Source organism: Bufo bufo, chromosome 4 (genome assembly GCF_905171765.1).
Source record: "Bufo bufo chromosome 4, aBufBuf1.1, whole genome shotgun sequence".
In the NCBI taxonomy this organism is placed as follows: domain Eukaryota; kingdom Metazoa; phylum Chordata; class Amphibia; order Anura; family Bufonidae; genus Bufo; species Bufo bufo.
Genome location: NC_053392.1, coordinates 346104959 through 346177047, shown reverse-complemented (window position 1 = coordinate 346177047; position 72089 = coordinate 346104959). Strand labels below are relative to the sequence as shown.

At 46.8% G+C, this 72089-nt stretch overlaps 2 protein-coding genes across 2 annotated transcripts in view; both read right to left on the bottom strand.

Annotated features, from left to right (window-relative positions):
* Positions 1 to 22184: 22184 nt before the first annotated feature.
* RWDD1 (RWD domain containing 1) lies at positions 22185 to 58044 on the bottom strand. The gene is made up of 7 exons (XM_040428901.1): positions 57832 to 58044; positions 54243 to 54308; positions 49525 to 49655; positions 36868 to 37011; positions 35210 to 35342; positions 23805 to 23867; positions 22185 to 22457 (listed from the first exon to the last, which is right to left on the bottom strand). Exons 1-7 carry the CDS (start codon positions 57902 to 57904, stop codon positions 22348 to 22350), a joined length of 720 nt encoding a protein of 239 aa, XP_040284835.1. The 5' UTR covers positions 57905 to 58044; the 3' UTR covers positions 22185 to 22347.
* An 11802-nt stretch (positions 58045 to 69846) lies between these two features.
* The window catches only part of CALHM4 (calcium homeostasis modulator family member 4), a 19765-nt gene continuing 17522 nt past the window's right edge, over positions 69847 to 72089 (bottom strand). The window contains exon 2 of the mRNA XM_040426843.1: positions 69847 to 70441. Coding sequence (XP_040282777.1) covers positions 70016 to 70441 — 426 coding nt within the window. The 3' untranslated portion in view covers positions 69847 to 70015. The remainder of the gene's footprint in view (positions 70442 to 72089) is intronic.

Sequence of the window (72089 nt, the reverse complement as noted above, 5' to 3'; positions counted from 1 at the left end):
ACACACCCTAAGGTATTCGCTGATGGGCATAGTGAGTTCATAGAACTTTTTATTTTTTGTCACAAGTTAGCGGAAAATGATGATTTTTATTTTTTTTATTACAAAGTCTCATATTCCACTAACTTGTGACAAAAAATAAAAAGTTCTATGAACTCACTATGCCCATCAGCGAATACCTTGGGGTCTCTTCTTTCCAAAATGGGGTCACTTGTGGGGTAGTTATACTGCCCTGGCATTTTAGGGGCCCAAATGTGTGGTAAGGAGTTTGAAATCAAATTCTGTAAAAAATGACCTGTGAAATCCGAAAGGTGCTCTTTGGAATATGGGCCCCTTTGCCCACCTAGGCTGCAAAAAAGTGTCACACATCTGGTATCTCCGTACTCAGGAGAAGGTGGGGAATGTGTTTTGGGGTGTCATTTTATATATACCCATGCTGGGTGAGAGAAATATCTTGGCAAAAGACAACTTTTCCCATTTTTTTATACAAAGTTGGCATTTGACCAAGATATTTATCTCACCCAGCATGGGTATATGTAAAAAGACACCCCAAAACACATTCCTCAACTTCTCCTGAATACAGAGATACCAGATGTGTGACACTTTTTTGCAGCCTAGGTGGGCAAAGGGGCCCATATTCCAAAGAGCACCTTTCGGATTTCACAGGTCATTTTTTACAGAATTTGATTTCAAACTCCTTACCACACATTTGGGCCCCTAGAATGCCAGGGCAGTATAACTACCCCACAAGTGACCCCATTTTGGAAAGAAGACACCCCAAGGTATTTTGTGAGGGGCATGGCGAGTTCCTCGAATTTTTTATTTTTTGTCACAAGTTAGTGGAAAATGATGATTTTTTTTTTTTTTTTTTTCATACAAAGTCTCATATTCCACTAACTTGTGACAAAAAATAAAAACTTCCATGAACTCACTATGCCCATCAGCGAATACCTTGGGGTCTCTTCTTTCCAAAATGGGGTCACTTGTGGGGTAGTTATACTGCCCTGGCATTCTAGGGGCCCAAATGTGTGGTAAGGAGTTTGAAATCAAATTCAGTAAAAAATGACCTGTGAAATCCGAAAGGTGCTCTTTGGAATATGGGCCCCTTTGCCCACCTAGGCTGCAAAAAAGTGTCACACATCTGGTATCTCTGTATTCAGGAGAAGTTGAGGAATGTGTTTTGGGGTGTCTTTTTACATATACCCATGCTGGGTGAGATAAATATCTTGGTCAAATGCCAACTTTGTATAAAAAAATGGGAAAAGTTGTCTTTTGCCAAGATATTTCTCTCACCCAGCATGGGTATATGTAAAATGACACCCCAAAACACATTCCCCACCTTCTCCTGAGTACGGAGATACCAGATGTGTGACACTTTTTTGCAGCCTAGGTGGGCAAAGGGGCCCATATTCCAAAGAGCACCTTTCGGATTTCACAGGTCATTTTTTACAGAATTTGATTTCAAACTCCTTACCACACATTTGGGCCCCTAGAATGCCAGGGCAGTATAACTACCCCACAAGTGACCCCATTTTGGAAAGAAGAGACCCCAAGGTATTCGCTGATGGGCATAGTGAGTTCATGGAAGTTTTTATTTTTTGTCACCCCAAAACACATTCCTCAACTTCTCCTGAATACAGAGATACCAGATGTGTGACACTTTTTTGCAGCCTAGGTGGGCAAAGGGGCCCAAATTCCTTTTAGGAGGGCATTTTTAGACATTTGGATACCAGACTTCTTCTCACGCTTTGGGGCCCCTAAAATTCCAGGGCAGTATAAATACCCCACATGTGACCCCATTTTGGAAAGAAGACACCCCAAGGTATTCAATGAGGGGCATGGCGAGTTCATTGAAAAAAAAAAAATTTGGCACAAGTTAGCGGAAATTGATTTTTTTGATTTTGTTCTCACAAATTCTCCCTTTCCGCTAACTTGGGACAAAAATTTCAATCTTTCATGGACTCAATATGCCCCTCAGCGAATACCTTGGGGTGTCTTCTTTCCAAAATGGTGTTATTTGTGGGGTGTTTGTACTGCCCTGGCATTTGAGGGTCTCCGCAATCATTACATGTATGCCCAGCATTAGGAGTTTCTGCTATTCTCCTTATATTGAGCATACGGGTAATGAGATTTTTTTTTTTCGTTCAGCCTCTGGGCTGAAAGAAAAAAATGAACGGCACAGATTTCTTCATTCGCATCGATCAATGTGGATGAAAAAATCTCTGCCAAAAAAAGAAAAAGGAGGGGAAAGGCGTCTGCCAGGACATAGGAGCTCCGCCCAACATCCATACCCACTTCAGTTCGTATGCCCTGGCAAACCAGATTTCTCCATTCACATCAATCGATGTGGATGAATAAATCATTGCCGGGATTTTTTTTTTTATATATACAAAGTGTTTGCCAAAGTATATGAACACCGCCACCTCCTCAGCTCATATGCCTCGGCAAACATATCTTTTACTGCAGAGGAGAAATCTCGTCTTGCAGCGCCGCATACACCGACTTGCGTGTAATCTGACAGCAGCGCAATGCTTCTGTCCGAATGCACATCAGTGCTGCAGCTGGTCGATCGGTTGGTCCACCTGGAAGGTAAAAAAAACAAAACAAAAAAGAAAAAACCAGGCCGCAAAGCAATAACTTTATTAACTTTAGAACAGAACATATTAACTTTTTTTTAACTTTTTAAACTTTTTTACTTACCGGTAATTTTTTTTTTGTTTAGTTTTTTTTACCTTTATAGAACAAACCTCTCCTTCCCCATGGGACAATGTGCAAAGCGCAAATCGCCCAAAGATGTGGCGAAGTACGTTATGCACTTTATCCCAGGTGAAAGGAGAGGTTTCCAGCAGCTGAGAGTAAAAGGGCCCTAAAAGCCCTGTGTGCCTGTCCTGTGAGATGCAATCCCTATGCTAGGTGTACCTGTGTGTGGTACTTCCGGAAACACTCACCAAAGCATAGGGCAGGGTGGTCAGGACAGTCAGGACAGAAATAGCGGGTGTCACGCCTTATTCCACTCCTGCTACAGACACGACATTTTTTTCGGGGTGGCGGTTGGGTTGAGGTACCAGCAACAACACTGGGGAAATGTCGCTCGTGTAGACGGCTAACTACACTGGTGGATGGGGCCACGGAACCTCCTGGATAAAGGAGGTTCTCGATGATCTCTTCCTGGAATTTGAGGAAGGATCCTGTTCTCCCAGCCTTACTGTAGAGAACAAAACTATTATACAGCGCCAATTGAATTAAATATACAGACACCTTCTTATACCAGCGTCTGGTTCTGCGGGAAACTAAATAGGGAGCCAACATCTGGTCATTGAAGTCCACCCCTCCCATGAGCGCATTATAGTCGTGGACTGAGAGGGGCTTTTCAATGACACGGGTTGCCCTTTCAATTTGGATTGTCGTGTCTGCGTGAATGGAGGAGAGCATGTAAACGTCACGCTTGTCTCTCCATTTCACCGCGAGCAGTTCTTCGTTACACAAGGAAGCCCTCTCCCCCCTTGCAAGACGGGTGGTTACAAGCCGTTGGGGGAAGCCCACGCGACTAGTTCGCGCGGTGCCACAGGCGCAAATCCGTTCTAGAAACAAATGCCTAAAGAGGGCCACACTTGTGTAAAAATTGTCCACATAAAGATGGTACCCCTTGCCGAATAAGGGTGACACCAAGTCCCAGACTGTCTTCCCACTGCTCCCCAGGTAGTCAGGGCAACCGACCGGCTCCAGGGTCTGATCTTTTCCCTCATAGATCCGAAATTTGTGGGTATAGCCTGTGGCCCTTTCACAGAGCTTATACAATTTGACCCCATACCCCCTTGCTTGGGATGTACTGTTTGAAGCCAAGGCGCCCGGTAAAATGTATTAGGGACTCGTCTACGCAGATGTTTTGCTCGGGGGTATACAAATCTGCAAATTTCTGGTTGAAATGGTCTATGAGGGGCCGAATTTTGTGGAGCCGGTCAAAAGCTGAGTGGCCTCTAGGACGGGAGGTGGTGTTGTCGCTAAAATGCAGGAAACGGAGGATGGCCTCAAATCGTGCCCTGGACATAGCAGCAGAGAACATGGGCATGTGATGAATCGGGTGCGTTGACCAATATGACCGCAATTCATGCTTTTTTGTCAGGCCCATGTTGAGGAGAAGGCCCAAAAAAAATTTAAGTTCGGAAACTTGGACTGGTTTCCACCGGAAAGGCTGGGCATAAAAGCTTCCCGGGTTGGCGGATATAAATTGTGTGGCATACTGGTTGGTCTCTGCCACGACTAAGTCCAAGAGCTCCGCAGTCAAGAACAGCTCAAAAAATCCCAGGGCCGAACCGATTTGAGCCGTCTCAACCCGAACTCCAGACTGGGCGGTGAAAGGGGGAACTACAGGTGCGCCTGAAGTTGGTGACTGCCAATCAGGGTTTGCCAGCACCTCAGGGATTCTAGGGGCTCTACGGGCCTGTCTGTGCGGTGGCTGCGACGGGGTAACTAGTGCACGTGCCACCGTACCAGCTTCAACTGCCCTTCTGGTGCTCGCCACGTCACCATGTTGTACGGCAGTGCTGGTACTAGGTCCAGGGAGGGCTGCGCTGCTGGTGTATGCCTCACCACGTGATCCGGCAGCGACAGCCCCACTCTGCTGCTCTTGAAGCGGATCCTGCATAACCTGTGGTCTAGCGACACGGGGCCGGGTACGCCTGGTGCTGCCAGGGACCTCCACCTCCTCGTCCGAACTTTGGGTCAGAGAGCCACTGCTTTCCACAGGTTCATATTCTGACCCGCTAGATTCATCAGATTGACATTTTGGACTACTAAATTTAGGGGTATTCCCTGAGACTACCCAAGAAAAAAAGCAAGCCTGTCTTACAAAGGGGAGGCTAGCGAAGTACCGGAGGCCGCTGCGGTTGATAAAAAATATCAAAACTGATTTTTTTATCGCCGCAGTGCGTGTAAAATGAATGTGCAGTGATCAAAAAATATATATTTTTTGTCACTGCGGTGGGGCGGGCGTGGGTGAACACACGTGTGGGCGACCGATCAGGCCTGATCGGGCAAACACTGCGTTTTGGGTGGAGGGCGAACTAAAGTGACACTAATACTATTATAGATCTGACCGTGATCAGTTTTGATCACTTACAGATACTATAAAAGTACAAATGCTGATTAGCGATACGCTATTCAGCGAATAAAAGTGACTGCGGTGCGGTGGGGTGGGCGCTAACTGACGCTAACTACCTAACCAAGGGGCCTAAACTATCCCTAAAACCTAACAGCCAATACCAGTGGAAAAAAAAAAGTGACAGTTTACACTGATCACTTTTTTTCCTTTCACTAGTGATTGACAGGGGCGATCAAAGGGGTGATCAAAGGGTTAATTGGGGTGCAGGGGGGTGATCAGGGGCTAAGGTGTAGTGTTGGTGTACTCACAGTTCAGTCTGCTTCTCTGCTGGATCCAACCGACGAAAAGGACCAGCAGAGAAGCAGAGAAGCCATATAACAGATCATATTTACTAATATGATCTGTTATATGACTTTTGATTGGATTTTTTGAAAATCGCCAGCCTGCCAGCCAATGATCGTTGCTGGCAGGCTGGTGACGAACTTCTTCTTTGAATTTTGCCGGCCCGCGATGCGCATGCGCGGGCTGGCTTGAGCGAAATCTCGCGTCTCGCGAGATGACGCGTATATGCGTGATTGTGCGCAGCGCTGCCACCTCCGGAACGCGAATCTGCGTACAGCGGTCCGGAGGTGGTTAAAGTTCCTCCCAGTGTCGTACATGTACGGTGCTGGTCAGGAAAGGTTTTAAATAGATTTCTTAATAAAATGTTTGGTAAACAACAGAGTGGAAAGGAAAAGACCTATGCCACATCATCCATAAGGGATAATGTGAGTGGCCGTAGTAGTGCAAACAGCAGTAGCAGAACAATCAACACCAGCCGTCCAGACAGTAGTAATAGCAGGCTACAGTGCTCCCTTGCTTTTGGCAGATGACAGATTATTATTAAGGACAAAGAGGATGACATTGTGGACTGGATGGCTCACTTATCATCTCAGTCACAGCAGGATGATGTTGATGTCACCTCTGAGTCTAACACTGCTTTTGAGCCATGGTTCAGCTCATTCCTTCTGTCCACCCCATGTGCTAACAAAGGTACTCAAGATAGTCTTCCTGTTGCTGAGTTGTGTGAGAACATTTGGGCTGCCATAAGGAGGAGGTCCAGTCGGAGGCAGGGAAACTGATGACTGAAATATATAGTTGTATTGGTGGTGGTAGTAGTAACGGCACTTGTAGCCATGGTGGTGGCAGTAGGGCAAATGATAGACTGATAGCCATGGTGACAGTGGCACTCAGAGCAAATACAGAGGTGGGAACCATGAGGTAGCCAAGGAGCTCATACTGACGTATCACAGTCTGATCAAAGTGGCGTGGAGGGTAAGGGCTACGATGTTGATTTTGTGTTGGACAGGACCTCGGAACTGGATCGGGGTGATGAGGCAGAGGATATTTTAATGGATTGGTTTATGGGCGCCATGTTTCTTTCAATCAGCTTCTGGGGTACCAGTATAGTCATTTTCTGGCAACCATAGGTTTCTTATTTTTCTCTCTGTGGAGCTTATATTTTCCATTATTATTGGTACTGTTTTGGGGTACATATGACTTTTTGATCGCTTATTATTTTGCTTTTTGGGAAGCAGGATAAAAAAAAAAAAGAATAATTATGCCATTGCTTTTCGGGTTTTGATATTGCGGTACACACAGTGTGGGAAAAATGACATATTACCTTTATTCTGCTGGTCAGTACGATTACAGAGAAACCAATTTTATGTAGTTTTTTTTAATTTTGCAACTTTTACACAAAAGTTAAAAGAAAAAGTCTGTTCACCAGTAGAAAACTAGCTTAGTGCTCTCATTAAGGGCTCATTTACATGAACTTTTTTTTGTGAGTCTTTTCCATTTTTTTGCTGCCCATATGTGGAACCATTTACTTCAACGGGGCCAAAAAAAATAAACGGAAAAGACTCCATGTGCATTCCGTATGTCCGCATAGCTGTTCCGCAAAAAAATAGAACATGTCTTATTGTCTGGATTACGGACAAGGATAGGACTGTTCTATTAGGGGCAAAATGCAGAATGCACACAGATTTGTGGACTGCAAAACACCCAAAAAGTCGTGTGCATGAGCCCTAAGAGAAACAAAATAAGAGTCTTTCAGGTATGATACCTTTTAATGGCTAACAAAAATAGAAGTAATAATGTTACACTGCTTCTATTTTTGTTAGGCTACTTTCACACTGGTGTTAGGCTTTTCCGACAGGCTCTTCCGTCGGTGTGTGTACTACCGTTTGCATACGTGTGCTGCCGGAAGTCCGCCTGGCCCCATTTACTAAAATGGGGACCGTCCGGAGATCCGGCCGCAACACGGCAAACATGAGAAAACGCAGCATGCAAGCATGACCACCACTGATGGATTGCAGATAATAATGGAAATCATGGAAATGAACAAAGTATAAATCTGATGTAAAAATCATGGAATCATGGATTCCATAATCATGGAAATGAACAAAGTATAAATCTGATGTAAAAATTTATCCAGCCAGCAAAGGAAGCAATGTGGACAATCACAATACATTAGTAAGTGCCTTGTATTAAGTTTGTCTACATGATAAATGCTATTTGCTAAAGTGACAGAACCCCTTTAAGAGATTAATAAGAGATTATAAAGATTATGTAGCATTTCAATTTTCTAACACCAGCTTTAACATGCAAAGATTTTGACTGGAACCAAATACTCATGAATATTAGGAACTAGTAAATTAATAAAGTCATGTGTTGCCATTATACATGCATGTTAATTAAACCTACTGACTTTCATGTCTTTGTATCATTATAGATGCCTTATTGTTAACCTACATATACATATCCTGTATAACCTAGGGCAAAACTTCTCAGCTTTTTCTTGCCTGTGAGCTACTTTCAGATATGACACTTGAAGCAGAGCCATAGGGGTGAAAAAAATCTATCAAAGTCATATGGCTTTTACCGTCTGACAGTGATATGGCATTAACCTTGTGTTGCTGTTGCACAATATCTGCAGCTACCACACGCAGGATGCCCCATCATTTGGTTGGGAAACACTGTTCTTTAGGGGAAGGTTTAATGTAAATGTACCAACAAGAATTCAGAGGATAGGTCATCAAAAGAAGATTGGTGGGGGTTTTGCACCCTCACTGATCAGCTGTTAGCAGCAGCCAAGGGTTCCAGCAGTAAACAGTGTACAGACCTGGATCACCCCATTCTCGGGTACGACAGTGTCACGGATGGTGTACAGGAAACAAGACAATACCATATAAACAATGTCTCTCTGGATCCACAACTAAGGAACAAAGGGAGACCCCTGCAATAGACCTGCCGCTCTCCCTCACTGCTCAGCCTATGCGAACACCCCAAAGGTGGATGGCCGCATATCCACGTTCCTCGGCTATCTATTACCTGAAGACCCTACAATAGTGAAGGGACACGACCACCGGCTCCCTACACTGACACGGAGGGAGTCAGGGTCACCTGGATCCAGAAAAGACAAAATCATAAATACATAAACAGCACTTATCTTGCAGACGACTGACGACTGGGAACAGCATGCACACACACTCCAGGAAGTTGTATCAGCCGCACACTACTGCATAATGGGGAGGAACTTAAAGGGTAGCAATCAGTCCAACTGCATGACAGCTGAGATAGACTAACGAGATGAGAAACTAAACCAAAACAAAGAAATTCAAGGAGGAGGATCTGAGAAGCTCCTGTGAGCGCTTCTCAGCTGTCTGGCTGTGACAGACAGCTGATACAAATACAAGTGAATGGGAGTTGAGCTGAGAACAGCCACTACTCAGTGTAAAAAGCTGTAGTGTTCCAGTGTACATTGTTTACTTCCGGAACTTGTGGTGGATGCTAACAGCTGATCAGTGGGGGTGCTGGACCCAAACCAAAACTTCTACTGAAGAACTCTGAATTCTTGTGGGTACATTTACATTAAAGGGGCTGTGAAAAAATGAAATGGGGGGGGGGTTGTTAACTCCCCTCCCCCTGCCACCAACTCCCCCCCACACACACTTGCTTGGATCTGTAAGGAGAAGCTTACCTGCTTCCCGAGGCTGGCTCCCCGCTTCTTCTCCTCCAGGCCTGCAATGCTCTGCTGGGCTCCTCCGCTGTAAACATCCGGTTTGACATTCAGAATAAATCAAAGATAAAACTGCAGCACTCGCCAGTCTTCAATTCATGCCGGTTTATTCACCAAAAATTGCGACGTTTTGACCTCTTGGTCTTTCTCAAGCAACCTCCACTACCAAAAGTCAGAACAAGGATACGGGGAATCCATACAGGAACCAAACACAAAGAGATAAAGGTTTCCCTTAATACATAACCTTTAATGTATAACTAAAAAAAAGCTATGAGTATCCAACAAAAATCTAAAATAGAAAATAACAAATAAAACTGACGCCTAGTGAGTTCCCAGACAGCCCTACCTAAAAGCGGAACACCTGCTCTGATAAGGGCAGTCATACTAACTGGAACCTAAGCCTAGAAATTCCTAACTTCTCCCTAAATGGGATATGAAAGAAGTGGGTAGATGTAAAAAGTGGGATCACACTGAAGTAGGTTAGAGACCAACAGGTTCTGAAATATGGTAGAAGAGTACATTACCACCTCTATTGTATCCCTGCCTAAAGCAGGATGGTCAGCCTGATGAAGACAATCCAACTATCTCAAAGTGTGTCCTAACATGCACTGGGATGTCTCTATCTGAGGAAAGAAAAAAATTAGCACTCACAAGAAGAAAAGGGTTGCACATTTATAGTTTCTCATGGGTAAGGGGTCAGATGGTACTAGTTCATAGATGATAGACTTATATATCACCACTTAGTGGTCCGATCTTACACTGGTGTCTACAAAAGCCTGTGTTTCCCTTCACCCTGATAATGAGGTCATATTGATACACTCGATAAAAACCAATAGTACTAACCAAGTCCAAAGAAATAAGAAGTGCCAATCTTTATATTAAATTATTAGACATTATGCTTATCTGAGGACAAAGATATGATGTTTCAGTAGGGTAGAGAATTCCTACTAATCAGAAGAGCATTGTGTGATGCTCAAAGAACAATAATGTAGGACTGTGCAACATCTGAGTGTAAATCTGTTGTCCATACAGTCAGAAAGCCAAAGCCAATTTAAATCCACTTTCCACCCACTACTAAGGGCAGAAGCGGAAGAACAGGGCTCCATCAGCAACCGGAACTCATCATAGTCCATCCATAATGGCGGGGCATGTACAGTGGTGTCCATGGGATGCTGCTGGGAAATCAGAGCCAGATGTACTGTGTATGCACTGACAGTGTAGACTATACAAAAGGCACAAGGTTACAGGGCCAGGCAAGATTTCTGGACTGTCAATTTTGGGGACAGGGGAGAGGCAAGAGGTGCAGGGCAGGGGAGTACTGGTGCCAGGCCCACCTCTCGGTGCACCAAAGGCCTAATCCAGTTCTGCACACGGATTTAGCACTGTGTGTGTGTGTCAGATCTACGTAAAACAGCAAACAGGCGGCACAAATTTTGAGGGTCACCCTTAAATTGCTGCCATGGTTTGCACGGCAAATGCTCATCAGATTTTTCTGACATGTATTCCCATTGCATGATTCTACCATTGAACTGCTTTAAAGCATAATCTCTCCTTAGGTTAACCGACAATTCATGAACCTATCATCACATTATAAGCACTACTAAATATTTACCCTTATTAACCCTTTAATGACTAATATCGCAGTAAAAAGGCATATAGCCAAAGGATAACTGTCACATTTAGACCCTAATTTCAATTTTCAGATATGTAGTTACTAATACCATGATATTCCAGAATCAGTTACTATTAGACTGACTTACCCCATATTTAATAAGATTCAGCCCTTAGCAACCAGTCTGCATAAAACTGCAATTTCACTTTTCAGTTAAGATGGCCACCACTGCCCTCACCCTGAGGCTAATCCCGCCTGCCCTCCCTAGCCAGTAACAATAGCCCCCCAAAAGTGTCAGTAACCAGAGCCCTACTCCCTAAAGGGTTAATCTCCTGCAGCACAAAGGGGTCCTCTTACCACATGTTGCTTTCATTTATACACTGAGCAGATGGCAGATCTCCCTTCCCTGTTGTGCGCTGATTCAACTCTGCTTTCTCCAGCTCTGCTGAGTGAGGGAGCGTCTGCCAAGTGCAGGGACAGGGAGAAGTGCACACAGCCCAGGCACTGTTATGAGCTGCTGGGGAGGACCTGGCTTTAATCATTTACTTACAGTCCCTGGCTGTCAGTAATGTGACCCTGCAGCTCCGTCCTTCAACAGATAGACGGACCATGCCTAGCAACCCTATTTTAAGCACAGGTAAAAGTAGGCAGTAAAGGGAACAAAAATGTGGAATTAAGGGGTAATTGAATACACAGTGAAAAGTTGAAATAGGGCCACCAAGGTGATATTAATCACCACAATCCAATACTCAAAAAAAAAAAAAAATACAACAGTTATACTTTATGGGGGCCTTATTGTAGGCTGCCGCCTTTTTTTTTTTCAGTGGCCTCTAACAGCTCAGTTCCCAGGTCATTTAGCCCCTTAGATGCCTGGTCAATAGCAATCATGGCATCTAAGTGGTTTGAGAGGGAGGGGGGGGGGCAAGTTGCCGAAGTCTGTACACTGCAACCAGGGGTCCAATGCAGGATCCCAGTCCTGCCCTGATAGTTTGGCTGTCAATTTCCTTCTGACAGCATAACGCACTGCACTACATAAGTAGTAGAGTGCATTATGTAAGCGATCAAAGGATCCCAAAGTACCCTTGGGGGAAACAAATACACCTTTTTTAACATTGAAAAAAATGCTTTTCAATGGAAAAAAAATATTTAAAAACAAAGCCCTCTCCATATATTTGTTATTAACACATCTGTAACGACCTGACCTGTACAATTAATGTAATGAAAGCCATAAGGGGAAAAAAAAAAAAACTACATTTTTTGCATATCCGCCACCAAAAAAAACTGAATTAAAAGCGATCAAAAAATCTCATGCATCGCAAAATGATATCAATGGCATAATTTGAAGATGCAGTCCATTGCACCTTTTTTGCAATGTATGTAGTCCTTCAGCAGTCATTTGCTGAACAAAATGTGAACAAATTGCACGTTTGGAAGCCCGTATCTTGCATACAAATAAACAAATTGCAATACCATGATATTATAGAAAGGAGTTTTTTGCTCATTGAGCAGAGATTCACTGAGGTAGATGAGGGGGAGGGTGGTAGTACTGAGGAACAGGGAGGTGAGGTAGCTAGCTGCATAATAAAAGGTAGAGTTAAGGGAAGAGTACCACACAGGCTAGCCCTGATCTGGCACTCGCCAACCAGTTTGCCAAGCTGTCAGATGAGGGGGATCTTAGTTCAGGGATAGCACTGCTGCAGCAAGATACTGTACTACCCCTGCCAGTCAATGGAATGTCAATTCCAGTAGGAAGAAGGTATTAGGAGTGCAGGGAAGGCCAGACAGGTACTGTTAGTAAGATATTCAATAATTAGGGGTACAGATAGGACACTCTGTCATAAAGACCAGTTTTATCGAACAGTGTGTTGTCTTCCTGGTGCTCAACTTCGACATATTGTGGATCGGGTTGAGATTACTGGGAGGGGCTGGAGAAGACCCTGTGATCATAGTGCACATTGGCACCAATGACAAAAGTTAGAGGTAGATGGAAGGTCCTTAAAAATTATTTCAGGGACTTAGGTTGCAAGGTTAGGGCAAGGACCTCAAAGGTAGTATTTTCTGAAATACTAACTATACCACGAGCAACAGAAAAAAGGCAGTGGTAGATTAGGGAGGTAATCAAGTGGCTCAAGAACTGGTGTAGGAAAAAGGTGTTTGACTTCCTGGAGAATTGGACTAACTTCTCTGTTGGGTACAGGCTCTACAGTAGGAATGGGCTACACCTCAGTGGGGAAGGTGCAGCTGTTTTGGGGAACAGTTTGGTTAGAAGGTTGGAGAAGTGTTTAAACTAGGGACTGGAGGGTAAGTAAAGAAGGGGAAGATATTGCCTCAGATCACGATCTGCACTGGAACTAGGGAGAGGAGAACAGTAAAAAAAAAAATATTAAAAAAATACAAAAACCTCTTAATTCTATGTATACTAATGCCAGAAGTCTGACCTATAAAATTGGTGAAAAGGGATTTCTAATGTCTAAGGACGACTATGATAGTGGAAATAACAGACATTTCTGGTTGATAGCTATGACTGAGCAGTTATCTTACAGGGTTACAGGCTGTTTAGAAAGGATCGCAAAAAACGGAAAGGTTTTATATAAAGTCCTGTCTAAAGTCCACACTCCAGGAGATTATAAGTGAGTAATAAACATGTGGAGTCACTGTGGGTACAAATACATGGTGGGAAAAATTGAACATGTAAATAACAGATAAAAGACAGTAAAGCTGGAGACGTTGCCAAAGATAGTAAAACTAACCCTATGATGTTCTTCAATTATATAAATGGTAGAAAGTTTAAACCATAAAGTGTTGGCCCTTAAAGAGTGATGAGGGCGGAGTTGTAGAGGACGATGAGGAGAAAGCGAATTTATTATAGTACTGTACTCACTGAGGAAAATGAAATGTCAGATGAAATGCAGAGCATTAAAATAAACTGCCCATTAAATGTGGCCTATCTGACCCAGGAAGAAGTGCAGCGGCATCTTAAAAAGACTAAAATAGACAAATTACCAGGGTCCATATGGCATACACCCCCCGTAATCTATGAGAATTAAAGGGGTTTTCCAAGTTATGGAAAAAATATACAGTACAGACCAAAAGTTTGAACACACCTACTCATTCAAAGAGTTTTCTTTATTTTCATGACTATGAAAATTGTAGATTCACACTGAAGGCATCAAAACTATGAATTCACACATGTGGAATTATATACATAACAAACAAGTGTGAAACAACTGAAAATATGTCATATTCTAGGTTCTTCAAAGTAGCCACCTTTTGCTTTGATTACTGCTTTGCACACTCTTGGCATTCTCTTGATGAGCTTCAAGAGGTAGTCCCCTGAAATGGTTTTCACTTCACAGGTGTGCCCTGTCAGGTTTAATAAGTGGGATTTCTTGCCTTATGGGTTTGCCTTCCCTAATGGGGTTGGGACCATCAGTGGCGTTGAGGAGAAGTCAGGTGGATACACAGCTGATAGCCCTACTGAATAGACTGTTAGAATTTGTATTATGGCAAGAAAAAAGCAGCTAAGTAAAGAAAAACGAGTGGCCATCATTACTTTAAGAAATTAAGGTCAGTCAGTTAGCCGAAAAATTGGGAAAACTTTGAAAGTAAGGGCTATTTGACCATGAAGGAGAGTGATGGGGTGCTGTGCCAGATGACCTGGCCTCCACAGTCACCGGACCTGAACCCAATCGAGATGGTTTGGGGTGAGCTGGACCGCAGAGTGAAGGCAAAAGGGCCAACAAGTGCTAAGCATCTCTGGGAACTCCTTCAAGACTGTTGGAAGACCATTTCAGGGGACTACCTCTTGAAGCTCATCAAGAGAATGCCAAGAGTGTGCAAAGCAGTAATCAAAGCAAAAGGTGGCTACTTTGAAGAACCTAGAATATGACATATTTTCAGTTGTTTCACACTTGTTTGTTATGTATATAATTCCACATGTGTTAATTCATAGCTTTGATGTCTTCATAGTAATGAAAATAAAGAAAACTCTTTGAATGAGAAGGTGTGTCCAAACTTTTGGTCTGTACTGTATATAGCACTGTAAACCTGATGGTCAGCAATATATAACTAAGCCAAGTAAGTTTTAGGCAAAATAAAACCCATCTATTTCCTCATTTTACTGGTTCTTTTCTGGCCCTTTGTTTACTTGCAATAAAAACAATCTCTGCCCCTCCCCCTGCACTGCTAAGGGAGTGAATACAAGAGCTGCCCTGAGTGACATGTCTGACTGCTGGGAGACTCAGCAGCATGTTGTATGTGTAGAATTACAAGTCCCAGCTGTATAATGACACTGCTAAGGGAGTGAATACAAGTGCTGCCGAGTGACATGTCCGCCTGCTGGGAGACTCAGCAGCATGTTGTATGTGTAGAACTACAAGTCCCAGCTGTATAATGGCACTGCTAAGGGAGTGAATACAAGTGCTGCCCTGAGTGACATGTCTGCCTGCTGGGAGACTCAGCAGCATGTTGTATGTATAGAACTACAAGTCCTAGCTGTACAATGACACTGCTAATACACACAGAATCTTCCCCCTACCTGAATTGCTCTGCAGAACCTCTGTTTCAGCTCCTGTGCCCAGCATTTGTCTCCTCACTGCCTGCAGCTACACAGGAAACACTTCAGCCCTGAGTCTGTGCAGCTGAAGGGGTTAACAATCCTGGGAGAGAGCAACAAGCAGCAGCCCGCAGTGCAGGGGAGTGGGGCCAGCACAGTGAAGTCTACAGTCGTGGCCAAAAGTTTTGAGAATGACACAAATATTAGTTTTCACAAAGTTTGCTGCTAAACTGCTTTTAGATCTTTGTTTCAGTTGTTTCTGTGATGTAGTGAAATATAATTACACACACTTCATACGTTTCAAAGGCTTTTATCGACAACTACATGACATTTAAGCAAAGAGTCAGTATTTGGAGTGTTGGCCCTTCTTTTTCAGGACCTCTGCAATTCGACTGGGCATGCCCTCAATCAACTTCTGGGCCAATTCCTGACTGATAGCAACCCATTCTTTCATAATCACTTCTTGGAGTTTGTCAGAATTAGTGGGTTTTTGTTTGTCCACCCGCCTCTTGAGGATTGACCACAAGTTCTCAATGGGATTAAGATCTGGGGAGTTTCCAGGCCATGGACCCAAAATGTCAACATTTTGGTCCCCGAGCCACTTAGTTATCACTTTTGCCTTATGGCACGGTGCTCCATCGTGCTGGAAAATGCATTGTTCTTCACCAAACTGTTGTTGGATTGTTGGAAGAAGTTGCTGTTGGAGGGTGTTTTGGTACCATTCTTTATTCATGGCTGTGTTTTTGGGCAAAATTGTGAGTGAGCCCACTCCCTTGGATGAGAAGCAACCCCACACATGAATGGTCTCAGGATGCTTTACTGTTGGCATGACACAGAACTGATGGTAGCGCTCACCTTTTCTTCTCCGGACAAGCCTTTTTCCAGATGCCCCAAACAATCGGAAAGAGGCTTCATCGAAGAATATGACTTTGCCCCAGTCCTCAGCAGTCCATTCACTATACTTTCTGCAGAAGATCAATCTGTCCCTGATGTTTTTTTTGGAGAGAAGTTGCTTCTTTGCTGGCCTTCTTGACACCAGGCCATCTTCCAAAAGTCTTCGCCTCACTGTGCGTGCAGATGCGCTCACACCTGCCTGCTGCCATTCCTGAGCAAGCTCTGCACTGGTGGCACTCCGATCCCGCAGCTGAATCATCTTTAGGAGACGATCCTGGCGCTTGCTGGACTTTCTTGGATGCCCTGAAGCCTTCTTAACAAGAATTGAACCTCTTTCCTTGAAGTTCTTGATGATCCTATAAATTGTTGATTGAGGTGCAATCTTAGTAGCCACAATATCCTTGCCTGTGAAGCCATTTTTATGCAATGCAATGATGGCTGCACGCGTTTCTTTGCAGGTCACCATGGTTAACAATGGAAGAACAATGATTTCAAGCATCACCATCCTTTTAACATGTCAAGTCTGCCATTTTAACCCAATCAGCCTGACATAATGATCTCCAGCCTTGTGCTCGTCAACATTCTCACCTGAGTTAACAAGACGATTACTGAAATGATCTCAGCAGGTCCTTTAATGACAGCAATGAATTGCAGTGGAAAGGTTTTTTTGGGATTAAGTTAATTTTCATGGCAAAGAAGGACTATGCAATTCATCTGATCACTCTTCATAACATTCTGGAGTATATGCAAATTGCTATTATAAAAACTTAAGCAGCAACTTTTCCGATTTCCAATATTTATCAAATTCTCAAAACTTTTGGCCACGACTGTAGTGTACAGATCTCTTAGGCTTGTGCACAAACATTATCAGAGCAGGGAGAGAAGATGACATCACAGGTCATGTGACCCTTAGTCAGTGGCATAGCTAGAAATGACTGGGCCCCACAGCAAATTTTTTAATGGGGCCCCCCTCCCCCAGTAATTTTTTCGCAACCCCTTTCTTTCATGCCACCCCCATTCCTGTGGCTAGTAAAGATCACTCTCTCAGACCAAGCCCGGCAGCTGTTCCATCCGTCTATACTGCCACTGTATATAATTTAATTGTGTAATACTGTTGAGGGGGCCCTGACAAAATCTTTTACTCCTCCTCCTCGATGGGCCCCTTCTGGGTCAGGGCCCCAAAGCAGCCGCTTCCCCTATAGCTATGCCCCTGCCCTCAGTGAAATCTGAGAAACCAGCAACTTCAGATAAAGGGAGTTAATTGGAAAGCGGTTACATTTGCCTAGTTAGAAACATAGAAAGAAGGAAAAATAACTAGGACAACCCCTTTAAGTAATGTAATCAGACAGACCAGTATTTCTGATATTTAAGGACTCGATAATGACACGAGTCTTCTACGCAGTTTTTTACCAAAAAAAACTGTGGCAGGAAACTATAGGCCGGCAAGTCTAACATATGTTGTTGGCAAATAGTTTGAAGGTTTTCCAGTAGATATTTTCATTGAGATACTCCAGGATACTAAGTGTATTATGCTGTATCAGCACGGGTTCATGAGGGATTGGTCCTGCCAAACTAATCTTATCAGAAGAGGCCAGTTCTAGACCAGTGATGGGCAAACTACGGCCCGGCGGACCTTTTTATCCGGCCCGCAGAGCTGCTTATGCGACGGGGGGGGGGGGGGGGGCCTTTCTTTCCGGAGGCAGGAGTGGAGATGAGCGCTTCCATTGTGGAAGCACTGATCTCCATATTCATCTGTATCGCCGTCCTCAGGACAGTGATACAGATGAATGGTGCGGAGGAGCAGGGGAGAGGCGCCTCCCTTGCCCCTTCCTCTGATAGGCTATAGGCACTAGGCCTGTAGCCTATCAGAGGCCGTTGCAGGCGGCGTGATGACGTCATCGCGCAGCGTGAGCGGAACACAGGCCGGAAGAGGCCTGCATTGCATCACTGACAGCAGCATAAGGTAAGTATATGTGTTTATTGGTTTTATTATTTATAGTATACTGTGGCGGCAAGAAGGGGTGTGTGGGCCCTATATACTAGCACAATATGAAGGGGTACTATAGAGAAGAGGGGAAGCACTATGGAGAAGAGGGGAAGCACTATGGGGGCCCTATATACTGGCACAATATGGACTGGTACTATGGAGAAGAGGGGGAAGCACTATGGGGGCCACTATGGAGAAGAGGGGGAAGCACTATGGGGGCCCGATATATTGGCACAATATGTGGGGGCACTATGGAGACTTTGATGCCTTAGCAAAAAAGGGAGACCAACAACACTGTTCCCACTAAAATTGAAGGTGAGCTATACATACTATGTTATGAAAGAAATACATTGCTTAAAAGTTTTGTACAATAACTCTTTTCATGCTTTTCTACCTTGAATTAAACTAAACCTTTAATGTTACGAAATTTTAATTTAATTTATATTAATTCACATAAACGCCCCATCCATCTACTCTTGGTCCGGTCCCAATATATGAACCCAATTGTGGCCCTCGAGTCAAAAAGTTTGCCCACCTCTGTTCTAGACTGTACCTGGGTGAGTCAATAGATGTCATATCTTGCCCTCTCCAAAGAAGTTGATACTGTATCATATAAAAGGTTACTATATAAGAGGAGAATGGTTGGACTGGGAGAAACTCAGATTGGGTCATAGACACCAGAGGGGTACCACAGGGGTCACTACTGGACCCTATTCTTCAATATAATTATTAGTGGTCATTTAGAAGGCTTGCACAATAAAATAAATTTTGGTGACAATAATAAACTGTGTCAAGTAATTGACACAGAAGAGGACAGTATACTGCTACAGATGGATCTGGCCATGTTGGACGCTTGGGCAGAGAAGTGACAGATAAGGTTTAACACTGACAAATGTCAGGTTATGCACATGGGAAGGAAGTCACTAGTACATGCTAAATGGTAAAACACTGGGTAACACTGACATAGAAAAGGACTTTTTTTTTTTTTTTAGATGCCCGTGATGAGAACACAGCCCTGCCACTTTACAAATCACTAGTCAGACACATGGAGTACTGTGTACAGTTCTGGGCTCCTGTGAACAAGGCAGACATAGCAGAGCTGGAGAGGGTCCAGAGGAGGGCAACTAAAGTAATAACTGGAATGGGGCAACTACAGTACCCTGAAAGATTATCAAAATTAGGGTTATTCACTTTAGAAAAAAGAGGACCGAGGGGAGATCTAATTACTATGTATAAATATATCAGGGGTCAGTACAGAGATCTCTCCCATCATCTATTTATCCCCAGGACTGTGACGAGGGGACATCCTCTGCGTCTGGAGGAAAGAAGGTTTCTACACAAACACAGAAGAGGATTCTTTACAGTAACAGTAGTGAGACTATGGAACTCTTTGACAGAACAGGTTGTGATGGTGAGAGAAGCCTGGATGCATTTCAGGAGTGTAACACTGCAGGTTACTAGATTTCTGGAGAAGGGTCATTGATTCAGGGAATTATTCCAATTGCCTGAGAGTCAGGAAGGATTTTTTTTTTTTTTTCCCTCTAAAATGAGGGGGGGGACATGGCTTCTACCGCTACTGTTTTTTTTTACCTTCCTCTGGACTCACATACAGAATAACAGGCAGAAATGGGTGGATGTATACCTTTTTCCAGCCTTAGGCCCCATTCACACATCCGCAATTTAGTTTCGCATTTTGCGGAACGGAATTGCGGACCCATTCATTTCTATGGGGCCACACGATGTGCGGCCTGGCTCCGGAGATGCGGACTCGCACTTTCGGGTTCTCATTTCCGTTCCTGAAAAAAAATAGAACATGTCCTATTCTATTAGTGCCGGCGATGTGCGGTCCGCAAAATGCGAAACGCATATTGCCGTGTCCGTGTTTTGCGGATCCGCAAAACACGCTACGGACGTGTGAATGGGGCCTTACACACTACATTACTATATTATAAGTACCTCAAAATGGTGCCATTGAAAACTACAACTTGTCCCGCAAAAAAATAAATAAAATAGAAGCCCCCATACAGCTACATTGACAGAAAAATAAAAGTTATAATAATAAATTTGCTTGGTCAATAAGGTGCAAAATGCAAATGAAGAAAGTGGTTCAAAGGGTTCTCCAGCCATTTCACGTAAGTGGTAGTTTGCACTAACCTGTGGAAGGAAGATTACCCCCTCCCAGCCTCTGCGGATGCCGCCATCTCCACAGCGCTCGCATGGGCTACAAGCTCTTCTGCCTGGGTCCCAAGTGGATGTGGCTGCTTCTTTTCCTCTTTAGCTGCATTTAGTACTGTGACGGGGAAGAGAAAAAGAAGCAGCCACATGTGGTCAGGACCTGGGTGGAAGAGCTTGCCGTCCGTTGAGTGCAGCGAAGTAGTCAGCATAGTGAAGCAAGGAACAGGTAAGCACTATGTAAAAGATTTTCCTTCTCAGGTTAGTGCAAACTACCTCTTTGGTGAAATGGCTGGAGACCCCCTGCAAATACCCCAAAAACTATGCATCTAGATAAAGGAATTTCAAACTAAAGAAAAAGAGAAGAAGGTGTAATTGATTAGCACTATGCAAAAAGACGGATGAAGATGGCAGACACAGTCAATTATATTACCGTATTTTTCGCTTTATAAGACGCACTTTTTCCCCCCCAAAAGTGGGGGGAAAATGGCAGTGCGTCTTATAAAGCGAACACTGCCATGTTTACTTTGGTCACGCTGATACAACGCAAGCCGCGATGTATCAGAGGGGTGGGAGGAGGGGACGGAGGCTGGCAACACTCGCGGCGGGGCCCGATGCAGTCACTGTACTGTAATACATCGGACCCCGCTCACGGTAATTATCACATGTAAAGTCTATAATCTTCAAGCAGTGTCTCTGCTTTAAACTAGGGCAATCCTCTGTAGTGCAACTCACTATGAAAGCGGCAGGCAGAGCGGCAGTGTAACCTCGCGATTCTCACTCATTCATGGGAAGGAAGTGGGAGGAGCATTAATGAGTGAGAATCGCGAGGTTACGCTGCCGCTCTGCCTGCCGCTTTCATAGTGAGTTGTACTACTACAGAGGATTGCCCTAGTTTAAAGCAGAGATACTGCTTGAAGATTATAGACTTTACATATGAAAACTGCTTCATTATACTCTGCTTTCTTCTATACCAGTACTCACTATGAAAGCAGCGGTCCTGCCGGCGCGTGACGTCACTCACTCGGTCATCCTCCTCCCACTTCATTAATGAAGCTGGCAGGAGCGTGACTGACTGAGTGAGTGATGTCACGTGCTGGCCAGACTGCTGCTTTCATAGTGAGTACTGGTATAGAAGAAAGCAGAGCCATTAAAAGATTTTACATATAAAGTCTACTGTGTGCCCGGTGGTGTAATGGGGGTCACTATTCACACAGGGACAATATACTGTGACACATGATACTGTGACCAGCATAAGATCATCTTATGCTGGTCACAGTATCATATGTGTCACAGTATATTGTCCCTGTGTGAATAGTGACCCCCATTACATAAGATGCTATATATGATGCTACATCCCCCGTAGTAGTGCGTCACCCACAGGTCCCCCCATAACAGTGCGTCACCCACAGGTCCCCCCATAACAGTGCGTCACCCACAGGTCCCCCCATAACAGTGCGTCATCCACAGACCACCATTAGTTCAAAACCCCTCCAAAAGCACACCATTAGTTCAAAACCCCTTTAAAAGCACACCTTTTGGTTCAAATTTTTTTTTTCTTATTTTCCTCCTCAAAAATCTAGGTGCGTCTTATCATCAGATGCGTCTTATAAAGCGAAAAATACGGTAATCCCTACAATATATATTGTTACTGGAAACCAGTAATGCGGCCCCAACATCTGGTTGTGTGGTGAGAGACAATGTAAAATATAAAATTCGATGTAAAACCATGGCAACTTATTCCCCTCAACCACAATGTGCTCTATCCTTGGTACATTTTTCATTCACTTCTATCAAGCACAAAAATTTATTTTAAGCCACTTTTATTCAGTGTGATCTTGGAAGTGCTCAGAAGAAGAATCTCCTGAAAATTAAAATATGACTTAAAAAATGAACAGCAGTGGATGTATATTTATTAAGTCACAGATACTGTGACTTTCCTGACTCTTGAAGTGGGAGCCCAAGGTGATCAGTCACTTTCTAGATCAATAGGATTGTAATCTAAATCATCTTCATCATCCAATTCTAAATCATCCAATTCTTGGAATAGAGATTCGTCCACTTCAACGCTGTTACCAGCTGCAAGGTAAAGAGGAAAGCTTTATGTATTGACAACATACATCATAACGCACAAGACTATGACAGCACTTTTTCTAATTGAAGCATGACAGGAAAACACATTTCTTTAAGTATGAGTGCCACCTAGTGGCTACTCGAGTATAGTGCACAATCATTATAATGCTTTGTCAATTATTCACATTTTAGACTAAATAAGTGAGCAGTTATTGCCTTACTTTAAGTGCCTTAATAGCTTACTATGCCATAGCATACAATAGGTGTACTATAACACTATAGTACAGATCATTGACATGGCAGGGTTTGTAACAGTTGTCATTGAGTACGTATGAATGGAAAAGAGCAAGCCAACTTCCTTCTCCCCCAAGTAACAAGGCATCCTTCTCCCTCAAAACAGGGACTTAGAGAAAAAAATAAAAAATAAATGATATCTACAGACCTCATAATACACTAGCAGGCTTGAACTACAAAAAGGAGAAAAACGTTATCCCTATACCATGCTGCCCACAGATAGGACCGCATGTACTTGACATGGGGCCCCTGCTCTAAATGGAGTTGTGGTGTGCACATAGGTCCACTGCTCCATCCACTGACGGAGTGCCATCTATATCAGTCCCATAGAAGAGAACTGAGAGGTGGAGCAACATTCACACTACCACTCGATTCAAAGAGGGGACTTGGGTTTTTGGGATTGCTGGGAATGCCAACGGTAAGACCCCCCCACAGTCTAAAATACACACCTATGTGGAGAGGTGATAAATGCTTTTGTGGGATAACCTTTGTAAAGTCCTGTAAGTTGTGAGGTGGGGCCTACGTGCATTGGCCAAGTCAACATCTTGAACTTTTTGACATGTTCCTCAAACCATTAATGATCAATCTTTGCAGTACAGTATGTCAAGGTGCATTATCTTGATGAGAGGCCACTGCCACTAAGAGGTATTCTTGGTCTGCAACGATGTTTAGGGAGGTGGTACGTGGTAAAGTAACATATGCATTAATGCCAAGATCCAGCAGAACATTGCCCGGAGGATCACACTTCCTCCACCTGGCTTGCTTCTCATAGTGCATCCTGGTGCCATCTACCCCAAGTATTCACATTTCACCAGCTGACCACGATAGAAAAGAAAACTTTACTCATTAGACGAGACAACATTTTTCTGTTGCTCCATTATGAAATGCACATGCGACCATTGGAGGTGCTATTGGTGGTGGAAAGGAATCAGCAGGGGCACTAACCACTCTTTTCTACAGGCTATTGTCATGATACAATTTATTATTAATCACTTTATCCATCTTATTTTATGGCTGATTTGTGCACACTCTGCTACACATGGTGCAGACATTAATTACCTTCTTCCAGAAATTTGATGTCGGAGGTGTCCAGGTTATGATCAGTTTCAAAAAGCTGCTTTCCTGGAAAAGAAAAATACATTTCCCACAGACAATTATAAAGGAGTCCTTTCAGAACGGAGAAGTTGTAACATAAAACACTGTTACATATAAGATTTCAACCCCACAACACATGCGTTGTACTTTCCAAAAACTATACACGTAGTGCCAATGAGTAGCTAATCCTTACTAGTGCTGACTATCCCATAAACTGCTGTCGATCAGGTTTGTGGGGGCCCTGACAAATTTTTTTTAGTCCTCCTCCTTGGTGGGCCCCTTCTTAGTTCGCTTCCCCTGCCTCCACTATAGCTACGCCCCTGGTTGACACTAGTGAGGCCCATGTTACAAGGAAGTGACAAATTCCCAAATTGCCACTAAGCACGAGAAAAAAAATATATAATAATAATATATGGGGAAATAAACACCCTGTTTTTTTCACGGATTTCGGTGTGCTGCCTTGGACTTTCTTTATACATAATAAGTTTTATATATATATATATATATATATATATATATATATATATATATATATATATATATAAATCCTGTGTCCATAACTAACTACCCACTAAATCTCAAAATATATATTTTATTGATATGCATAAAAAATAGGCGGAACTATAAGGCTAGGGCTACACGGCAACATGTGTTGGACCAATGTGGCGTGACATATATTGTAATGATAGTCTATGGCGCCACACTGCAACATGCTACGACTGCAAGTTGGATTTTTGTGCGACTGTCGAGCCGCAGCATGTCACAGTGCGACACCATAAACTATTACAATAAACGTTATGCGACATTGGTGCGACACTTTTTATCGCACATGTAGACCTAACCTTAAAGAGGACCTTTCACCGATCCTGACATTGTGAACTAAGTATCATGACATATACAGCAGCGCCCAGGGATCTCACTGCACTTACTATTATCCCTGGGCGCCGCTCCGTTCTCCCGTTATGACCTCCGGTATGTTCAGGGACTTGGTTATAGTAGGCGGAGTCTACCCTTGTTCTGCTGGGCGTCTCCTTCTCCTAGGCTGTAGCGCTGGCCAATCGCAGCACTCAGCTCATAGCCTGGGAGAAAAAAACTCCCAGGCTGTGAGCTCTGCGCTGCGATTGGCCAGCGCTACAGCCTAGGAGAAGGAGACGCCAGCAGAACAAGGGCAGTCTCCTCCTACTATAACCAAGTCCCCGAACATACCGGAGGACATAACGGGAGAACGGAGCGGCGCCCAGGGATAATAGTAAGTGCAGTGAGATCCCTGGGCGCCGCTGTATATGTCATGATACTTAGTTCACAATGTTTGGACCGATGAAAGGTCCTCTTTAAGCCTCTTGCACTTGATTGTATTTTGGATCTGTGTCTGATCTTCATTTTTTGGGAATTGCACATGGACTCCATTTCTATAAGGCTGCAAAAAAAATAAAAATAAAGAAATAAACCCCCAAAACAAGCTGATAGCGCACACCAAAAGAAAAAACTAGAACAAACATCATAGGAGTTGTTGCGTCCCAAAATGCCCATATTTATTCATAATTTTTTCATTGCTTCACCTCCTCAACAAAAATTGAATAAAAAGTGATCAAAGTCATACATATTCCAAAATGGTATCAATAAAATCTACAGATTATCTAGCAAAAAATGAGCCCCACACACATCTCCGAAGAATTAACTATAAAAAAAAAAAATTATGGGGGGCAGAATATGGCAATAAAAAGAAAAAAAAATTGTTTCTATAGCTTTTAGTATTTGACTACTTGAATACCAGTGGAATTGGGGGTAGGAAAAAAACAAAAACCGCAATTCAGCTTTTGTCCCTACGGCGTTCCCTATGTGGCAAAATGGACCTGTGCCCTTCATTCTCTGGGCCAGTAAGATTACAAAGAAAGCACATTTGTATAGGTTGCCTTGTGTTTAAATACTGAAAAAAATAAAAACTTTTAAAAAAAATATTTTTCTTCCTCTTTACATGGCCATATTCTGACCCCAATAACTTTTTTTTAGTTATGTCTTCCGAACTAAATGGGGGCTCATTATTTACGGCATGATCTGTAGTTTTTACTGATACCATTTTGGAGTGTGTGTGACTTTTTGATAAAATTTTATATTTTTTTTTAGGTAAGTTAAGCAATGAAAAAAATTGCAAATCTAATGGCAAGCCATTTTGATTTGTTTTTCTGTTACACCATTCACTGTATAGGATAAATATTTTAATAGTACGGGCGTTTTTGGATGCAGCGATGCCCATGATGTTTCCATTTTTTTGTTTATGTATTAATTTTTTTATTTTGAAAAACTTTTTTTTTTTTTAAAGCCCCTCTAGGACGCTACAAAATGCAGTAGTCAGATTTATTTTTGCTTAGACTAGTTCCATAAAACTTCAGTCAGGCTACTTTCACACTAGTGGCAGCCTACTCCGGCAGGCTGTTGCAGCAGGGGAACAGCCTGCCGGATCCGTGCTAGTGCACCGTGCCGCCGGTAGCCCGCTACGACACCATTCATTATAATGGGGGCGGGCCGGAGGTCCGGCCGCAGCACAGCAAAGATGCCAAGAGGCGGCTGGAATAAAACTACAATATGTCGTAGTATTATTCCGGCCGCCTCTCGGCATGTTTGCTTGCTGCAGTCGGATCTCCGGTTTGAAACAGCAGAGACCCGCTGGCTATGGCGCCTGCTATGTTTGCGAGTGGGCGCCATATTTAAAGCCCCTCCCAGTGCCATACATGCACAGCGCTGGGAGTCTAAGGCCTCTTTCACAAGGGCGTGTCCGGATTAGGTCCGGATGCGTCCCGGTGCATTGCGGCAAACCCGCGCAAGTAGGAACGCAATTGCAGTCAGTTTTGACTGCGATTGCGTTCCGATGTTCAGTTTTTATCGTGCGGGTGCAATGTGTTTTGCACGCACGTGATAAAAAACCGACTGTGGTACCCAGACCCGAACTTCTTCACAGAAGTTCAGGTTTGGGTTAGTTGTAGTGTAGATTGCTATTATTTTCCCTTATAACCATGTTATAAGGGTAAATAATACATTCTGAATACAGAATGCATAGTACAATAGGGCTGGAGGGGTTAAAAAAATAATAATAATAATTTAACTCACCTTAATCCACTTGTCCGCGCAGCCGGCATCTCTTCTGTCTTTAACTGTGAGCAATAGGACCTTTGATGACGTCACTGCGTTCATCACATGATCCATCACCATGGTGATGATCATGTGATGAGCGTAGTGACGTCATCAAAGGTCCTATTGCTCACAGTTAAAGACAGAAGAGATGCCGGCTGCGCGAACAAGTGAATTAAGGTGAGTTAAATGTATTATTTTTTTTTTTTAACCCCTCCAGCCCTATTTTAACTTAGCATTCTGTATTCAGAATGCTATTATTTTCCCTTAAAACCAAGTTATAAGAGGAAATAATAATGATCGGGTCCCAATCCCGATCGTCACCTAGCAACCGTGCGTGAAAATCGCACTGCATCAGCACTTGCTTGTGGATGCTTGCGATTTTCACACAACCCCATTCATTTCTATGGGGCCCGCGTTACGTGAAAAAACCCACAAAGAGGAGCATGCAGTGATTTTCACGCAACGCACAAGTGATGCGTGAAAATCACCGCTCGTGTGCACAGCCCCATAGAAATGAATGGGTTAGGATTCAGTGCGGGTGCAATGCGTTTAACTCATGCATCGCATCCGCGCGGAATACTCGCCCGTGTGAAAGGGGCCTAAGGGTTAAAACACAAGAAAACATAATCCATAAAACTGTGGCGGAATGGAGTTTCTCCCCATTTGGAATTTCTTTTCCAGATTCCAGTAAAAATGAGTCCTCATACGGCTATGTGAACTAAAAAATAATTGGATTTTTTGTACTCACCGTAAAATCCTTTTCTCGTAGTAGGCATTGGGGGACACAGCACCATGGGTATATGCCCAGCTGCCACTAGGATGCTGACACTAGAAACAAAAAGCGTGTTGGCTACACCCAGGTGGGCTATACCCCTCTGCCAGAGCCGAGAGAGATCAGTCGGTACAAAAGCAGTAGGAACATCACACCTGAACCAAAAAAACTGAAAGCCAACAAGTCTTCAACCGGGGAGAGCCGACAACCAAACAAGGCAAAAGTCGGGACCTTGAACAAGAAGAAACTCAAGAAGGGTGGGATCTGTGTCCCCCAATGCCTACTAAGAGAAAAGGATTTTACGGTGAGTACAAAAAAATCAAATTTTCTCGTGCATGGCATTGGGGGACACAGCACCATGGGACGTCCAAAAGCAGTCCCCGAGGGAGGGAAGAAAAAAGCGCCATGCCACCAATCTAAAGCACAGCTGCTTGAAGAACCTTGCGCCCCAGACTGGCATCAGCAGAAGCCAAGGAATGAATATGGTAGAACTTAGAAAAAGTGTGAACTGACGCCCAGGTGGCGGCCCGGCAGACCTGGGAAGCTGATGCCTGATGACGCACCGCCCAGGAAGCCCCAACCGCCCTAGTCAAATGTGCGGTCAACCTGGAAGGGGGAGCCCTGCCCTTCGCGACATAGGCCTCCTTGACGGCCGACCGAACCCAGCAAGAAATGGTGGCCTTGGAGGCAGGCAAACCTTTACAAGGGCCCGCCGGGACCACAAAAAGAGAGTCCGAACGACGGAAGGGTTCCGTGAGGCGAAGATACTGGCAAAGAGCCCGAACCACATCCAGGCAATGGAGGGATTTCTCCCTAGAGTGAGAAGGATTGGGGCAGAAGGAAGGAAGGACGATTTCCTCATTAATATGAAACGAGGAGACCACCTTCGGGAGAAAGGAGGGAACAGGACGCAAAACCACCTTGTCCTGATGGAACACCAGGAAAGGCGAACGGCAAGAAAGCGCCGCAAGTTCGGAAACCCGGCGGATGGAGGTGACGGCCACGAGTAAGGCCACCTTAAACGAGCCTGACGGCCTAAAGGAAGACCAGAATGTTAGGGACGGAGAAACAGAGGGCGAAAACGACCAGATTCGCACCAGGCAAAATACGCTCTCCAGGCCCGATAGTAAATGCGGGACGACTGGGGCTTGCGAGCGTGAAGCATCGTCCGAGAGACCACGGGACTTCAGGACCGCGGTCTCAACAGCCACGCCATCAAACGAAGCTGAGGTAAATTCGGGTGGAACAGAGGGCCCTGGGCAAGGAGATCGTGGCGCGGAGGAAGTCGCCACGGAACGTCGGCGAGTAGAAACACCAGATCTGTGTACCACGCCCTGCGGGGCCAATCCGGAGCCACCAGGATCGCCGGAACTCGGGCTGCCTTGAGACGCTTGAGCACTCGGGGAAGGAGAGGAATGGGGGGAAAAAGATACAGAAGGTCGAACTGAGACCAAGGCAGAACTAGGGCGTCGACCGCGAGAGCCTGAGGGTCCCTGGACAGCGCAACATAGCACGGGAACCTACGGTTGAGGCGCGACGCGAAGAGATCCACGTCCGGAGTTCCCAAACGGTGACAAAGTTGGAGGAACACTTCTGGGTGGAGAGACCATTCGCCCGGGTCGACGAGCTGACGACTGAGGAGGTCTGCCGCCCAATTGTCGACCCCGGGAATGTGTACGGCAGAGAGGACCGGAACGTGCTTCTCCGCTCACCGCAGGATACGGGAGGCTTCCTGTAGGGCCATCACACTCCTGGTGCCCCCTTGAACAGACCAAAGACCCTGGACAGTGGGGGACTCGAAGACCGCCCCCCAACCCGAGAGGCTGGCATCCGTGGTGATCACCCGGCAACTGGGGGGAAGGAAGGAAGGACCGGCCCAGGGACACCGTCTAAGGATTCAGCCACCAGAAGAGATCCTGGCAAAGCTCGGGAGGGAGACGGCTCCAGCGATCGAGGCCTGCCGGGGACTTGTCCCACATGGATAGGATGAACAACTAAAGGTCCCAGGAGTGGAATAGGGAATGGCCTCGAAGGAGGCCACCATCCTGCCCAGGACACGCATACACATCCTGATGGTCAGGGGGGACGGGTCGCGGAGACGAGTCACCCCCGCCTGAAGGCAATCTTCTCTGGGGGAAGGAACACCCACCCAAGGCGAGTGTCGAAGATCATGCCCAGAAAAGGCATCCTCCGGCATGGGACGAGAGAGGACTTGGAGTGGTTGATGAGCCACCCAAATTGGGCAAGAGCCGAGAGGGTGATGCGTAGGCTGGACAGGTTGTCCTCCAATGACTGAGCCCGGATCAGAAGGTCGTCCAGGTAAGGCACCAATGCGACCCCCCTGGCACGGAGAAGGGCCACGAGAGGCCCCACCACCTTTGTGAAAACCCTCAGGGCAGAGGCCAGGCCGAAGGGCAGGGCGACGAACTGAAAATGAAGAGAACCTACCGCGAAGCGAAGGAACCTTTGATGGGAGAGGGCAACGGGGACGTGTAGATAAGCGTCCTGAAGGTCTATGGACGACACAAACTCATCCGCCTCCAAGGAGGCGATCACTGACCGGAGGGATTCAATGCGAAAATGACAGACACGGACGAAGTGATTGAGCGCCTTCAGGTCCAGGATTGGGCAGAGCGAACTGTCCTTCTTGGGAACCATAAAAAGGTTTGAGTAGAAACTCTGAAAGCGTTCTGATTCCAGAACTGGAACGATGGACCCCTAGAGAGCAAAGGGAACGAATGGCCTGAAAAAACTTGTCTGCCCTGGCGGGGGACTTGGGGGGCGACGTCCGGAAGAACCGTCCCGACAGAACACCGGAGAATTCGATCTTGTATCCGGAGGAAAGCACCTCCAGAACCCAAGCGTCCTCCACAGTTGCTTGCCAGATATTCTGAAAGGCGAGCAAGCCCCCCCACCTTGACCGGAGCAGAGTCATGCAGAAGGTTGCTGTCACAGTCGTTACCTTTGACTGTGACCTTCCGTTCTTGCTCGTTCGGCGCTCCTCGCTGAAGTTCTGTTCCTGTGTGTCATTTGTGGTTTTTTATGGGTTAACTCCCCTGTGTGTCTATTAGGAGTTAATCCTCTGTCTGCTCCATGGGTGTGGCCTCTCTGCTGCACCCATGGAACCTGTATATAAGGCTGAGGTTTCCTCAGTTCTGGTTCAGCTCTCCTGGTGTGTGTTGTCTGTCCTGCTCCTGGTTTGTACTCTCTCTCCCATGCTGCTGACCCATGGGATCCGTGTCTGTCTGTCTGTGCTCTGTGGGTTTCCCTACTTGTTCATTTGCGTCCTCTTTCCAGTCCATTTTGATGTCTTCCTTCCTGTCTTTCTGTTATCTGTTCTGTCAGTTATGTTTTAGTTACTTTGTGTTTATTCTGATGTCTGTGTTCAGCAAGCCTTTGCAGCAGAGTGGCATGACAAGGCCATGCAGTTTACTACTGGTGGAGCAAGTCCTTCTCTGCTCATTGCCACTCTGCTCCCTTGCGTGAACTCCTGCTTGTATTATTAGTTGCCCTGTTTTGTATTCATATGTCTGTGTTCAGCAAGCCTTTGCAGCAGAGTGGCATGACAAGGCCATGCAGTTTACTACTGGTGGAGCAAGTCCTTCTCTGCTTATTGCCACTCCTGCTCCCTTGCGTGAACTCCTGCTTGTATCATTAGTTGCTCTGTTTTGTATTTGCCTGTATGTTATGTATGCCTATGTGCCGTCGGTACCTTCTGGTACCTGTTGTCCATTCGCTCCTGCTGTCACTGTCTAGTTCATGCTCCAGAGTGGACCCTGGCAACTTCCTGCGGCTAAGTCTAACCCTACCATCTAGGGCTCTAGTGAAAACCAGGAGTTGCTTAGTTAAGCCCCTCTGGAGTATTACTAGACAGTGGCGCAGTGGGGGTTTTCTCCCACTGTGCTGACGGTACATAGAGCTCATGTTTTCTCTGTGCTGCCTTTCATGTTTTTGTTTGTGCAATAAACTTATGTGTCTGTACCCGATTTCCGTTTATTGCTTGACGACGCGGTGGTCTCTCCTGGGACCTCCAACTCGTGACAGTTGCTTAGTGGACTGGGGGCGAGCAGGTTTGGGCTTGGCATGCCAGGAGGGCTTGGCCTTAAAGGGGTTGTCCGGGATTGGTAAAATTAGTTTAATAGCACCAAAGTCACCTTAAGTGTATATATATCTGTGTTTTACCTTTATTTTTCTATTGTGATCCCCTGATTCATCAGATCTAAATTGCGAGCCGGAAGTGAGGATTTTCTAAATGTGAGTGACGTACCGGTCTCCTTTGTGGAAAGTGAAGGCTCTTCTTCCGCTTCCGAAGGAGCCCGGTGACGTCACAGGCACACAAGGGAGTTCTGCAGAGCGCAGGGAGGGAGGTTAGTAGGCGGTAACTGGCAGCGCTAGGCAACGCCCCTCCGGGCCGGTGATAGCACTCCTGAATGCCTGGTGACATCCTCTGAAGAAGGAGGCAAAGAACTATGCTATTTAACATGGTCCACACCTCCCATCTACTTTACATATGAGTGGCAGGAGGCGGAATAGCAATGAGGGGGAGGGATACACGGAGGAGTGGAGACTGCTGTGACATATAGCCTAGCAGCGGCGATGGGACCCACAAGGCACTGCGGCCGGAAATTACATAACCCAGCTTCAGAAATGTAAACATACTGTGGGGGACCGTAGCCGCACTGGAGAAGTACTGAAAATATTGAAAACCAACAGGGGGACATTGAAACTGCTAGACAAGGTGATATTGCAGGTTTAAAAAAATTTGTTTTATCCCGGACAACCCCTTTAAAGGAAGGCCTAGTGGACTTCTTGTCTGATCGGACGGAAGGGGCCCGAAAGGACTGCGCCCGAGAGGACGACTCAGGAAAGCGACGGCGGCGAAGCTGGTTCTGGGGGAGAAGGGAACTCTTACCGCCAGTGGCCTCAGAGATGAGCTCCTCCAAACGCTTCCCAAAAAGCTTCCCACCGAGGAACAGAAGGGAAATTAGAGCCTTCTTGGAGGCGGAATCCGCCGCCCAAGAACGAAGCCAGATGGTGCAGCGTATGGCCACAGAGTTAACGGACGCACAGCCGGAGCGGTGAGCTAATTCCATAGAGGCATCGCAAAGAAACTTGGATGCCTGGTAGATCTGAGAGGCAAGCACTGCCAGTTCCCCCTGGACAGAGTCTGGAGGTAAGGCTCGGATGAGCTGTTTTGCCCAGATAGAGCAGGCCTTGGCCACCCAGGAAGCGGCAAACGCAGGACGGATGGCGGCGCCCGCTGCCACGGACTTGGCCAAGGAGTCGACCCGTTTGTCAGAGGGATCCGACAAGGGTCTACCTGAGGAGGAACCGTCCAGAGGTTGATGGATTCCTCAGAAAAAGGATAAGGGACATCCGAGGCCTTGGTAAGGTGAAGGCGTCAAGATCCGCGTGATTCGGGAAAACCACAGCGGAACGTCTAGAACGGCGGAAGGATACCGACTCCTGGGAGGAGGAAGAAGGATCGTCCTGCACATGGAGCGCGTCCCAGACGGCTTTAATGAGATCCTGTATGGCCGCAGACATCGCCGAGCACCGCTGTGATTCAGAAGCAGGAGTCCCCCAGGAGCGGCGGAAGCGGCTGAAGAAGAAATCTCGCCCGTCTCTGCCTTATCCGGGGAATGATCCGAGGAAGCTAAAGAAGAGTGGGACCCCGGATGAGACCCTACGAGGTCGCTTGCGGGATCGCGTGCCCGAGCGAGAACAGACGTCCCCAGCGGGAGAGTCCCTGCTAGAGGCGGCCGCAATCTGAGCAGGCAGACGGTCCAGAGACTGCGCCAGGGATTGGGAGAGGCTGGCAAGGTTCCCTATGGCTTGGGACAGGGTAGCAGCCCATTCCGGAAGGACCGACCAGGAGGGGACCGCAGGGGCGGCCTGGGCTGGCCTGGGGTCGAGGCACTGTGCGCAGAGAGAGTTAGACTGGCCGCATGGGAACTTCTTATTACACAGGGAACAGGCATAATGAGTAGAAATCCCAGCAAGGGGAGTGGGGTCCCGACCAGAAGAAGACATGAGGGCTTAGGATGGAGCCTGCAAGGAAAAAAGTCAGCCGAAAAGGCTGCCTACCAGACCCAAATGGTGCTGTGTCCCAGATAGAGAAAGCCGATCGCAGGAGAGGAGCAGCAAGATGGCGACCGGGTGCAGGCACTGCAGGAGAGGAAGGAGCCGGCAGAGAGAAGGGAACGCCCTCCGAGACGGGCAGAAGCCCGCGCAGAGACAGGATTGGAGGAAAGGCCAAGCGCCTCCCAGGGATCCACCCACGGAGGGGAGGGTGAAAGAGAGAGCCCGGGAAGTCAGGAGTGGGCGGAAAGAAGGCTCCGCCCCACGTGACCTGCGGCCTAGTCGGCCGAAAAGCCGGCGCCTAAATTAGAAATGTGCGGTCGGGAACGGACGCCTGCGATCGCGGAGGCGTCCGGAAGCAGCCGCGGGGTGGGAGGGACACAGCGCCGAGGGGAACAGCCGCCCTGCCAGTAGAAACACCCAAAATGACCCCCATTAATAAAGGTAATGCCCCGACTTCCAGGGTAAAGTGCCGGACCCAGAACAAAGACATGGGCCTCCTTGCAGGTACCCTGGCCCCAAAATGACCCCCTGGAGATGGGGAGATAGAATGTAGGGACCACCGAAGCAAAAGTGCCTCAGGCACTAAGAGCCCATGGGAGAGGAGGGGGACTACAGGGCCCCCGCAATGGATCCGGATCCCTACTTACCTTCCGATGTCTTCAGGCGCAGCAGTGACCACCCCCTCGGAGGACTTAACACGGGAGCCGTGGGTCTACCGGAATTCCACTGCGGAACCAGTTTCAAGAGGGGACTGGGTGGCTGCCAGGTACCTGAGTACGTGCCCGCAGGGGGGCAACTAAAGTGGAACACGATGGAGCCACCCCTGCAGCAGGCCGAAACCTGCAGAGAAAAAATAAAATAAAAAATTAGCAGGATGACCTGCGAAAAAAGATAGCAGGTCATGTCTGCCTCCTACAGACACTAGAACTAGACTGGTCTCTCTCGGCTCTGGCAGAGGGGTATAGCCCATCTGGGTTGAGCCAACACTTTTTTTAGTTTCTAGTGTCAGCCTCCTAGTGGCAGCTGGGCATATACCCATGGTTCTGTGTCCCCCAATGCCATGCACGAGAAAAAATAAAAATAAATAAGTTATGGCTCCGCGAAAGCTGGGAGTGAATAATGAAACCACTAAAATGGAAGATCCCAGTGTCCTGAAGGGGTTAAAGATTCATTAGGTTATTATATACACTAACAGGTCTGACCTGTTAAACTTGTCTTGCCAATAATTCCACCTTTTTTAAAGCATATCAATAAAAGATATACCGTATTTTGAGATTTAGTGGATATTTAGTTACGGATACAGGATTATTAGTGTTCTTTTCTTTGGGCATTGTTTTGTTCCCCTTCTGTTTAACCAGGCCCAAAAGATAATTTCAAGACTTACCGCTTAATTTACTTTTTCCCGATTGCTCCTCTTCCTTTTGTCTTTTTCTTCTCATTTCTATCATCTCTCCATCAAATTTGGCTTTCCAATTAAGGAAGTTTTCAATCGTTAAAGGAGTTCCATGAAAACGTTGCTAGGAGAAGCAGTTACAGAAAAATAATGTCGTCAATTTGGATAAGCTGATTGGTCATCCTGGTCATTAAGGGGTTAATGTCAAACATTTTAGTGATTTAGCGCACATGTTGGTTTAATGGCCCTATTTATTTATTTTTGAGGAGTTACCAAAATAAGTTGTGACTTTTTTCTTTTCTTTTAGATGACACACAGTATTAGGGCCCATACACATATGCCCTCTGAGACATACAGCCCGTGAGCGGTCCATATGTCCCGGAGCAGCACTGATCGTGTGCACAGGAGCACACAGCTTCATAGGTTACTATGACGCTTTGCGCGTTGGGCCGCCTGCAAAACTACTGTCCTGCACTCATAAAACGTATAAGTGCAGAAAAGCACTCTCATGGGCAGTCCGACGCGTACAGCATCACAGTAACTTATGAAGCTGTGCGATCCTGCGCACACGATCAGTGCTGCTCTGGCACATATGGACCACATGACTCGAGGGGCATACGGTCATGTGCATGGGCACTAAGGCTGTTTATGAATACGTTTTTCTTTAGTTTCTCTTTTGGTAAAAAAAATAAAAAAATAAAATCTTTTTTTAAACCATAGCTCTTCTATAGCTATTCTTTATCTTTGCAAATTGACATAAAAATCAATTAACCCTTTCTAATCGGTGTTGGATGGGTCTTTAAAAGATGGCGCCTAGTCCGGAGCAAAGTGGGCAAGATAGCTGCAAGGTTTTTGCTGTTTTATACAGCAGAGCCTTGAAGCTAATGTCTGTGATTGGCAAAAAGGCCGATCACAGACATTTAACTCATCAGATGCCTTGGTCAACTGTGACCATGACATCTGAGGCAGCTTTCCACAGGCACACTGTGCTCCAGGGGCCCAAAGGGCTCCCAGTGTGGCAATCAGGGAAGCAGTTTGTTCCTTGTAGTAACCGCAGTCCCTCTGAAGGATCCAAGACTACTACAGGAGTAGTTACTTAGTTTCTATGGAGGCCTGGAGGTGACAGAGCTTCATAGAAACATAGAGCAACTCTCTTAGGCTGCAACAGCAATTCAATGTAGTCTAAGGGACTGTTGCACCTTTCCCAACGTTAAAAGGGTCCCTGCTCCCTGGTGTCTCTCGATCACCAATCACTGGCTGTAGCGTAGTTTTCAGTCATCATGGAGCTCAGCAAAGGGACCCTTCACAACCTGGAGAAAGCAAGATTCCTAAAGGGGTGGAATTGGTGCAAATCAAAGGGGTTTTGCCAAGATTTCGACTTATCTCCTATCCACAGGATAGGGGGACAAGCGTCTGGGTCCAACAACAGAGCGGGTGAGCATGTGTGCTACACTATGGGCCTGCTGAAGAGACCAAGTACTCTCTCCCAAATAGCAGCATGTATTCCTGGACCGCCACTCCATTCATTCCAGTGAACCCAGGACGTTATGACAGGTGGGGTTCCCAGAGGCCAAAACCACCACCAGGCATGCTATGCTGACATAACCACTACCATTTATTAAGAGGCATGCTCTTATAATAACACTTACCTTTTCTGCTTCTTCTACCTCCTTTTCCTTTCTTACTTTTTCCTCTTCTCTCCTGGTTTTTATTTGGTCTACAATTTCATTTAGTTTATCTTGGACAGCAGACACCAAAGTGAAAATCATCACCATTCCCAGGTTCTCCTGACCCTGCAAAAGATGTATATACATTTTTAATAACAGTTATCAGCTCTTACAGATCTTTTTTCTTTACTCCATGTTTAATTTTTTTGTCTTCACGTTGTATACGTTTGTTCCATATTTGCTACAAGCGGTCAGGTTTTTTTCAAACGTATTTGTCCAAACAATTAGGACTTCTGTGTTTGTAATGTTGCTGAAATACAGATGTAAAAACGAGTTTATAAAAATTCAACCCACCGATTTATGGGCTAAAACCTGTAAGAATACAGATTTGGTGGTTGATCTGGCACAAAAATCATGTGCATAAAATAATCCCCTTAAAAAAAAAATGTAAAAAAAAAAGTCAAAAAACTACTTTAAATGCGCTGGCAACATTTTTTCAACTAAAAAATAGAATTATAAACACGGATCTGCTAATAAGCCAAGATGTCAGAACTGCTCAGCAGGCCTAAGAGTTCACAATTCATGTACGCCTGAGGAAGCAAGGGGATTACCCGAAATGGCCTTCACCTATTTACTCTTTATCTATACCTTTATGGAATATAACCATCAGTCAGATTTTTTACCAGTCCAATATATTCATGAATGTGGATTAACCTATTCCCTGCCAAGGATGTATCATATGTTCTCGCAGGATGGCACTTCAGTAGCCAAGGACATATGAGATGCTTTCTTGGTATTAAAGAAGTTGCCTGTTTTTTTTTTTTTATATCTTTGCAACTGAAGCAGAGAGCAGGTGTAATTCCAACTCTGTCGCCCCATTCGCTTTAATGGGACACCTCCTTCCAATTCAAGTGAATTGGCCATTGAAGTGAATGGGGACAGATGAGCTGTAATTGCACATGCTCACCACTGCAGATGCGATGGCGAGCAGGTAAACAGTGAAGAGAAGGCAGCCTCTTTTAACAGGGTACCGAGAGTCGGTTCCCTTAAAAAATCTAATATTGATGACCTATCCTGAGGAAAGGGCATGAATAATAAAAAAAACAAATTTAACAAAAAAGCAGAAAACCCCTTTAACCACCTCAGCCCCCAGTGCTTAAACACCCTGAAAGACCAGGCCACTTTTTACACTTCTGACCTACACTACTTTCACCGTTTATTGCTCGGTCATGCAACTTACCACCCAAATGAATTTTACCTCCTTTTCTTCTCACTAATAGAGCTTTCATTTGGTGGTATTTCATTGCTGCTGACATTTTTACTTTTTTTGTTATTAATCGAAATTTAACGATTTTTTTGCAAAAAAAAATGACATTTTTCACTTTCAGTTGTAAAATTTTGCAAAAAAAACGACATCCATATATAAATTTTGCTCTAAATTTATTGTTCTACATGTCTTTGATAAAAAAAAAATGTTTGGGTAAAAAAAAAATGGTTTGGGTTAAAGTTATAGCGTTTGCAAAAAAGTGTCACACATCTGGTATCTCCGTATTCAGGAGAAGTTGGGGAATGTGTTTTGGGGTGTCATTTAACATATACCCATGCTGGGTGAGAGAAATATCTTGGCAAAAGACAACTTTTACCATTTTTTTATACAAAGTTGTCTTTTGCCAAGATATTTCTCTCACCCAGCATGGGTATATGTAAAATGACACCCCAAAACACATTCCCCAACTTCTCCTGAATACGGAGATACCAGATGTGAGACACTTTTTTGCAGCCCAGGTGGGCAAAGGGGCCCATATTCCAAAGAGCACCTTTCGGATTTCACTGGTCATTTTTTTACAGAATTTGATTTCAGACTCCTTACCACACATTTGGGCCCCTAGAATGCCAGGGCAGTATAAATACCCCACATGTGACCCCATTTTGGAAAGAAGACACCCCAAGGTATTCAATGAGGGGCATGGCGAGTTCATAGAAAAAAAAAAATTTTGGCACAAGTTAGCGGAAATTGATTTTATTTATTTTTTTCTCACAAAGTCTCCCTTTCCTCTAACTTGGGACAAAATTTTCAATCTTTCATGGACTCAATATGCCCCTCACGGAATACCTTGGGGTGTCTTCTTTCCGAAATGGGGTCACATGTGGGGTATTTATACTGCCCTGGCATTCTAGGGGCCCTAAAGCGTGAGAAGAAGTCTGGAATATAAATGTCTAAAAAATTTTACGCATTTGGATTCCGTGAGGGGTATGGTGAGTTCATGTGAGATTTTATTTTTTGACACAAGTTAGTGGAATATGAGACTTTGTAAGAAAAAAAAAAAAAATTCCGCTAACTTGGGACAAAAAAATGTCTGAATGGAGCCTTACAGGGGGGTGATCAATGACAGGGGGGTGATCAATGACAGGGGGGTGATCAGGGAGTCTATATGGGGTGATCACCCCCCTGTCATTGATCACCCCCCTATAAGGCTCCATTCAGATGTCCGTATGTGTTTTGCGATTCCGATCCATGTATCCGTGGATCCGTAAAAATCATACGGACATCTGAATGCAGCTTGACAGGGGGGGTGATCAATAACAGGGGGGTAATCAATGACAGGGGGGGTGATCAGGGAGTCTATATGGGGTGATCACCACAGTCATTGATCACGCCCCTGTAAGGCTTTATTCAGACGTCCGTATGCGTTTTGCGGATCCGATCCATCTATCAGTGGATCCGTAAAAATCATGCGGACATCTAAATGGATCTTACAGGGGGGTAATCAATGACAGGGGGGTGATCAGGGAGTCTATATGGGGTGATCACCACAGTCATTGATCATGCCCCTGTAAGGCTCCATTCAGATGTCCGTATGAGTTTTGCGGATCCGATCCATCTATCAGTGGATCCGTAAAAATCATGCGGACATCTAAATGGATCTTACAGGGGGGTAATCAATGACAGGGGGGTGATCAGGGAGTCTATAAGGGGTGATCACCACAGTCATTGATCACGCCCCTGTAAGGCTCCATTCAGATGTCCGTATGAGTTTTGCGGATCCGATCCATCTATCAGTGGATCCGTAAAAATCATGCGGACATCTGAATGGAGCTTTACAGGGGTGTGATCAATGACAGGGGTGTGATCAATGACAGGGGGGGGGGGTAATCAATGACAGGGGGGGTAATCAATGACAGGGGGGGTAATCAATGACAGGGGGGGTAATCAATGACAGGGGGGGGGTAATCAATGACAGGGGGGGGTAATCAATGACAGGGGGGGGGTAATCAATGACAGGGGGGGGGTAATCAATGACAGGGGGGGGGTAATCAATGACAGGGGGGGGGGTAATCAATGACAGGGGGGGTAATCAATGACAGGGGGGGGTAATCAATGACAGGGGGGGGTAATCAATGACAGGGGGGGGTAATCAATGACAGGGGGGGTAATCAATGACAGGGGGGGGTAATCAATGACAGGGGGGGGTAATCAATGACAGGGGGGGGGTAATCAATGACAGGGGGGGGGTAATCAATGACAGGGGGGGGGGTAATCAATGACAGGGGGGGGGTAATCAATGACAGGGGGGGGGAATCAATGACAGGGGGGTAATCAATGACAGGGGGGGGGTAATCAATGACAGGGGGGGGGTAATCAATGACAGGGGGGGGGTAATCAATGACAGGGGGGGGTAATCAATGACAGGGGGGGGTAATCAATGACAGGGGGGGGTAATCAATGACAGGGGGGGGTAATCAATGACAGGGGGGGGTAATCAATGACAGGGGGGGGTAATCAATGACAGGGGGGGGTAATCAATGACAGGGGGGGGTATCAATGACAGGGGGGGGGTAATCAATGACAGGGGGGGGTAATCAATGACAGGGGGGGGGTAATCAATGACAGGGGGGGTAATCAATGACAGGGGGGGGGTAATCAATGACAGGGTGGGTAATCAATGACAGGGGGGGTAATCAATGACAGGGGGGGTAATCAATGACAGGGGGGTGATCAGGGAGTCTATATGGGGTGATCAGGGGCTAATAAGGGGTTGATAAGTGACCGGGGGGGGGAGTGTAGTGTAGTGGTGCTTGGTGCTACTTTACTGAGCTGCCTGTGTCCTCTGGTGGTCGATCCAAACAAAGGGGACCACCAGAGGACCAGGTAGCAGGTATATTAGACGCTGTTATCAAAACAGCGTCTAATATACCTGTTAGGGGTTAAAAAAATCACATCTCCAGCCTGCCAGCGAACGATCGCCACTGGCAGGCTGGAGATCCACTCGCTTACCTTCCGATCCTGTGAGCGCGCGCGCCTGTGTGCGCGCGTTCACAGGAAATCCCGGCTCGCGCGAGATGACGCATATATGCGTGACTCTGCGCAGGGCTGCCACCTCCGGAACGCGAAACTGCGTTAGGCGGTCCGGAGGTGGTTAACCACCTCAGCCCCCAGTGCTTAAACACCCTGAAAGACCAGGCCACTTTTTACACTTCTGACCTACACTACTTTCACCGTTTATTGCTCGGTCATGCAACTTACCACCCAAATGAATTTTACCTCCTTTTCTTCTCACTAATAGAGCTTTCATTTGGTGGTATTTCATTGCTGCTGACATTTTTACTTTTTTTGTTATTAATCGAAATTTAATGATTTTTTTGCAAAAAAATGACATTTTTCACTTTCAGTTGTAAAATTTTGCAAAAAAAACGAGATCCATATATAAATTTTGCTCTAAATTTATTGTTCTACATGTCTTTGATAAAAAAAAAATGTTTGGGTAAAAAAAAATGGTTTGGGTAAAAGTTATAGCGTTTACAAACTATGGTACAAAAATGTGAATTTCCGCTTTTGAAGCAGCTCTGACTTTCTGAGCACCTGTCATGTTTCCTGAGGTTCTACAATGCCCAGACAGTACAAACACCCCACAAATGACCCCATTTCGGAAAGTACACACCCTAAGGTATTCGCTGATGGGCATAGTGAGTTCATAGAACTTTTTATTTTTTGTCACAAGTTAGCGGAAAATGATGATTTTTTATTTTTTTTTTCTTACAAAGTCTCATATTCCACTAACTTGTGACAAAAAATAAAAAGTTCTATGAACTCACTATGCCCATCACGAAATACCTTGGGGTCTCTTCTTTCCAAAATGGGGTCACTTGTGGGGTAGTTATACTGCCCTGGCATTCTAGGGGCCCAACTGTGTGGTAAGGAGTTTGAAATCAAATTCTGTAAAAAATGACCAGTGAAATCCAAAAGGTGCTCTTTGGAATATGGGCCCCTTTGCCCACCTAGGCTGCAAAAAAGTGTCACACATCTGGTATCTCTGTATTCAGGAGAGGTTGAGGAATGTGTTTTGGGGTGTCTTTTTACATATACCCATGCTGGGTGAGAGAAATATCTTGGCAAAAGACAACTTTTACCATTTTTTTATACAAAGTTGGCATTTGACCAAGATATTTATCTCACCCAGCATGGGTATATGTAAAAAGACACCCCAAAACACATTCCTCAACTTCTCCTGAATACAGAGATACCAGATGTGTGACACTTTTTTGCAGCCTAGGTGGGCAAAGGGGCCCATATTCCAAAGAGCACCTTTCGGATTTCACTGGTCATTTTTTACAGAATTTGATTTCAAACTCCTTACCACACATTTGGGCCCCTAGAATGCCAGGGCAGTATAACTACCCCACAAGTGACCCCATTTTGGAAGAGACCCCAAGGTATTCGCTGATGGGCATAGTGAGTTCATGGAAGTTTTTATTTTTTGTCACAAGTTAGTGGAATATGAGACTTTGTATGAAAAAAATAAATAAAAAATCATCATTTTCCACTAACTTGTGACAAAAAATAAAAATTCTAGGAACCTGCCATGCCCCTCACGGAATACCTTGGGGTGTCTTCTTTCCAAAATGGGGTCACTTGTGGGGTAGTTATACTGCCCTGACATTTTCCAGGGGCCCTAATGTGTGGTAAGTAGGTAAATGACCTGTGAAATCCGAAAGGTGCTCTTTGGAATGTGGGCCCCTTTGCCCACCTAGGCTGCAAAAAAGTGTCACACATGTGGTATCGCCGTATTCAGGAGAAGTTGGGGAATGTGTTTTGTGGTGTCATTTTACATATACCCATGCTGGGTGAGAGAAATATCTTGGCAAAAGACAACTTTTCCCATTTTTTTATACAAAGTTGGCATTTGACCAAGATATTTATCTCACCCAGCATGGGTATATGTAAAATGACACCCCAAAACACATTCCCCAACTTCTCCTGAATACGGAGATACCACATGCGTGACACTTTTTTGCAGCCTAGGTGGGCAAAGGTGCCCAAATTCCTTTTAGGAGGGCATTTTTAGACATTTGGATACCAGACTTCTTCTCACGCTTTGGGGCCCCTAAAATGCCAGGGCAGTATAAATACCCCACATGTGACCCCATTTTGGAAAGAAGACACCCCAAGGTATTCAATGAGGGGCATGGCGAGTTCATAGAAAAAAAAATATTTTGGCACAAGTTAGCGGAAATTGATTTTTTTGATTTTGTTCTCACAAAGTCTCCCTTTCCGCTAACTTGGGACAAAAATTTCAATCTTTCATGGACTCAATATGCCCCTCAGCGAATACCTTGGGGTGTCTTCTTTCCAAAATGGTGTTATTTGTGGGGTGTTTGTACTGCCCTGGCATTTGAGGGTCTCCGCAGTCATTACATGTATGGCCAGCAAATCTCTGCCAAAAAAAGAAAAAGGAGGGGAAAGGCGTCTGCCAGGACATAGGAGCTCCGCCCAACAACCATACCCACTTAGCTCGTATGCCCTGGCAAACCAGATTTCTCCATTCACATCAATCGATGTGGATGAATAAATCATTGCCGGGATTTTTTTTTTTTATATATACAAAGTGTTTGCCAAAGTATATGAACACCGCCACCTCCTCAGCTCATATGCCTCGGCAAACGTATCTTTTACTGCAGAGGAGAAATCTCGTCTTGCAGCGCCGCATACACCGACTTGCGTGTAATCTGACAGCAGCGCAATGCTTCTGTCAGAATGCACATCAGTGCTGCAGCTAGTCGATCGGTTGGTCCACCTGGAAGGTAAAAAAAAAAAAAAAGAAAAAAACCAGGCCGCAACACAATAATTTTATTAACTTTGGAACAGAACATCTAAACTTTAACTTTTTGAACTGAACATTAACCTTTTTGCTTACTGGTGTTTTTTTTTTATTTTTTAACCTTTATAGAACAAACCTCTCCTTCCCCATGGGACAATGTGCAAAGCGCAAATCGCCCAAAGATGTGGCGAAGTACGTTATGCACTTTATCCCAGGTGAAAGGAGACGTTTGCAGCAGCTGTGAGTGAATGGGCCCTAATAGCCCTGTGTGCCTGTCCTGGTGAGATGTCATCCCTATGCTAGGTGTACCTGTGTGTGGTACTTCCGGAAACACTCTCCTAAGCATAGGGCAGGGTGGTCAGGACAGTCAGGACAGAAATAGCGGGTGTCACGCCTTATTCCACTCCTGCTACAGACACGACATTTTTTTCGGGGTGGCGGTTGGGTTGAGGTACCAGCAACAACACTGGGGAAATGTCACTCGTGTAGACGGCTAACTACACTGGTGGATGGGGCCACGGAACCTCCTGGATAAAGGAGGTTCTCGATGATCTCTTCCTGGAATTTGAGGAAGGATCCTGTTCTCCCAGCCTTACTGTAGAGAACAAAACTATTATACAGCGCCAATTGAATTAAATATACAGACACCTTTTTATACCAGCGTCTGGTTCTGCGGAAAACTAAATAGGGAGCCAACATCTGGTCATTGAAGTCCACCCCTCCCATGAGCGCATTATAGTCGTGGACTGAGAGGGGCTTTTCAATGACACGGGTTGCCCTTTCAATTTGGATTGTCGTGTCTGCGTGAATGGAGGAGAGCATGTAAACGTCACGCTTGTCTCTCCATTTCACCGCGAGCAGTTCTTCGTTACACAAGGCAGCCCTCTCCCCCCTTGCAAGACGGGTGGTTACAAGCCGTTGGGGGAAGCCCACACGACTAGTTTGCGCGGTGCCACAGGCGCAAATCCGTTCTAGAAACAAATGCCTAAAGAGGGACACACTTGTGTAAAAATTGTCCACGTAAAGATGGTACCCCTTGCCGAATAAGGGTGACACCAAGTCCCAGACTGTCTTCCCACTGCTCCCCAGGTAGTCAGGGCAACCGACCGGCTCCAGGGTCTGATCTTTTCCCTCATAGATCCGAAATTTGTGGGTATAGCCTGTGGCCCTTTCACAGAGCTTATACAATTTGACCCCATACCGGGCACGCTTGCTTGGGATGTATTGTTTGAAGCCAAGGCGCCCGGTAAAATGTATTAGGGACTCGTCTACGCAGATGTTTTGCTCAGGGGTATACAAATCTGCAAATTTCTGGTTGAAATGGTCTATGAGGGGCCAAATTTTGTGGAGCCGGTGAAAAGCTGGGTGGCCTCTGGGACGGGAGGTGGTGTTGTCGCTAAAGTGCAGGAAACGCAGGATGGTCTCAAAACGTGCCCTGGACATAGCACCAGAGAACATGGGCATGTGATGAATCGGGTTCGTGGACCAATATGACCGCAATTCATGCTTTTTGGTTAGACCCATGTTGAGGAGAAGGCCCAGAAAAATTTTAAGTTCGGAAACTTGGACTGGTTTCCACCGGAAAGGCTGGGCATAATAGCTTCCCGGGTTTGCGGTTATAAATTGTGTGGCATACCGGTTTGTCTCTGCCACGACTAGGTCCAAGAGCTCCGCAGTCAAGAACAGCTCAAAAAATCCCAGGGCCGTACTGATCTGAGCCGTCTCAACCCGAACTCCAGACTGGGCGGTGAAAGGGGGAACTAATGGTGCGGCTGAAGTTGGTGACTGCCAATCAGGGTTTGCCAGCACCTCAGGGATTCTAGGGGCTCTACGGGCCTGTCTGTGCGGTGGCTGCGACGGGGTAACTACTGCACGTGCCACCGTACCAGCTTCAACTGCCCTTCTGGTGCTCGCTACTTCACCATGTTGTACGGCAGTGCTGGTACTAGGTCCAGGGAGGGCTGCGCTGCTGGTGTATGCCTCACCACGTGATCCGGCACCGACAGCCCCACTCTGCTGCTCTTGAAGCAGATCCTGCGTAACCTGTGGTCTAGCGACACGGGGCCGGGTACGCCTGGTGCTGCCAGGGACCTCAACCTCCTCGTCCGAACTTTGGGTCAGAGAGCCACTGCTTTCTACAGGTTCATATTCTGACCCGCTAGATTCGTCAGATGAGGGTTCCCAGTCCTCATCCGACTGGGTCAGAATCCTGTAGGCCTCTTCAGAAGAATACCCCCTGTTTGACATTTTGGACTACTAAATTTAGGGGTATTCCCTGAGACTACCCAAGAAAAAAAGCAAGCCTGTCTTACAAAGGGGAGGCTAGCGAAGTACCGGAGGCCACTGCGGTTGATAAAAAATATCAAAACTGATTTTCTTATCGCCGCAGAGCGTGTAAAGTGAATGTGCAGTGATCAAAAAAAAATATTTTTTTGTCACTGCGGTGGGGCGGGCGTGGGTGAACGCAAGTGTGGGCGACCGATCAGGCCTGATCGGGCAAACACTGCGTTTTGGGTGGAGGGCGAGCTAAGGTGACACTAATACTATTATAGATCTGACCGTGATCAGTTTTGATCACTTACAGATACTATAAAAGTACAAATGCTGATTAGCGATACGCTAATCAGCGAATCAGTGACTGCGGTGCGGTGGGCTGGGCGCTAACCGATCGCTAACTACCTAACCAAGGGGCCTAAACTAATCCTAAACCTAACAGCCAATACTAGTGGAAAAAAAAAGTGTCAGTTTACACTGATCACTTTTTGTCTTTCACTAAGTGATTGACAGGGGGCAATCAAGGGGTTAATTTGGATGATAGGGGTGATGGAAGGTGATCAGGGGCTAAGGGTAGTGTGTGATGTGTACTCACAGTGATGTCTGCTCCTCTGCTGGATCCAACCAACGAAAAGGACCAGCAGAGGAGCAGAGAAGCCATATAACAGATCATATTTACTAATATGATCTGTTATCTGGCTTCTGATTTGATTTTTTGAAAATCGCCAGCCTGCCAGCCAATGATCGTGGCTGGCAGGCTGGTGACGAAATACTTCTTTAACTTTTGCCGGCCCGCGATGCGCATGCGCGGGCCGGCAATGCACGAAATCTCGCGTCTTGCGAGAGGACGCGCCGGCGCGTCTAGGTGGAATAGAACAACCACCTCCAGGACGTGTCTGTGCGTACAGCGGTCCGGAGGTGGTTAACACCTAACTATATCTCAGGCTGTATATCAGCTAGAGATATAAACCAAGACCTGACAATCTAAGCTATAAAACAAGACCATGGAACTTGCTGCAATACATCCAGAAATAGTGTTGAGTGAATTGGGAGCGGCATATACACTGTATCTGTAGCTCTCACTCCTCACCCAGTTTCTACAGCTTCCATCTCCAGCTTTATAGTGGCTAGCTCTGAAATCCCAGTCTTGTTTTAAAGCTTAGATTGCCAGCTTTAAAGCAAGTCACATATCACTGAATGAAGATCGCAAGTTACCCATGGCACAAGCACAAAAGGCATAACGTTTATTTCATGATTAAAGACATCAGCTTTAAAACAAGTCCTGGCTCATATCTCTAGCCTGAGAAAGCCCAGGATGAAGCATTATTTTCTAAGGAGAGATCATCCATAAATTAGTCCTGGAAAAAACCTTTAAAAGTGTGACTAGGACTGAGCTGCAATACCAAAACACGTCACATGTGCAAGTTGCACTCTTCCTGAAAGAAATAAAACATATACGACTGAGTGAAGTCTTGTGCAACGTGGGGTATTGTTCATAGCGCAGCAACTGATGGGCCAAGAATTTTACCACTTTGGGACAGGGGACCAAAAATATTTATCCTTTCCCCCACAAAAGTGCAAGGTGATTGCATTATTCAGTATATACTTTTATTGTGGAATCACTCTATAGTAAACTTCCTCACTATAGCTCTGTGACAGAACACAACATCATGAATTCTGCCTTTGGCATTGTAGATTAGTTGGGTGGTATATGTGTGCAGTGTATATATGGTGGGCCAGATTTATCATTACTCTGACAGCTCACTCCACTTTCACATATGGCTAAAGTCAGTTTTAGCCAAATCAGATTTATGATCGGCCCTTTAAGACTGTAATAAATGTGGTTTGACGGTAGCAGTTTATGTCAGTAAGCAGCTTTACAAAAGTCGCACATCTTTACGAAAAAAGTCACATGTTTTATTAAAAAGTCTCATAAGATAAGCATGGTCCTCACTGGAGCGAAATTGCGACTTTTTTAATAGTCGCAATAGTAAATCTGTCTAGAGATTAATTTACATAAGAAAACACGCCCACTTTCAGAAAACTGGCGAGCATAGCGCAGAGCCAATAAAAGACACTAATTTTTGCGCAGTTAAAGCGAATGCGCAAAAATTTGCTACTTTTTCACTCCATTATTCTGACTTGAGCTAATGATAAGGGCTCTTTCACACTTGCGTTCTTTTCTTCCGGCATAGAGTTCCGTCGTCGGGGCTCTATGCCGGAAGAATCCTGATCAGTTTTATCCTAATGCATTCTGAATGGAGAGAAATCCGTTCAGGATGCATCAGGATGTCTTCAGTTCAGGATCGGAACGTTTTTTGGCCGGAGAAAATACCGCAGCATGCTGCGCTTTTTGCTCCGGTCAAAAATCCGGAACACTTGCCGCATGGCCGGATCCGGAATTAATGCCCATTGAAAGGCATTAATCCTGATCCGGCCTTAAGCTAAACGTCGTTTCGGCGCATTGCCGGATCCGACGTTTAGCTTTTTCTGAATGGTTACTATGGCACCCAGGACGCTATTAAAGTCCTGGGTGCCATAGTAGTAGTGGGCAGCGGGGGAGCAGTATACTTACCGTCTGTGCGGCTCCCGGAGTGCTCCAGAGTGAAGTCAGGGCGCCCCACACGCATGGATGACGTGATCACATGGATCATGTCATCCATGCGCATGGGGCGCTCTGACGTCATTCTGGAGCGCCCCGGGAGCCGCACGGACGCTAAGTTTACTGCTCCCCCGCTGCCCACTACTACTATGGCAGCCAGGACTTTAATAGCGTCCTGGGTGCCATAGCAACACTGAACGCATTTTGAAGACGGATCCGTCTTCAAATGCTTTCAGTTCACTTGCGTTGTTACGGATCCGGCGGGCACCTCCGGCAAATGGAGTACACGCCGGATCCGGACAACGCAAGTGTGAAAGAGGCCTAAATCTGTCAGGAAAAATGGTACTGAGCCCTCAGCAGCAGTACATGGTTTGTGCGTCTGACCTTAGATATGGACTTGTTCAGGTACGGACAAAGAAGGCGGCACTGATCCGCTGCAGTTTTCAAATTGAGTGTTAAGAGGATGCCGTCAGTCTGAAGTCAAATGGATTTGAGGGTGAAATAGCCATTTCCTGTTGCTGTGAGTTTGGCTCAGCAAACAGCCATGTAAAAAGCAGCCAAAAGGGACTGGAGCCCTTGTGCATTAATATTTATTCTGAATGAAAGCCTATTGCTGCAGCTTTACCAGAGATATAAAATAAAGTTCTGGGAAAGAGTAGGACTTACCTGCTCCCCTAATAAGGCCAACACAGCAGAAGCATCCACATCTTCCAGATTCTCTTGGGAAACTATTTCATAGAGAGGAGCTGCATCTGGATAGGACTCCACATACGTAAACTTCAGAGTCACCTGTACATCTGTAGAACAAGGTATATGGTAACACTAAAACGAACCTGGTGCTGCAGGGTTTACATGGTTTTATAAGGTACTTAACCTCTTGTTAACCAAAATGACCAAACCCTCTTTAGCAATTTTGCGAATATAGTGGTTTAATGGCCTAAGGGTAATTTCACACCAGCGTTATTCTTTTCCGGCATTGAGTTCCGCCCTAGGGGATCAATACCGGAAAAGAACTGATCAGTTTTATCCCCATGCATTCTGAATGGAGAGCAATCTGTTCAGGATGCATCAGGATGTCTTCAGTTCAGTCAATGTACGGTTTTTGGACTGAGAAAATACCGCAGCATGCTACGGTTTTATCTCCGGCCAAAAAAAACTGAACACTTGCTTGAATGCCGGATCCAGCATTTTTTTTACATAGGAATGTATTAGTGCCGGATCCGTCCTTCAAAATACCAGAATGCCAGATCCGCAGACCGCAAAAAAAAAAAAAATTGAAAAAAATAAATGCTGGATCCGTTTTTCCAGATGACACCGGAAAGACGGATCCGGCATTTCAATGGATTTGTCAGACGGATCAGGATCCTGATCGGTCTTAAAATGCAATCAGTTTCCGGTGACGGAACTGCCTGCCGGATTCCTCTGCCGCAAGTGTGAAAGTACCTTAACTCAGGGATGCCCAACCTGCGGCCCTCCAGCTGTTGTAAGACTACAACTCCTACCATGCCCTGCTGTAGGCTGATAGCTGTCCGGACATGCTGGGAATTATAGTTTTGCAACAGCTGGAGGGCCGCAGGCTGGGCATCCCCGGCCTAAGCTACCAAAATAATTTTTGCAGCATGTTTTATAACCCATAGGGCAACTTTTTTTTATAGATTTTCTTTTTCTTTTTTTACTTAGTACCTACAAAAAATACATTTTTTATATTTGTATTTTACGTTAGTATTTTGTTTTCTTTTTTTATCTGGGTAATTACATATTTTGTTTAACAGAATGGATGAGATTTACTAATCCTGTAGATCAGAGGTACTCAACTAGTTTTATTAAAGGTCCACATACCTGGGTCTACTGAGTGCCAACCGTAAAGATGAACGCCCCCATTAAGAATAATGCCCCTTCTCTGCTTTTGCAAAAAAACACTCACCTCCTTCATTTGCTCGCAACGCGGTGAACACTCTCTGCTGACTGGAAGCTCAGGACCTGCGCTCCAGCGTGATGATCTCACAGGTCCTGTCCTTTACATCCAGTCAGCAGTGAGCATTCCCTACAGCGCAAGCTAATGGAGGAGGTGAGTTTCTATTTTTTTATTAACACAAGTGGAGGTGGAGGTAAAGGCTGTACTAATGAGCGCCCCACAATGGAAGCGCTCATTGGTAACAGTCCATACAAGGGGAAAAAAATTACCGCCACTGGCAGGGCCACTAAAATACCGGCCTTGCCGGTGAGCTACTGGCCGGGCGGCAACCCTAGCCGCAGAACACACATGTATTTTTGTTCCACATCCAATACCCATTATTGGTGGATTGGATGCGGACCCCTTTATTTCAATGGGGCCGCAAAAGATGCAGACAGTACATGGTGTGCTCTCTGCATCATTTGCGGCCCCATTGAAATGAAGGGGTCCGCATCCAATCCTCCAATAATGGGTATTGGATGTGGAACAAAAATATCATGGTGTGAATGAAGCCTTATCTTTAGGTCACCAATAACGAGAGAGACAGGCAAGATGGGAATATGCCACTGACACTGTGGAGTCCTTTACTGCAGTCAGTGATGCGTTCCCACCCTGTCTGTACCCCTCAGACATCACCTCCCATGTCCAGCCTCATCTCCAGCAGCAGGTAAGTGTCCTTTGGAGCTTGAAGCTCCCTTACGTGCCGCTGCTGCAGGAGAGGAGGGACTGAGCCGCTGAGAGAGACGGCTTCCTCCACGTGCAGACACAGGATGAAAGCGCTGAGAGAGACGGCTTCCTCCACCTGCAGGCACCGGATGAAAGCGCTGAGAGAGACGGCTTCCTTCGCGTGCAGGCCTTGGATGAAAGCGCTGAGAGAGACAGCTTCCTCCACCTGCAGGCACCGGATGAAAGCGCTGAGAGAGACAGCTTCCTCCACCTGCAGGCACCGGATGAAAGCGCTGAGAGAGACTGCTTCCTCCACCTGCAGGCACCGGATGAAAGCGCTGAGAGAGACTGCTTCCTCCACCTGCAGGCACCGGATGAAAGCGCTGAGAGAGACGGCTTCCTCCACCTGCAGGCACCGGATGAAAGCGCTGAGAGAGACAGCTTCCTCCACCTGCAGGCACCAGATGAAAGCGCTGAGAGAGACAGCTTCCTCCACCTGCAGGCACCGGATGAAAGCGCTGAGAGAGACGGCTTCCTCCACCTGCAGACACAGGATGAAAGCGCTGAGAGAGACGGCTTCCTCCACCTGCAGGCACCGGATGAAAGCGCTGAGAGAGACGGCTTCCTCCACCTGCAGGCACCGGATGAAAGCGCTGAGAGAGACGGCTTCCTCCACCTGCAGGCACCGGATGAAAGCGCTGAGAGAGACGGCTTCCTCCACCTGCAGGCACCGGATGAAAGCGCTGAGAGAGACTGCTTCCTCCACCTGCAGGCACCGGATGAAAGCGCTGAGAGAGACGGCTTCCTCCACCTGCAGGCACCGGATGAAAGCGCTGAGAGAGACGGCTTCCTCCACCTGCAGGCACCGGATGAAAGCGCTGAGAGAGACAGCTTCCTCCACCTGCAGGCACCGGATGAAAGCGCTGAGAGAGACGGCTTCCTCCACCTGCAGGCACCGGATGAAAGCGCTGAGAGAGACGGCTTCCTCCACCTGCAGACACAGGATGAAAGCGCTGAGAGAGACAGCTTCCTCCACGCGCAGACACAGGATGAAAGCGCTGAGAGAGACAGCTTCCTCCACCTGCAGGCACCGGATGAAAGCGCTGAGAGAGACGGCTTCCTTCACGTGCAGGCACCGGATGAAAGCGCTGAGAGAGACAGCTTCCTCCACCTGCAGGCACCGGATGAAAGCGCTGAGAGAGACTGCTTCCTCCACCTGCAGGCACCGGATGAAAGCGCTGAGAGAGACAGCTTCCTCCACCTGCAGGCACCGGATGAAAGCGCTGAGAGAGACGGCTTCCTCCACCTGCAGGCACCGGATGAAAGCGCTGAGAGAGACAGCTTCCTCCACCTGCAGGCACCGGATGAAAGCGCTGAGAGAGACGGCTTCCTCCACCTGCAGGCACCGGATGAAAGCGCTGAGAGAGACAGCTTCCTCCACCTGCAGACACAGGATGAAAGCGCTGAGAGAGACAGCTTCCTCCACGTGCAGACACAGGATGAAAGCGCTGAGAGAGACAGCTTCCTCCACGTGCAGACACAGGATGAAAGCGCTGAGAGAGACAGCTTCCTCCACGTGCAGACACAGGATGAAAGCGCTGAGAGAGACAGCTTCCTCCACGCGCAGACACAGGATGAAAGCGCTGAGAGAGACAACTTCCTCCACGTGCAGACACAGGATGAAAGCGCTTAGAGAGACGGCTTCCTCCACGTGCAGGCACCGGATGAAAGCGCTGAGAGAGACGGCTTCCTTCACGTGCAGGCACCGGATGAAAGCGCTGAGAGAGACAGCTTCCTCCACCTGCAGGCACCGGATGAAAGCGCTGAGAGAGACGGCTTCCTTCACGTGCAGGCACCGGATGAAAGCGCTGAGAGTGACAAGTCCCGATGCCTGCATGTGGAGGGACCTGTCTCCCTCAGCGTAATCCTCCCCTTCTATCCAGCTCCTGCACCAGGAGGAGCTTGTGCCCGATCTCGTTCCGCCGCACTGGCAGATTAGGAAGGGATGGTAGGGGTCCGGATAGCTGGCGTCTGTGGTCCGTATTTGGCCCGCGGTCCGCCAGTTGAGTACCCCTGCTGTAGATGATGTAAGCTTAGACAGGCTGTCTAGACCTGCACCAGATTAATCCCAGGGGCTCCGGCTGGATGGTAAATCTGGGGCAGGGATAGACCCTTCTCTCTGACTGTATATCATCCATTTTTGGCTCAGATACATCAGTAAATCTGGGCCATCATCTCCCCCCCCCCTCTGGGGGGCATTCACTCTGGGTTCTGTTAGGACTTCTGTGGATCTAAGTACAGTACTGCTCAGGAAATGAAGTAATCAGAATTCCAGGTTTTGAGCATGTAACTTCAACTGATCATATCCCAAAGAATAAGAATAAGTAATATTTCCCATCTCCTACATAACCTTCCTACAGTGCTACATAAGGGTCCATTCACACGTCCGCAATTTTGTTCCGCATTTTGCGGAACGGAATTGCGGACCCCTTAATTTCTATGGGGCAGCACGATGTGCTGTCCGGACATGGAATTGCAGGCCCACACTTCCGGGTCCGCAATTCCGTTCCCGAAAAAAATATATAACATGTCCTATTCTTGTCCTAGGCATATTCTATTAGTGCCCGCAAAATGCGGAACGCACATTGCCGCAGTCCGTGTTTTGCGGATCCGCGAACCAGCAAAACACGTTACGGACGTCTGAATGGAGCCTAAGACTGTACAGAACTGAAGAAGATACACAGCAGGACGCTCCAGAACCTACTTTCTTCTTCTTCTCCTGCTTCCGATGACACAGTGATGGAGAAACTTTCTGGGGACGTAGAGAAGACTGCAAGAAAAGAAATAGCAAGTTTACCCATTGGCAGCATGGCGCGAGCAGAGATTACTATCGTCCCCAATAACGGGGAACACTAAAAATGTATTAACAGTTTTCTGCCATAAGTATATAGAAAAAATGTGGCATTTCAGAGTTTTGCCTCATTTATCAAAAATTTTCTGAGATTATTCTAGTAAACAAAGCCAGTCCCATCTGAGGGGTTAAATGTTTCCGATATGGATTATCGCAGATCACAGACATTAGCTCCGAGTGCAGAAACCCTGCAGTTATTACGCCTGTTCAGCTCCTGAGCGGGCACCATGTCTAAAAACTCAACTGTCGCCAGACTCATTTTACCACAGTTTATTAAACTTTTCCAGAACTTCTGATCCCACGATAATACATATATAAAAATACAATAAAGAAAAAACATTAGCAGACTGTTACAGAGAAGAGGACCCTGCCCACAACACTACTGTGCAGGGAGGGGGGGGGGGCACCACTGGGGCATAACTACTGGGTAACGACTGTGAGGGGGGCACCACGGGGGCGTAACGACTGTGAGGGGGGCACCACGGGGGCGTAACGACTGTGAGGGGGGCACCACGGAGGCGTAACGACTGTGAGGGGGGCACCACGGGGGCGTAACGACTGTGAGGGGGGCACCACGGGGGCGTAACGACTGTGAGGGGGGCACCACGGGGGCGTAACGACTGTGAGGGGGGCACCACGGGGGCGTAACGACTGTGAGGGGGGCACCACGGGGGCGTAACGACTGTGAGGGGGGCACCACGGGGGCGTAACGACTGTGAGGGGGGCACCACGGGGGCGTAACGACTGTGAGGGGGGCACCACGGGGGCGTAACGACTGTGAGGGGGGCACCACGGGGGCGTAACGACTGTGAGGGGGGCACCACGGGGGCGTAACGACTGTGAGGGGGGCACCACGGGGGCGTAACGACTGTGAGGGGGGCACCACGGGGGCGTAACGACTGTGAGGGGGGCACCACGGGGGCGTAACGACTGTGAGGGGGGCACCACGGGGGCGTAACGACTGTGAGGGGGGCACCACGGGGGCGTAACGACTGTGAGGGGGGCACCACGGGGGCGTAACGACTGTGAGGGGGGCACCACGGGGGCGTAACGACTGTGAGGGGGGCACCACGGGGGCGTAACGACTGTGAGGGGGGCACCACGGGGGCGTAACGACTGTGAGGGGGGCACCACGGGGGCGTAACGACTGTGAGGGGGGCACCACGGGGGCGTAACGACTGTGAGGGGGGCACCACGGGGGCGTAACGACTGTGAGGGGGGCACCACGGGGGCGTAACGACTGTGAGGGGGGCACCGCTACCGACTGTGAGGGGGGCACCACGGGGGCGTAACGGCTGTGCGGGGGGCACCGCTACCGGCTGTGCGGGGGGCACCGCTACCGACTGTGCGGGGGGCACCGCTACCGACTGTGCGGGGGGCACCGCTACCGACTGTGCGGGGGGCACCGCTACAGACTGTGCGGGGGGCACCGCTACAGACTGTGCGGGGGGCACCGCTACCGACTGTGCGGGGGGCACCGCTACCGACTGTGCGGGGGGCACCGCTACCGACTGTGCGGGGGGCACCGCTACCGACTGTGCGGGGGGCACCGCTACCGACTGTGCGGGGGGCACCGCTACCGACTGTGCGGGGGGCACCTCGACTGTGAGGGGGGCGTAACGACTGTGAGGGGGGCACCACGGGGGCGTAACGACTGTGAGGGGGGCACCGCTACCGACTGTGAGGGGGGCACCACGGGGGCGTAACGGCTGTGCGGGGGGCACCGCTACCGCGTAACGACTGTGAGGGGGGCACCACGGGGGCGTAACGACTGTGAGGGGGGCACCACGGGGGGCGTAACGACTGTGAGGGGGGCACCACGGGGGGCGTAACGACTGTGAGGGGGGCACCACGGGGGGCGTAACGACTGTGAGGGGGGCACCACGGGGGGCGTAACGACTGTGAGGGGGGCACCACGGGGGGCGTAACGACTGTGAGGGGGGCACCACGGGGGGCGTAACGACTGTGAGGGGGGCACCACGGGGGCGTAACGACTGTGAGGGGGGCACCACGGGGGCGTAACGACTGTGAGGGGGGCACCACGGGGGCGTAACGACTGTGAGGGGGGCACCACGGGGGCGTAACGACTGTGAGGGGGGCACCACGGGGGCGTAACGACTGTGAGGGGGGCACCACGGGGGCGTAACGACTGTGAGGGGGGCACCACGGGGGCGTAACGACTGTGAGGGGGGCACCACGGGGGCGTAACGACTGTGAGGGGGGCACCACGGGGGCGTAACGACTGTGAGGGGGGCACCACGGGGGCGTAACGACTGTGAGGGGGGCACCACGGGGGCGTAACGACTGTGAGGGGGGCACCACGGGGGCGTAACGACTGTGAGGGGGGCACCACGGGGGCGTAACGACTGTGAGGGGGCACCACGGGGGCGTAACGACTGTGAGGGGGGCACCACGGGGGCGTAACGACTGTGAGGGGGGGCACCGCTACCGACTGTGAGGGGGGCACCACGGGGGCGTAACGACTGTGCGGGGGGGCACCGCTACCGACTGTGAGGGGGGCACCGCTACCGACTGTGAGGGGGGCACCGCTACCGACTGTGAGGGGGGCACCGCTACCGACTGTGAGGGGGGCACCGCTACCGACTGTGAGGGGGGCACCGCTACCGACTGTGAGGGGGGCACCGCTACCGACTGTGAGGGGGGCACCGCGGGGGCGTAACGGCTGTGCGGGGGGCACCGCTACCGACTGTGCGGGGGGCACCGCTGCCGACTGTGCGGGGGGCACCGCTGCCGACTGTGCGGGGGGCACCGCTGCCGACTGTGCGGGGGGCACCGCTGCCGACTGTGCGGGGGGCACCGCTGCCGACTGTGCGGGGGGCACCGCTGCCGACTGTGCGGGGGGCACCGCTGCCGACTGTGCGGGGGGCACCGCTGCCGACTGTGCGGGGGGCATAACTACTGTGCGGGGGGCACCGCTGCCGACTGTGCGGGGGGCATAACTACTGTGCAGGGGGCATAACTACTGTGCAGGGGGCATAACTACTGTGCAGGGGGCATAACTACTGTGCAGGGGGCATAACTACTGTGCAGGGGGCATAACTACTGTGCAGGGGGCATAACTACTGTGCAGGGGGCATAACTACTGTGCAGGGGCACTACAGGGAACTGTGCGGGATTGGGTGTGTACAGGTAGGCACAAAGCACTCTGCCACCGTTCTACCTCCTTGGCTTTTGAAAAGCTGGGATGTCATAACCCGACTTGGAAGCCCAGGATTTCTCCCTGTGTGATCCATGGCCAGCCGGTCGTGCACACTGCAGAGGAGCCTGCGCCACACCGGCAATGTGTAATGGAGGTTACCACTGGGCATCTAAAGACTATCAGGACTGGATGATGGGTGTAACTGGTCAGGACCGTCATTCAGAGCGGTAGTAAAGCTGGGTATTAGGTATGCTTTCATATATACCCCGAGAAGCCGCTGACCTGTGAAAGAGTCCGCATAGATAGACTCCAGAGCCTCCAGCTCATTGCGCTGCTCCTCGGCGTAGTCCGTCATGGTTTATAGGCCATGGAAGCGAGCAGCGGCGGCGGGACGGACACGTGAGGTGCTCTGAGGACCCCGCCGGTGTCTGGCAGCCGCTGAGGATCAGCCGGCCACGCTCAGAAAGGATCGATGACTCTGCCACCGACTGCTCATGCCTGGATTCCTGCGCCGCCCTAGTCACCCTTCAACTGCTGGAGCCGCTCGTGGTTTGCTTACATCACATTCAATGATCCGGGCACCCGTATTTAGTCGATATTCACACTGTATCGTCATTAGTTGACGTACCGTTATCGCTACAGTCGTGCATCGATCATACGGGTTATCGATTGGTTGAGCCTTAAATGTCGCGTTCTGTGACGTCGGAAACGTGCGCTGGTTGTGAACTGTGTGCATGCCGTCCCGTCAGTGGTGTAGGCCTCGCTTACATAGGAGATAGAGTAGTCAGTGCCTTAGAATGTCCTGTGCGGGGAAATGACCTGTAGCCTTTGTAGTCAGCACATGTAGGAGAGTTACTTCCCGTCCTTGTAAAGGACCTGTCAGTGCCCCCTAGTGGCCAGTTCATAACATTGCCTGGGAAATAGCCCATTCAGGACACCACCAGTAAGGATTGGCATAGCAGTATAAGATCTTCAGGCACTGACTGCTGTAATACATACCTCCCAACTTTTTGGACGTTCAAAGAGGGACACTTAGGCCTCTTTCACACTAGCGGCAGGACGGATCCGACAGGCTGTTCACCCTGTCGGATTCGTCCTGCTGCTATTGACTACAAACCGGATTCCAAAAAAGTTGGGACACTATACAAATCGTGAATAAAAACTGAATGCAATGATGTGGAGGTGCCAACTTCTAATAATTTATTCAGAATAGAACATAAATCACGGAACAAAAGTTTAAACTGAGAAAATGTACCATTTTAAGGGAAAAATATGTTGAATCAGAATTTCATGGTGTCAACAAATCCCCAAAAAGTTGGGACAAGGCCATTTTCACCACTGTGTGGCATCTCCCCTTCTTCTTACAACACTCAACAGACGTCTGGGGACCGAGGAGACCAGTTTCTCAAGTTTAGAAATAGGAATGCTCTCCCATTCTTGTCTAATACAGGCCTCTAACTGTTCAATCGTCTTGGGCCTTTTTTGTTGCACCTTCCTCTTTATGATGCGCCAAATGTTCTCTATAGGTGAAAGATCTGGACTGCAGACTGGCCATTTCAGTACCCGGATCCTTCTCCTACGCAGCCATGATGTTGTGATTGATGCAGAATGTGGTCTGGCATTATCTTGTTGAAAAATGCAGGGTCTTCCCTGAAAGAGATGACGTCTGGATGGGAGCATATGTTGTTCTAGAACCTGAATATATTTTTCTGCATTGATGGTGCCTTTCCAGACATGCAAGCTGCCCATGCCACACGCACTCATGCAACCCCATACCATCAGAGATGCAGGCTTCTGAACTGAGTGTTGAGAACAACTTGGGTTGTCCTTGTCCTCTTTGGTCCGGATGACATTGCGTTCCAGATTTCCAAAAAGAACTTCGAATCGTGACTCGTCTGACCACAGAACAGTCTTCCATTTTGCCACACTCCATTTTAAATGATCCCTGGCCCAGTGAAAACGCCTGAGCTTGTGGATCTTGCTTAGAAATGGCTTCTTCTTTGCACTGTAGAGTTTCAGCTGGCAACGGCGGATGGCACGGTGGATTGTGTTCACTGACAATGGTTTCTGGAAGTATTCCTGAGCCCATTCTGTGATTTCCTTTACAGTAGCATTCCTGTTTGTGGTGCAGTGTTGTTTAAGGGCCCGGAGATCACGGGCATCCAGTATGGTTTTACGGCCTTGACCCTTACGCACAGAGATTGTTCCAGATTCTCTGAATCTTCGGATGATGTTATGCACAGTTGATGATGATAGATGCAAAGTCTTTGCAATTTTTCGCTGGGTAACACCTTTCTGATATTGCTCCACTATCTTTCTGCGCAACATTGTGGGAATTGGTGATCCTCTACCCATCTTGGCTTCTGAGAGTCACTGCCACTCTGAGAAGCTCTTTTTATACCCAATCATGTTGCCAATTGACCTAATTAGTGTTAATTGGTCTTCCAGCTCTTCGTTATGCTCAAATTTTCTTTTTCCAGCCTCTTATTGCTACTTGTCCCAACTTTTTTGGGATTTTTTGACACCGTGAAAATTGGAATCAACGTATTTTTCCTTTAAAATGATACATTTACTCGGATTAAACGTTTGATCTGTCATCTACGTTCTATTACAAATAAAATATTGACATTTGCCATCTCCACATCATTGCATTCAGTTTTTATTCACAATTTGTTTAGTGTCCCAACTTTTTTGGAATCCGGTTTGTATAATGGGGATGGGGCGGAGCTCCGGCGCAGCACGGCGAAAGTCCGCCGGACTAAAAGTACTGCATGTCCGACTTTTTAGTCCGGCGGCCTCACCATGCTCCGCACCCGTCCCTATTAGACTCAATGGGGACGGAGCGGCGGCACGGCAAAATAGCGGCAGGACGGATCCGTCCTGCCGCTAGTGTGAAAGTACCCTTAGGCCTCTTTCACACGGGCGAGTATTCCGCGCGGATGCGATGCGTGAGTTGAACGCATTGCACCCGCACTGAATACCGACCCAATTATTTCTATGGGGCTGTGCACATGAGCGGTGAATTTCATGCATCACTTGTGCGTTGAAAATCGCAGCATGCTCTATCTTGTGCGTTTTTCACGCAACGCAGGCCCCATAGAAATGAATGGGGCTGCGTGAAAATCGCAAGCAAGTGTGGATGCGGTGCGATTTTCACGCATGGTTGCTAAGTGACGATTGGGACCCGATCTTTATTATTTTCCCTTATAACATGGTTATAAGGGAAAATAATAGCATTCTGAATACAGAATGCAAAGTAAATTAGGGATGGAGGGGTTAAAAAAATAAACTCACCTCATCCTCTTGTTCGCGTAGCTTGTCTTCTTTCTTCTTTAAGGACCTGGGAGAAAAGGACCTTTGGTGACGTCACTGCGCTCATCACATGATCCATCACCATGCTGATGGACCATGTGATGAGCGCAGTGACATCACCAAAGGTCCTTTTCCTCCCAGGTCATCAAAGAAGAAAATTGAAGACAAGCCAGGTAGTGCGAACAAGTGGATGAGGTGAGTTTAATTCTTTTTTTTAACCCCTCCATCCCTAATTTACTTAGCATTCTGTATTAAGAATACTATTATTTTCCCTTATAACCATATTTTAAAATTTACACAACACCTAACCCAAACTTCTGTGAAGAGGTTCGGGTCTGGGTACCAAACATGCAGATTTTTCTCACGCGCGTGCAAAGCTCATTAAAACGCTTTGCACTCATGCGCATTTTCCCACAATGCACCCGCATCTTTTCCCGCACGTCACCCGTTCCCGCCCATGTGAAAGAGGCCTTATGGTTCATTGTGTGAAAGATAAATTTTTCCTGCATATCTATACATTTAATAGTTTTCTCTTGTAAAATAGCGCAAAAATAATCTGAATATAGAAATTTCTAAAATCTCAACTGCATTATATAATAAAATAATATTAAAAAAAATGGGCTGTAATATACAGAGAGGCACCAGAGGAACACTTTTTGGGTCAATATTGGGGATGTAATAATGCAAATCTATACCTCAGATCAAAAAGAGGGACATTTAAGTATCAAAGAGGGACTTGGGTCAAAAAGAGGGACACTTGGGAGGTCTGGGATAGGCGTAGCGGTATGTGATCATCAGGCACTGACTGCTGTAATGATACTCATTAGTGTTGAGCGAAGCGAGCTTCAGATGCTTCACCCAAAGCCGCTTCATTCAAAAACTCAGAATAATACTTTACGGAGATCCGTCTCCCTACAGTATTAGAATGTATGGGCTCCGATGAGCTGAAGGAGGTTATTCGCAAAGTCGAAGTTCTGAGGTACTAGTCGGAAGCAAAGCAGAGTTCGGTTTCAAGTTTTAAAGTGCTTTTCCACTTTGAAAATCAACTACCAAAGTTATTCAACGAATTCACGCGCGACTTCGTGAATAACCTCCTTCGGCTCTGCACTGTACTTGCTATCCTGTGGATAGGGAATCACAACATAACCGGAATACCCCTTTAACAAAGTATAAACTAATAGTGGAGCTTCTCCAGTGATCACAAGACCAAGGTGGTGCACGTTTTATTTTGGGTTCTGCAGCAGGGCATATCTTGGGGCAGGGTCACATTAATACTGGGTGGCATCTCCCATTGTCAGACATCCCAACCTGCAAAAACTCATTTCAGGGAGGTGCACGTCTCATTTCAGGGTGGTTTTCTTTTTTTTTCCTTCAAGAACTTTTTATTACCTTTTCCAAACATATGCAGTATCTGCACACTTTGCTCTATGGTGTGGAGGGCTGGGCTCATTACCCTGCCCCAAATTATCATATTTATGTATATGATTAAAGGGATTCTGTCACCACCTACAACATTTGCTCATGTCCAGGGCAGCATTCTGATTTCTAAGGTGGCCTTATAAAAGCTATTTGTGGCTTTTCTTCTGCGGAAAAACAGGTTTTACTAACCTGTCAATCACTGAATTAAGGTCCCCAAGCAGGGGAGGTCTGTGGATGCATGGTGCCCGGCCGCACGCATCGCCGTTCGTGCCCAGCGCCGCCTTCTACTCCTCAGTGCCGCCTCTCCCTCCCTCCCCCTCCTCCCGCTTTGAGATCCCGCGCGTGCGCACAGGCTCAGCCTGATGCGCCATTGTGGACTGCTGGCATCGGCTTCTTCTTGCACTGTGCGCACGCGCCGAGAAGGGGACACTGCTACAGGTTGCCGGAAAGGTTTACTGCGAGTAAACTAGAGATGGGAAGTTCGGATCTTTCACATGAATCGGTTCATTCGCTGAGCCGACAAGAAGCAAGTGAACAGAAGCTTAGATTGCGCAATGCGCATGCACGGATGCTTGGATTCACTTGCTGACTCGCAGAGTCGGCTCTTGGTCAGGAAGTCAGGAAGTTTATTCTTTAAAACCCTGTGTGTAATTATCTGCCCCACTGTAGGAAAAAAACAAGCATCCAGGGGGGGTGAATTTAACTCTGGGGTAAATAATATAATTAAAATGGAGGGTTAAATGTGTAAATGTATTTAAACAAAAATACATCTCTCTCAATAGTTCTATAGCTACTGAAGGAGGCAGAAGAAGGGATGCCTTTAACATATAAATCTCCTTGAGAAGCCAATTTGACCCTAAAGGGTTAATTCAACCTGTAATCTAAACTCTGTCCTGTCACTTCTCTTATCTCTGCTCTGCTATCAGTGAACCTTTCCGGGATATATTGTCTCACATGCCGGTGTCAGGGCACCGCTATCTAATAGCGGGAGACTCCCTGAACCTCCGGGAGACTTGAGATCCCTGCATTGTTGCAATACAGGCTGCCACTCTGGCATGGTAATGGTCATACAGATGCTGCATATCCTCCTGTGGTATGTCATTCCGTGGTCTTTCAACATGGACCTGTAGGCCGGCCAAGGTGGTCATTGGCTGCTGTGCATGAGAGATCGTTTGCCCCATTCAGTCCCACACTTTCTCCATGAGGGGAGATATCTGGCAATTGAGCTGGACAAGGGAGATGCTTGATACCCTGAAGAGCACAGTGTGTGGGCAGGTGTTATCTTGTTGAAGCGCCACGTATCCTGATTGAGTCAAAAAAGGCAGTCGGACTGGTTCCACAATGTTCTGGACATACAGAAGGCTGGTCAATGTTCCCTCCATGCATACCAGAAGTGGACAGCTATAGTAGCTAATGGTGCACCATTCCATGACACCTGGTGTTGGCCCTGTGTGTCTTCACACTATGCATGATGGCGAGAGGTACCCTCCAACCCTCCTGTGAGCTCTGATGCTGCCATTGTTGGTACCAAGGTAAAACCTGCTTTCATCACTGAACACTGTTGTTTGCCATTGGTCTAAAGCAGTGATGTCAGCATCCATGGAAATCTATGGTAGGCATAGGGTCAATGTCAACATTCCTGTTGATCATATAATGGACAGATATAGTAATATTGCACATGTACACACAAATGCTTATTCAGGTACACAGCAGGTACACTTAAAGGCTATGTACACCTTTGGGGGCAATGTTTTAGTTATTATTGCTTTTTGCTAATTTTGGGCTTGAAGTAATTTTTTCAATTGGTCTTTATTAAAAATATTTAGCAGTTTTGTCATATAGGGTTAACTACTGCCTAGCTGTGAGAATGTACTTTTAGTTTCACTATGTGTTGGTCATCTAATAACTCTTATCTCTAAGGCCTCTTTCACACGGGCGTCACATTTTGGCTCCGGATGCGTCCCGGGTGCATTGCGGCAAACCCGCGCGAGTAGGTACGCAATTTCAGTTAGTTTTGACTGCGATTGCGTTCCGTTGTTCAGTTTTTATCGTGCGGGTGCAATGTGTTTTGCACGCGCGTGATGAAAAACCGAATGTGGTACCCAGACCCGAACTTCTTCACTGAAGTTCAGATTTGGGTTCAAGGTTGTGTAGATGTAATTATTTTCCCTTATAACATGGTTATAAGGGAAAATAATAGCATTCTTAATACAGAATGCTAAGTAAATTAGGGCTGGAGGGGTTAAATAAAAAAAATATATATATTTAACTCACCTTAATCTACTTGTTCGCGAAGCCCGGCTTCTCTGTTGTCTTCTTTCTTCAGGACCTGGGAAAAGGACCTTTGATTACATCACTGCGCTCATCACATGGTCCATCACATGATCCATCACCATGGTGATGGATCATGTGACGGACCATGTGATGAGCGCAGTGACATCGCCACAGGTCCTTTTCCTCCTGCACAGCAAAGAAGAAGAAAGAAGAGAAGCCGGGCTGTGCGAACAAGTGGATTAAGGTGAGTTAAATTCTTTATTTTTTTTTTTAACCCCTCCAGCGCTATTTTACTATGCATTCTGTATTCAGAATGCTATTATTTTCCCTTATAACCATGTTATAAGGGAAAATAATATAATGATCGGGTCCCCATCCCGATCATATCCTAACAAACATGCGTGAAAATCGCACCTCATCCGCACTTGCTTGCGGATGCTTGCGATTTTCACGCAGCCCCATTCATTTCTATGGGGCCTACGTTGCCTGAAAAATGCACAAAGTAGAGCATGCTGCGATTTTTACGCAACGCACAAGTGATGCGTGAAAATCACTGTTCATGTGCACAGCCCCATAGAAGTGAATGGGTCCGGATTCAGTGCGGGTGCAATGCGTTCACCCCGCGCAGAAATCCCGCCCATCTGAAAGAGGCCTAAATTACTAATAGCTCAAAAACACTTATTTAAGCCACATTCTAATCAGCAAGATAAGAGTTAGCTATAGCTATAATGAGTGTTTATAAGATCGGAGATAAGGAGCCATCAGCTAAGCTGCCTGACGGAACACAGTAAAACACAGAGCACGCCAGTAGAGAATCTGAAGCCTATACAGAGAAAGGGGCTCCAAATTTCGACCAATCTAAAAAAAAATATTTTTAGCTCAAAATTAGTACAATGCAATAATAAAGTGTCCATAGCCTTTAAAACCTGTTCTGTGCACTTTAAAGCATAGTCATAGCAGAAATCTGATGGAATCTGCATAAAAAAATTGTATCTTCTAATATTATTATGCATTTTCCATACATATTAGCATCTAAAAGGGTGTGGCTGTGAGGAATCTAAAAATGTATACCATTATTTTATGTATTGAAATGTATAATACCATTGCCCGTACCTTCAGACCCTTTGGATCACAACCATGGTGGAATTTAAAGTGGCTGGCGACCGGTTTCAATTTGGACTCGTCTTGCTCATCTCGGGCAGATATAATGTCACGAACATGCTCCCTGACACGAATCTTCAATTCTCTCGTAAGACCTACATATATTTTCGAACATGGACAGTTTGCATAATATACAACCGCAGTACTTGAACACGTTAGGCAATGAGTAACCCGAAATGTTTTCTCACCTGTGATGTCATGAAATTCCACAGCCCCCTCACCATATTGGTGCAGGCTATGCACTTTCCGCACGGTACAAAACCCCACCTTGGTCTGCTGATCCCAGGAACGACAGGAGGAACCTGTCTCACATAGAAATTCTTCACCAAGTGGTCCCTCAGATTTTTTGATCTTCTTGCTACCAACGAGGGACCAGAGGCAACATACTTCGCAATCACTGGATCCGTAAGTAGACTCGGCCAAACTTTCTCCAGACAGGTTCTCATCTCGTGCCATCTTGAATGATAAGCCTGCACCAATATGGTGAGTGCTGTGGAATTTCATGACATCACTGGTCAGAAAACTTTTCGGATTACTCATCGCTTAACGTGTTGAAGTACTGCGGTTGTATATTATGCAAACTGTCCATGTTCGAAAATATATGCAGATCTTACCACGAGAGAATTGAAGATTCGTGTCAGGGAGCATCCCGGAGGAAGCACAGCATGGGTAATGGGTTCTGCCACATTATATGTTTGTGATGTCTTCATTGCACTTGCACTTTAGTATGTTTTTATGTGGACATTGTAATTGAATCATTGCTCTGTTGCCTTTATCCTGTGGATGCCGCCTTTCCTGCTTTTTTTTTTTTTAATGTATTTTCTATGTAATATATAATAAAAAGTAATTGTATTCTGTATGCGGTCTGGTAATGTTTATTGGATTATATTTGATATTTTACCATAGGCACACATGTTACCATTGTTTGCATGGGTTATACGAGCACAGACTCTTAGGCCCCTTTCACACGGGCGAGTTTTCTGCGTGGGTGCAATGCGTGAGGTGAACACATTGCACCCGCACTAAATCCGGACCCATTCACTTCAATGGGGCTGTTCCGATGAGCGGTGATTTTCATGCATCACTTGTGCGTTGGGTGAAAATCGCAGCATGTTCTATATTCTATGTTTTTCACGCAATGCAGGCCCAGAAATGAATGGGTCTGCGTGGAAATCACAAGCATCCGCAAACAAGTGCGGATGTGGTACGATTTTCACGCATGGTTGCTAGGAGATGATGGAAGTAAATTGATAAAAATCAATTTACTGTGTTATTTTCCCTTATAACATGGTTATAAAGAAAAATATCAGCATTCTTAATACAAAATGCATAGTAAAATGTGGCTTGAGGGGGTAAAAAAATTTATAAAAATTAACTCACCTCATCCTGTTGTTCACGCAGCCAGCATGTCTTCTTTCTTCTTCTTTTAGGACCTGCAGAAGGACCTTTGATGACGTAATCGCACTCAGCACATGATGAGCGCGGTGACGTCAGTGCAGGTCCTGCTGAATGAAGATAGAAGGGGATCTTCTATCTTCATTCAGCAGGACCTTCGCTGACGTCACCGTGCTCACCACGTGGTGAGCGCAATTATGTCATCAAAGGTCCTTTTGCAGGTCCTGAAAGAAGACGATGCCGGCTGCGCGATCAAGTGGATGAATTGAGTTATTTTTTATTTTTTTTAACCCCTCAAGGCACATTTTAGTAAGCATTATGTTTTAAGAATGCTATTATTTTCCCTTATAACCATGTTATAAGGGAAAATAATAAAATCAATAGAGCAACCTAACCCAAACCCGACCTTAAATGAAGAAGTCCGGGTTCGGGTCTGAGTACAACATTCAGTTTTTTCTCATGCACGTGCAAAACGCATTGCACTCGTGCAGAAAAAACTGAACATCGGAACGCAATCGCAGTCAAAACTGACTGCAGTTGCGTGCCTACTTGTGCGGGTTTCCCGCAATGCACACGCGACGCATCCGGAGCAAATCCAGGACGCCCGTGTAAAAGAGACCTTATTGTATGTTTATTGGCTCACATTTTTCGGGAGATATAAACACACACATCAATTCAAAAAATAGCAAAAATATCAAGAAGAAATTGTTGGATGTGAGTGAAACTTTTTTTGTATGTTTTTAACTAAGCAAATGTACAGGGTTTCCAGTTCACTTCCTTTATCTACAGTGGCCCTGTTCTCCTAGTTAGCTGAGGTCACATGACCATCCCTGCTCTGATGACAATCCGTGCACAAGCCTGAGGAGCAGGTCTGCCTCTGTGCACAGAACGTCACTGTAAAAAAAAAAGCCTATACAAGTTTAGTATCGCCATATTCTTATTGAGCTGCGGCATAAGGACGTCATGTCATTTTTAGTGCACAGCGAACGCCGTGATGTCAAAACCTCGTGAAATTTTGGGTGTTTTTTTGTCAATTTAACCCCACAAATATTTTTTTTCCCATTTTTGAATAGCAGACGTGGTAAATTAAATGGTGCCCTTAAAAAAATCCAATTTACGGTATTTCGCAAAAAATAAGCCCTCATATGGCTATATGAATGGAAAATTTTAAAAATTATGGATATTGGAACGTGGGGAGGAAAAAATGAAAATACAAAACTAAAAATGCGCCTGTTACTTAAGGCCTCTTTCACACGGGCGTCATGGTTGTGGGCCGGATAAGATGCAGGGGCGTCGCGGGAAAATGTGCAATTTTTCCGCGCGAGTCCAAAACATTTGAATGCGTTTTGCACGCGCGTGAGAAAAATCTGCATGTTTGGTACCCAAACCCGAACTTCTTCACAGAAGTTTGGGTTTGGGTTAGGCTACTTTCACACTAGCGTTCGGAGCGGATCCGTCTGATGTTTGATCAGACGGATCCGCTCCGATAATGCAGACGTTCGCATCCGTTCAGAACGGATGCGTCTGCATTAAAACTTAGAAAATTTTCTAAGTGTGAAAGTTGTCTGAGCGGATCCGTTCAGACTTTACATTGTAAGTCAATGGGGAACGGATCCGCTTGAAGATTGAGCCATATGGTGTCATCTTCAAGCGGATCCGTCCCCATTGACTTACATTGTAAGTCTGGACGGATCCGCTCGCCTCCGCACGGCCAGGCGGACACCTGAACGCTGCAAGCAGCGTTCAGGTGTCCGCTCACTGAGCGGAGCGGAGGCTGAGCGCTGGCAGGCGGATGCATTCTCAGTGGATCCGACTCCATTGAGAATGCATTGGGGCCAGACGGATGCGTTCGGGACCGCTCGTGAGCCCCTTCAAACGGAGCGCACGAGCGGACACCCGAACGCTAGTGTGAAAGTAGCCTGAGGTGTTGTGTAGATTGTATTATTTTCCTTTATAACATGGTTATAAGGGAAAATAATAGCATTCTTAATACAGAATGCTTAGTAAAATAGGGCTGGAGTGGTGACGTCACTGCGCTCATCACATGGTCCGTCACATGATCCATCACCGTGGTGATGGATCATGTGATGGACCATGTGATACGCGCAGTGATGTCATCAAAAGTCCTTTTCCTACTGCACAGCAAAGATGAAGACAGAAGAGAAGCCGGGCTGCGCGAACAAGTGGATTAAGGTGAGTTAAATTTTTATTTTTATTTTTTAACCCCTCCAGCCCTATTTTACTAAGCATTCTGTATTAAGAATGCTATTATATTCCCTTATAACCATGTTATAAGGGAAAATAATAATGAACGGGTCTCCATCCCGATCGTCTCCTAGTAACCGTGTGTGAAAATCGCACCGCATCCAGACTTGCTTGCGATTTTCACGCAGCCCCATTCACTTCTATGGGGCCTGCGTTGCGTGAAAAACGCACAAAGTAGAGCATGCTCCGATTTTCACGCAACGCACAAGTGATGCGTGAAGATCACGGCTCATGTGCACAGCCCCAAAGAAATGAATGGGTCCGGATTCAGTGCGGGTGCAATGTGTTCACCTCACGCATTGCACCCGCGCGGAAATCTCGCCCGTTTGAAACAGGCCTAAGGGGTTAATATAAATCTAGCACAGCAATTGGAACAATGAATGGGGGATCTCTGGATCCATGTGAGGTACAGGGCTGGTGCTAGCTGTGCGAGAAAGAAATTGTCATGTAGTCTAATAATAGGACAACTCCTTTAAGAACAATTTTTATTGTTTGAAGCCAATCATTTCTGTCCACAGTCTTTTTTTTGCGGAAGATGATTTACCTAAAACCGTGCCCCCATCCATGCAAGTATCCAGGAACCTATACCATTTTGACTCACTGAGCCACCATTTGACAAATATAGTAAGCGATAAGACTTTTATGAAGATAAAGCTTGGGGAGTTGCAGTCACAGGAACTTGTCCTACATCAATAGAAATAACCTTTCCATCCATTGGCTCCTCCTCATCTGCCCATGCATGTAGAAGACTGTAATGACAGTAGTCCTGATTGATGACCTTTAACAGGTCAAGCCCAGAGATGGTCTTCCAGTCCATACGTGAAGGGATGCGAATTTCAGCAATGTTTTTACTCCCAGGCGAGAACCCAAAAAACCTCTTGATGTTTTGCATGGCGAAAACCTTTGAGTGCTGATCTGCGGCTTGATCAAACAGATTCTGTTCATTGTTGACGTAGCTGGTCCAGTACCTCAGGTGAAGGTAAGTAAGAGGAGAACAACACCTAGCGACACACAGGGTGAGGAAGAAAATGACTGCCACAAATGCTATCAAGAGCCATCCGCTGAGCTGTAAGAAATCACAGTAAAAACAAGTAAAAAGCTCATTCATATTTAACCAGCTAGGAAAAATGACATAATAAAATGCACAATAAATGAGATAAAGTCACACTTGCCAACTCTAAAACTTGGACTCCAGGATGAACGAGCGTTCGGCACACAGCCATGCTCCATTTTGCTTGGCTGCGCTCCCTTCCCGTGCTGCCGCTCCACCCTCTCACCGCTCTTTTTGACACTGAGGAGGCCTCTCCTTTTTTTCCAGGGGCTTCCCCGACATTTCTGGAAAGTTGCTAATATGTACAAAGTCACCCCTCAAAATTGGCCATACACTTTAGATAGATGTCAGCGCAATGCTCATTTACCAACAGCTATTGGTCACTACACTCCATACACATGCACACTCATCCGAGCATGCGTGTGTTCTCAGTAGGGAGAGGGGAATAAGATGCTGTAAAACACCAGCTAATCTCCCTGGAGAACAAAAAGGACTGAGCATGTTGAAATCAAGCAGCCCATTTTTATTTTAGCACAAGCTCAACAACATACCGTATAATGTAAAAAAGGGGAAAGGTTCTGAAGACTTTCCAATTGCACTGTAAGTAATGGGGGCCATGACGCCGAATTTCCTTGTGCTAAGCACCTGGAACAGAGATAGGGGTGTGTAATGAAGGTTCCACCTGTGTCTGGATGTGAGCAACAAAACTGTGGGGGCTGAACGTGTTAAGGATCCTCTCTGGTGGTCTGTCTGAGCCGCCCTGGAGCCTGTTCGTCGAGGGTGCATGCCCTCATGTAAACACTGCCGCACACACCTTCTAACAGCTAGGTCAGAAGGTCCTAGAAGGCAGGCAATTTGTCGAAGCCACCATCCTGCTTCTCTCAGTTCAGTGATGGGCCCCCTCTAAAAGTCTGTCAACTGGGCAAAATGTGAGTTGTAGACGCATGTCTGGCAGCCAACAATTTTTCACCAAAAGGTACTCTATCCAAAAGGGGAACAGGGGAAGCACTTTGACGCTCCCTCTTATGGCAAGACGCATTATTTTGTCTATAAGTGTACATAAAAACATTATAAGTGTACATTAAAAACAGTAAGGTCACCTCAGTCTGCCTGGTTTAATAGGGTTGATCCTGCTAACAGATGCCCTTTAAGATATTGAGAAAATATACATTTGATTTATTCATTTTTTATACATAGAAGATAAAAGGTGATCTAGAAATCTCGCGCAGCTGCAGTATCGCTGACTGCCTGCGCCTGTATGATACTCCGGCTCCTGAGGCAACAGCGCTTTGATTACGTCACTGGGCCCAGTGACACTATTGAGGCTGTTGCCCTCAGGAGCAGGAGTATCATAGTCAGCGATACTGCGCCTGCGCGAGATTTCGGAGGCCAAGAAAGGAGGACGCAAGGATGGTGGGGTGAATAAATGAAATGACGTAGTGGAGAGGGCGGCGCCGTTCGGCAAGGATGTAGGAGTACATTTATTTCTTAGGAGGCGTGCTGGGCTTGGAAGAAAGGCGGGCTGGGCACTGCAGGGGGGCGTTACTGGGCACTAGAGGAGAGTAATAACGCCCCTCTGGGCACCTTGAGACTTAATTAGCATATCAGAAAAAAAATCGCTTTTTGATCTGAATGAAAAGTTGAATAAAAGCAAGAGGACACA

Excerpts from the sequence above, each read along its gene's own strand:
- RWDD1 (XM_040428901.1), bottom strand. The coding sequence starts at position 57,904 with ATGACGGACTACGCCGAGGAGCAGCGCAATGAGCTGGAGGCTCTGGAG. Across the intron at positions 37,012-49,524 it reads TGGCCTTATTAGGGGAGCAG|GGTCAGGAGAACCTGGGAAT; the intron begins GTAAGTCCTACT and ends CATCTTTTGCAG. Across the intron at positions 23,868-35,209 it reads GGGAAAAAGTAAATTAAGCG|GAAAGCAGCTTTTTGAAACT; the intron begins GTAAGTCTTGAA and ends TTTCTTTTCCAG.